This window comes from Phalangium opilio, unplaced genomic scaffold (assembly GCF_054372755.1).
Source record: "Phalangium opilio isolate 3A_F unplaced genomic scaffold, DU_Popi_V2 ptg000537l_1, whole genome shotgun sequence".
NCBI classification, from domain to species: domain Eukaryota; kingdom Metazoa; phylum Arthropoda; class Arachnida; order Opiliones; family Phalangiidae; genus Phalangium; species Phalangium opilio.
Window position 1 is genome coordinate 1,857,940 of NW_028324243.1, and position 72,089 is coordinate 1,930,028.

General features: G+C 36.5%; 5 protein-coding genes across 6 annotated transcripts; 2 read left to right on the forward strand and 3 right to left on the reverse strand.

The window, feature by feature from the left end:
• The first annotated feature begins 8,060 nt into the window (after positions 1–8,060).
• On the forward strand, positions 8,061–9,880 carry LOC149588756 (uncharacterized). Of its 2 annotated transcripts, XM_089862189.1 has the most exons (6): positions 8,061–8,097; positions 8,426–8,578; positions 8,637–8,760; positions 8,821–9,038; positions 9,196–9,494; positions 9,556–9,880. In XM_089862189.1, exons 1-6 carry the CDS (start codon positions 8,083–8,085, stop codon positions 9,776–9,778), a joined length of 1,032 nt encoding a protein of 343 aa, XP_089718315.1. In that variant the 5' UTR covers positions 8,061–8,082; the 3' UTR covers positions 9,779–9,880. The 2 variants fall into 2 exon arrangements, with proteins under 2 accessions (XP_089718315.1, XP_089718316.1); XM_089862190.1 differs by lacking the exon at positions 8,061–8,097 and having other exon boundaries at positions 8,162–8,578; positions 8,683–8,760.
• Positions 9,881–22,828: 12,948 nt separating this feature from the next.
• Positions 22,829–24,784, reverse strand: LOC149588757 (uncharacterized). The gene is made up of 4 exons (XM_089862101.1): positions 24,692–24,784; positions 23,899–23,929; positions 23,400–23,831; positions 22,829–23,316 (listed from the first exon to the last, which is right to left on the reverse strand). Exons 1-4 carry the CDS (start codon positions 24,782–24,784, stop codon positions 22,829–22,831), a joined length of 1,044 nt encoding a protein of 347 aa, XP_089718227.1.
• Positions 24,785–24,840: 56 nt separating this feature from the next.
• LOC149588758 (uncharacterized) lies at positions 24,841–25,317 on the reverse strand. Its single transcript, XM_089862102.1, has one exon. The coding sequence runs from the start codon at positions 25,315–25,317 to the stop codon at positions 24,841–24,843; it is 477 nt and encodes a 158-aa protein (XP_089718228.1).
• Positions 25,318–39,383: 14,066 nt separating this feature from the next.
• Positions 39,384–46,863, reverse strand: LOC149588759 (ionotropic receptor coreceptor Ir8a-like). Its single transcript, XM_089862103.1, has 6 exons — positions 46,726–46,863; positions 45,422–45,583; positions 42,876–43,029; positions 42,095–42,232; positions 39,634–39,854; positions 39,384–39,425 (listed from the first exon to the last, which is right to left on the reverse strand). Exons 1-6 carry the CDS (start codon positions 46,861–46,863, stop codon positions 39,384–39,386), a joined length of 855 nt encoding a protein of 284 aa, XP_089718229.1.
• Positions 46,864–64,588: 17,725 nt separating this feature from the next.
• On the forward strand, positions 64,589–65,747 carry LOC149588760 (uncharacterized). Its single transcript, XM_089862067.1, has 3 exons — positions 64,589–64,841; positions 65,514–65,554; positions 65,619–65,747. The coding sequence occupies exons 1-3, from the start codon at positions 64,667–64,669 to the stop codon at positions 65,745–65,747; spliced, it is 345 nt and encodes a 114-aa protein (XP_089718193.1). The 5' UTR covers positions 64,589–64,666.
• The last annotated feature ends 6,342 nt before the right edge of the window (positions 65,748–72,089 follow it).

Below are 72,089 nucleotides of genomic sequence, written 5' to 3' on the forward strand. Positions count from 1 at the left end.
CCGAACGAGAACGAAACACATGAGGAGCGCGGTAGGAAACGGGGAAAATCGTTATCTATTTAATTAGCACATAAATAAAAAGAAAATAAATATAAAAACCCCAAACATACAAATTCATAAGTATCCGACCCCACAGATAAAAATTCAAAAGTATCCGACCCCACAGATTAAGAGGCACCCCACCCCACATCACCCCAATATTTTAGAGATAAAAATAAATGATAAAAAACTCGGGGTTTCTATCAAGTCTCTATGGTTCAGTGGTAGAATGTCTGTATACTACGCCAGCGACCCGGGTTCGATTCCCGGGTCTGACCTGAAAAAATTTTAATTAAAATTAAATCTCTAACCGAGCCCAGTAACCCCTATGGGTGGGTTGTGGTAATATAAAGTTCCTTTTAAGCTAAAATCTGACGATAACGAAGCGACAACCCCGGCCACTACTACTACTACAACTAAGGACGACGGCTAGGGACAAACTAAGAGCCTATCGTATACTACGATGTGGCTAATAAAAGCCAGCGTGTCGGGCATTTACCGTGGACTATTTTTGCAACACAAGCTTAGGCTAGGCCTTTTTTGAAAATTTCAAACGATCATTTTTGGCAACCGCGTATTTTGCGCGAGCGACTTTAGCGCAAGAATTGTATACTCGTGCCAAACTGCCATCGGGCCATTGAGGGAAACGTCTAAGATTTACAATTTGATTTTTCTGTTCGAGTCGAGTTGTAACTCGACTTTTTCTTAATTATGGTAGAATCCTCAGCCGGCAATCAGTCTGGACATAGCTAAGCCCGCTACTAATGGCATTGAATGAGAAGTGGTATCTTTAAATGAAGGAATCAAAGGAAATAAAATCATTCGTCATTGTTATCGGAATTATATAAATGTCGACCGAAGACATTTTGCTGTTATTTAAGTTTTAAAATTGAATTTAACCAGAAGTGAGATGAGAATAGAAGTAATGAGCTAACCAAATTCTTCACTAGGCGAAAGTGAATATTCTTGATAACACACCAACGGTTGGCCCTCTTGTGGCGGTTTCAGAATTTCCCCTCCAAAACATGAGACGCTCGCGGTGGTAGACGGCCGAACTAGATTCAAGGACCCGCGTCCGTGTTTCGCCGCTTTAGGTTGAGGGGAAGGGAGTAAGAAAGTTTTTTGGAACTCGACCAATTTTTTTCTCTCTAGCGTAGGCGCGATTGAAGCGGCGTAAAATCCTCAAATTTGTTCACTAATGCCAGGATCTATTACCAATGCTAGAGCCCGTCACTTCTAGTCTCATCTCACTTCTGATTTAACCAATGGCTCGATAGCTAATTTGATTTCTCTATATACTTGAGCTTGTTGATGTCTTTCAAATTTTATACATAATACCAAAGCGTTTTGAGCAGTATATGGACTGATCGCCAGCCAAGATTACCGCACCCTTTAATTGTTTAATTTACGCTGATTTTCATTTCATTTTTGTAGAACTGCTACTGGCAGACGTACCGAAAAGCACCGGATATGTCGTTTGACAAATTTCCAAATGCTTAAAATTGATTTAAGATGGTGTGCAATTAAATAAATCAAGAAGAAATAAAAGTGTTCTCTTTACTTTGCCAATTATTCCTGGCTAGAAAATTAAACAGCGGATCAAAAAATGGCCAGTCATATTTGAAGAACTATTTTCGTAATGAAGGGGTTAATTGTTATTCAAGTGCAAATTGTAGTGAGCTTTTATGAGGGATGATTTTCGTTTAAGAGGTTCATAATTACAGAAGGGGATAATAGAAGAAGGATGACACACTATATCCTCTTAATACTTTAGTTATGTAACGTCATTCTTCCCTGGCTCACCCTTTTTGTTTGGTCTCCTGCTAATCAAACTTCAGATGGGCATCGCACCGAAAGGTGAATTCTATAATTGTTTGGTACTAAATCCCCAGTAATCAACCTGCACAAACCTCGTCTTGGGGTGAGACAAAAATTCACAAACGCGTCTTGCCAAATAGTTAAACGCTAAAGATGAGGGAACTATCTATCACGTATGTGATTCGGTTTAGTAACCCTTCTCCAAATGTTCCGATGTTGGCAAGAATGATGTTGTCCCGCTTTGTGGTACACTTCTCTCGAAGAGAAGTATTATATACTTCTGGTAATTATAACTGGTCTGGCTGTGTATTAAGAAGCGTGTATATGCTAGGTGATTGGTGCAGGACAGCGCTGTCATTGTGTACTTCAATATCCTACGCCAGTGGCTGCGTACTAGATGAATAACGCTAGAGAACAATTGGCGTGCTTGACTCCAAAAGCGACGTTACGAATTGCCCCTAATCAAATCCCGTAAATAAAACTCCTTCATCTTTCAGCCTCAGCAACTTTTCCCTCTCAGAGTGAGGTATGTCACGGAGAGGCTCTGTTACGACCGTATCTGTTTGTGTCTATTGATAAAACCAGAAGCGGATAAGAGGAGAAGCCTCTATCTAGGCAAAAAACGTGAAACGTCTTGTTTTCGCGCTTAGAGACATCGACGCAGCGATACAATTTTATTGACGGCGAAAAAATAGCGCCTTTACATAAGATACAAGTTGGGAAAACCAAAATATTACCTCTCCGTGTCGAGAAGATTATATAAACTTAAGTATCCAATGAAAACGTCGACCTTTTTGCCCTCATCTTTTCCCGCGCTTTGCGCTTCCTCATTTCATCCTTACTCTCAACATTATCTTCCTCCATTTTACATACAAAAACCAAATACTCACAAAAAGAAGCGGCAAAAACCTGCTGGCCCTATACAACCACTAAATTTGACTTAATGTCCAATTTCCAACAACAATAATATACCGGTAGCTTAATTGACAACCTACTAGCATCGAAATTCTCATTAAGAATGGCTCCCGCGGATAAAAAAGGGCAATTTTCAACTAGGTGGGCGTTATCTCATTAGATTTGAAAAATATCATTTGTCTTTTTTACCAATGCCTAACCGTTTGGATTTTTTTAAAGCAATCTTAGCACCAAAAATATTTTTTGATACAAAATAAAGGTTTTATATTCTTATTAAGAATAAAACAAGAGGATAAAAAGATCTGTCCTCTCGTAATTTGTTAAGCTTTTATCATGATTACTTTATACAACAGTAACAAGGAGTATAAACCCATTAGTGGAAGCAGTATTTTTTTTCCGAAACAATATCGCTTATGTTTATCCTCTCTAGACTTCGCTAAAAACGTATTACTCCTACGTAAAATATTAATAGACAGGCAAGGATTCATACCATTAAAGAAGGAGCGCAATATTATCCATATTTTCATTTCATATACAGAGAAAAGAAATTATTATGTTTCTGAGAGGAGCTTCCCATTTTTGTTGTTGTTTTGAAAAATATATCGCAATGCACGGGCCTTGATAGATATAGGAGGCAATGAATGAAATATATCACAATGCACGGGCCTTGATAGATATAGGAGGCAATGAAGGAAATATATCGCATGCACGGGCCTTGGTAGATATAGGAGGCAATGATAATCTCTCTCTTTGCACGAGAGGTTTATCTTTAATATTAAAATAAATATAATTATTTTTAATTATTTTAATCTTCAATAATTAACATTAATAATAGTTAAATCGTTTAAAATAAAGTTATATCTATTATTATCTCAAACTTTGCTAATATTGACGTTTAAAGTGAAGGGTACCCCTCTTGCCCGCTTTCTTCAAATTTTGGGGTATATATACGATTCGTTTCCATTATAATAGTAAGGAAAAAGCGCAATTGCGAAAACCTTTGGTGGCGATCCCACCTTAGGGAGGCTAGACGTTTCTCGTAACCCTAGCTGATCGCCGCGTATATCCTAAAACCAAACGATGATAATGGAGTAGAAGCCAATGATACAGATTGGTGTCTATGTGGAATAGACGGAAGACCAGTGGATGGTGGTGTTAGAAGCCAGTGTAAGTGCAGACTGGTGTCAATGTGGGATTGACAAAGAACAGAAGATGGTGGTGATTAGAAGCCAGTATGTACAGACTGGTGTCCGTGTGGGATGGACATAGACCAGAAGATGGTGGTGATTAGAAGCCAGTAAGAACAGACTGGTGTCCGTGTGGGATGGACAAAGACCAGAAGATGGTGGTGTGAGAACTCAAGTAGAGGAGCCATTTCCGTGACTGTGAAAGCAGTTCGGAAATGGCGAACACGTTTGCTCCGATACGCAAACTGCGAACGCGGTCACGTGGGTGTAACAACGGACAGACACACAGACAGACAGACACACAGACACGGCCGTTACAGAACCTCTCCTGGACTACGTCACACGGAGAGGTAATAAAAGTCCTACGCCAGCGGCTTTTTTGAAATTGTAACTGTCGTCTGCTACAGTGGAGTCTGTGATAAAGTGATGGTAGGCCCAGGGTTAGTTCAATAATGGATATTGAAGCTGTTTTTGATGTAATTTTAAAAGATATTACAAGTGAAAGTTTCGTAAAGCATATTGGGAATGAAAGGCAAGAAATTTTACATAATTTATTAGTAAAAATCTCGCTTACTTTAGACAAACACTCCCAAGTACACTTAGGACTTTATGGTCTAATAAGATGGTTATGTTCAATATTTTTAAATTTGAAAGAGAATATTTCCAAAAATAATTCCAAGAAAAAGTGCCAAAAACTGAAAAACAATGTTGAAAAGAATACTAGGCTTATATTAGATTGGTATTCGGCGATTTCCAAAGACTATCATTGTCTCTCCTCGTATTTTGATCGTATGTGCACCGCCATTTTATTTTATCTTTTTTTTTTTTGGGCAAGGTCGAACTATTTTCTTTCTACAAAGATTATTCATTAGTTGTCAGTCCTCAACCACTTTAGTGTTCTCTTTAGTGAAGCGCGAAACCAAGACGTTTCAGATTTTCAACGTGGCGTCTATGGCTTGATAGAGGCTTCCCTCCGAAGGAGGTTTAATTATAGGCTTCTGATAAAACCCAGAGGTCTGTCCGGCTGCGTTCGCGGGCTTCGCGGTTTCGAAATCGGAGCAAATGTCATTCTGAAGAAATTTTGTTTTCAATTCTCTCCTTAGTCTAGCTTTAATTACCATCAATTCATAATCTGACGTAGTCGGTTCTGAGAAGAATTTTATTTTGACTTAATTTTTCTTTGCTACTGTACATCTGTTGGTTCACTGTTCAGTATATGTCTACTAATATGTTCTGAAGTGAGGACGCCTCGTGGGTTCCGTTTTCGGAGCCAATATAAGCAAAGATAATTAATCGCACCATCTCTCTTCGACGGATTTTCTTTTAATTAAGCGCTGTTTAAAAAAGAAATCCCATGGCAAAACGAGACATGCCGGCATTAAACTAAAGATTAAAATGCTGAGCAACAGGCGCGCTTCGCTTCCGTTCTGGGCGTAATCTCCATCATGGGGGTGGTTCTCCGTCGTGACGCAGTTGGTGTTTATCCACGCATACGCCACGTTGATTTCTTCAATGCACAGGCACAATGAAGCGGCGTACCGAACACGCCAAACGCAAGACTCAAATTAAGTCAAACAAATTATTATCAGACGTGATAGCGTTATTCCTATATCTTATCTTTTATTTGAGGAATGATCCCAATCAACTACTGGTATTACAAAAAGCCGCTGGGCCCTTGTAGATAAGACTTGTCACTACACACATTTTCGCTTAATTTCCCATAGAAAATGAATGGCGTTTTTGGTGGTCCATTCCATCCAATAACTTAAACTAAAGCGAAGTTAAGATTCGGAGTTATTTAAAAGAAAGAAAAAAGAAAAGAAACAAGTAGGGTCTACCTATTGAATGTTGAACTTCGGAAGTTTCAATAAAAACAACTAAGTCTAAGTATTTTATTTTAGCAATCATATTTTCAGTAACATATTTAAATGGTCTTATAGGAGGACAAAACCAAATAGGTAAATTGCTAAAAAAGCATGAGTTATTTGAAATTCCATTAACATGCGAAAATCTGCCAAATATGAAACTGGCCATAGAGCTAATGGTAAAAATCGCGAACAACAAGATTCTGTCGTTGCGCATAGAAAGGATTAGCCTGTTTATGGACATACAACCTTACAGTATATCGTAGTGGTATCTATGCTCGTTGGTTTTCGTTCCAAAACTTCCGTTGGCTGGGATCTCCGTCGAAAAGAAAAATGGCGATATGGTGGACGTAGAAACACGTTGCAATTCTTATATTGAAGATACTGGGAATAAATTTGTCCAAACCGTTTTAATTTAACCACGGAATTCTCACTCACACATATCACAACAAAACATCATTGACGATCGTTTAAATGTTTTGTAGAAAACTAGAAACCCCGACTAAAAGCCAACTTCTTAGCCAAGGCTTAATTTACACCGTTCCGACAGAAGTAGACGTGAGCCATTTTCGCTCCCAAAATCACAAGATAAAAATAGTGCTAAACCGGAAGTGTGTAAGTTAATGAGCGTGGCGCTAAAAAATGGGGTAACTATTTCTTTGGGAGTTAAGCGGTGTATGAGTCCGCTGAGCTTTACGGCGAAACTTTGTTGTTACGGACTTTTTAACCAGTTTCGTACTTCGGGTTATTATGAACTCCTGACTGTACTAATCAACACGTGCAACATCAATGTAAAAATGGGGCGATGAATTTGATTAGGACAAACACACTTACATTATGCTACCACTTACTTTGCTTGCCCCGCTTATTAAAAATTTCTTTCGCGTCAAAATCATTCCTCTGGTTTAGTTCACAAATTCGCCGCTGCGTTTTGCATATACCCTTTTCCCTTCAGACCTGGGAGACAATGCTGATACACAGCGATGTTATATCGCCCAGTACTTCTAGGGAGCTGTAATATGATGCACTTCTGATATCGCTAAAAGTATTTTGAATTAAGAATTTCTTCCCAAATATTAAGTGATATATCTTTTATCATTACCCATTATGAAACTTCTACGCACAGATCTTACCATAAGATGTCGCCACCCGAAAGGATTTTGAACATAATAATAATAATAATAATCTAAGCTTTGCCTACGAAGGGATTTCCACACTAAGCCTGTGGCTTGTTTACAGGTGGGTCCCTTTACAATGCATAGAGGGGTGGTGGCTAGCCCCTATGCCACAGCTAACCGACAGCGCCCTATACTAACTATTACCGTTAACATCGACAACCCAAGAAAAGAAAAACCATTATTTCTGCTCTGTTTCCCTAAGAACTGAAGAAAACAACATCTAAAGGTTGAACAGGTACAATATTCTCTCATGCCACAAATTAAAAGTAGCCCCACAAAGGCTCGGAAAAGAAGTTGAAACACGCAAATAGTTTTCTAAGACAGCTATTTAAATTCTTCGCGTGGGTGCACGCAGTATGCGAGAATCGATCCCCCCAAAACATTTAGGTAAATAAACTTCAGGAATTGTATGGTTTCAACGGGGTACAACAGTCACTCATGGCACAAATTAAAAGAGACATGCCAAAGCGAAATCTGGGAAATCAAATTATTTTCGTGCGTTCTCGCTTTGTGTGAGGAGCCAAAGGCTACATTCTACACGCAATAAGGATACTGCGCTTTGGCTGTGGATATGCACGGCGCAACTTGAGAAACGACCGAAATACATTTCATTATTTTGCAATTGGTTCTCCTACGAGTCTGAGCGATACAATGAGAAACTAAAAAGTCACAACAATGCACAATGAAACAGCAAAATACTACAGAGCTCCCTTCGGTGCAGTAAGTTTGAAGAATTTCATGATTTACTACTGTCCAAGGATAATGTTCATAGTCCATTTGCAAGGACTTAGATAATTGAACAGATTATGTTCAGCATTTATCTTTCATACGTACGTTATATTTTTTACCAGTTTTCGCCGTTTGTTTTTTCGAATCACCGGGGAGAGAAAACTGGCTACATGATAAAATTCCTGCATGTTTTACAAATACTCGACAATATCAAGTAATGTTGATGATCTTTTTTTTATGCTACAACTAACAACCACTACCGTGGAAATGTTTTTCAGCGTTACTCTTATCCCGAATGCTGATCAGTTTTGGGGAGCGAAAGTAAATAATTCGTGGAATGGTCTTCTAGGAATGCTCGAAAGAAATGTATAATTCAATATATATTATGAACCAAGAATTCATTCTTGATACTAAGAATATGTTAGCAGGGGTTCATCTTCTTCTACAATCCACGAGATATCATGTTTTGGTTGTAACACTGTAAAAACGCATTGTCATTTTATTGTAAAATTCTCGTGAAAATAATTAGGGAATAGTTGATTCGAAAATAAGTAGCATTGAGTCTTATAAGGAGGTTAATTATCACGAAGCATGGGAGGATTAGTTTGAATCCGAGTCTTTACATATTCTTACAGTTCTTAGTTCTTGGTCAACTTCTTTCAATAATAATTGAGCAAAACATTTCTGTACACAGGAGGGAGATTTTTCTCTATCACCTTTGTCCTTAACCAGAGATCGTTTCAAGTCCTTCGCAACTTCGCATCCATTTTATATTTCGAGAACCCAAATATTATTCGGAATAAACCAATCAAATGAAAATAATATTTTCTCTGTTGTCAACAAATGGGTAACTTGTATTTCCTTATTTACAGATAAAAAAGTGTGTTGATACGAATTGTATCTAGATAATTGTTGGGTCAATTGGTGTCGTTTTGCTGCTTTACATGACAGGGAAACTAAACTCTAAATATGGCAAAGTCAAATCCGAACTGCCCTTCATGTTTTTGTTGCAATGTCTTTTGGGAACGAGTAAGAAATAATAAAGTAACGCTATGCTCATTTCAAAACCGAATTCAATTTCATTCACAGGTCCTCAAAGTTTGAATTGCAACGGAGTCTCTCGTTTTCTATCTGTCTTGTGGAGTCTGGCATCTTTCGTTCTATTGGTTTTCGTATCTTCGGAAATGACATCACAGTTTTCGAGCAAATCGGAAGTACTCCCCTTTGATACCATCGACGATGTGTTTCATTTTCCCAATGCGAAGCCTTTGCTGACGAAAAACTCAGCGCAACTCAGTTTCATTCAGGTCAGGTTAATATAAGAATTACTCATTCGGCTTAGTAATTCAGGCTTAGTGTGGATATCCCTTCATAGACAAAAGCTTAGATAGATATGGAAGTTATTCGTGCCTCTCTTTTTTGATTTAGAGAAAGGTTTCTCCAATTATTTTATATTCGATTTAGAAAAATGCATTGATAACTACGGCATATGCGGAAGTAATAGAGCGAGCAGATACGACCCCAGATTCGTGTTACCAGACATTTCGAACTTTAACCGAAAACGAAGACATTCATTCAGGAATTGAAAATCGACAAAAATTTGTCATTTCTACGGATACGCTTCACTGGAATATAATCAAGGCCCGGTACGCAGGGACAGGGAGTTGCAAAATGAAACTAAGCCAGCCTTTAATGATAACCTACCGGGTGATATATTACAACAAAAACATTTCTCAAACTCTGATTAAGACCATCAACAGAAGGTTAGTGTCTCCTCTAAAATTTCAGGTTTATAGTAAAAGTTTAGTTTATCAAATTCATCAGGTTGCGACAGCTGACCGAAGGCGATTGCTTCGAGGATCTGAACCCGTCTTTGAAGAATGAATTGCATCCCTGTCAGAGAACAGAAACCCTTGATTCGTTCTTCGTCATCAACGTCTCCGCTTTTATGGTCATTTTCCGCGTTTGTCTCTTCGGATTCTCCGCGTCCTTCGTGACTCTCGCCCTCGAAATATACGTTGACATGTTGAAAGTAATCCAGGTATAGCGTCATAGCTTATCGGAGTCTGACCTTTAGACATACATTACTACTACAAAAAGAAGAGTGTCTGCAAAAACATATCCATCACCTACCAAATCGCTTTTTGGCCATTTTCTGGTGCACTGAATATTTTCAACTACTGCTCAAGTTAATAGAAGAAATTCGGCCGCTTCATAGTCCGCCACACAAATTCATACAAAAGACAAAAATTTCTTATAATAACGTCCTTCAGCTCTTTTGGTTAGAAGTTCAGAGAGTGAACAAAGGGGAAAGCAACACGACACGTCACTCAAACTGGGGTGTACTGGTCTCTCCTTACTAAAGAACTATTTATTTCGCTTAAAAGTATTTCGAATAAAGAATTTCTTCCCTAATATTAAGGAGTTTTTCTTATCACAAACTATGATGAAACTTTTATGCATAGCTTTTTAAAATGATGCCGCTTTATATTGTATTGCGATCTTGAAAGATATTTTATTGACTTCTAACTGACACGAGATCATCATTACAACGGTAACCATAAGATGTCGCCACACAAGAAAACGTTATTCAACGACAGCCGAGGAATACAAAACCATCATGTCTGTTCTGCTTCCATTAAATCTGAAGTAAACAACTTAAGACGTTTATGTTTCGAAAAGTAATAATAACAGAAGTTAATGACTTCTTATCCTGGGAAGTATTGTACACTAAGGCTTTATATAGTATCCATCCCTGCTAGTCAAAATTGCCTATGGCAATCGTAAAAGAGGGTTGAAAGTTTCCTCCCCACAAGAAAAACGATCTAGTCTACTAAAAAAATCCCATGCCGAGAGGCTGTGGCTCTCAAACTGTGGGGCGTGTTCAAAACTTCTTCACCGCCAATCGTTGAAAAGCCGTCTGTCTAGAACTCTCTGAAAATCCATTACAATCCCTTGGGCCTAGAACCCCACGCTAGTTTGAACGGAATTTCTAACAAACAGCTGTTCTTGTCACCGTTTTTGATTCGTTACCTAAACCACAGGTCACACCTTAAAGTTTCGTTACTTGCCCGCTGCTGGCGCGCATATCAGCCTGCCACCTGAAAATGAGAGAAGCGCCGTAGGTGGCGCGGTGATCGGACCTAATAAGAAGTTGGCTAACAGGGATGGTTCCGGATATGGTTAGAGTCCAATACTTCCCAGGATAAGAAGTCATAAACTTCTGACAATAATCACTCATGCCACAAATTAAAAGTAACCCGCTTAGGCTCGGTAAATAAGGTGAAACACGCGAACAGTTTACTAAGATTGCTCTTTTTAATTCTCGGTATCGGAGAATCGATATCCTCAAGCTAATTCAAACTCGAGTTCCGACAAAAGTGGGCCCCGAAATAAGAATTTCCTCCAAAGGAATGTAGGACCATTATCCTTGATCTGATTCTTTCACAGCTTAGTAAAACAAAAATAGGACTTTCATGTTTTCAACGTGGTTCAATTTTCACTCACGCCAAAAATTAAAAGTAACATACCAAAGCGAAATCTCAGAAAACAAGTTCAAACGCGCAGAGGATTTTATCAATATTTCAGGCAAATAATTTTCGTGGTTGCTCGTGTTGCACGAAAAGCGATCCCTAAAAGTTAAATTCTACACGCCATAAGAATACTGCAAGGTTGCTTTGTCGAAATGTGGAGAAACTTAAGAATAAATACATTCATTCTATTGCAATTGCTTGTCCTACAACTATACTTAAAAATGAAGAAGTAATACTACAAAGCACCCTTCATGGAAGTTAGTTGATTTACTACTGTCCAAAGATAATGTAACTAGTCCAAGGATTTATTTTAAATAAGGTAATTCACTAAATTACGTTCAGCCTTCAACTTTCATACAATTCAGCTGAGTACGTTATATTTTACCAGTTATCGCCATTTGTTATTTTGAATGACCGAGAAAAGAAAACAGGCGAAATGATTAAATTCCTCCATGTTTTATAAATATTTGACAATATCAAGTAATAAACCGAAACGTTATTGGTCTGCTTTTATGTTTAGTTGACCCGAGATTTTCATTTCTACGGTAACCACAAGATGTCGCCACTCAATATAAAAATAAATATTTTATATCACCATATTTTGAAATGAAACAAGGGTCCCAAGAGGACCATTACAATTTTGCGCCACATCTCGTATGGCGACATCTTGTATATTTTAGCGAAATAAACACCTGGCATTTACCAAAATATATTTCAAATTATATTTCAAATTACTATTTAAAATATTATTTTTTCATATTATTTAAAACAAAATAATTTATATAATTTAAAATAATATTTTGTAAATGAATTAAATAGCTTAAAATAAATATAAATTTTTAGCTAAAATTTCAAGGTGGGCTCGAACGCGCGAGTCTCGGTTTTAAAACAATCCACGAGGAAAAAACGGTCGAGCGTTTTACCACTGGGCTACGACTAGCTCTGCGATTTCCGTTCTGTTTGCGTAGTGTATACATATTCTAAAGCTAGAGCTGACTGACAGCTGAGGGTGAAAATTAAGGTGGGGTTTTCGACGCCGTCCAATAAGCGGTGTGACGAAGACGAAACGAAGGAGGAGTTAAACTTTCCGTTTATGCTCCCTAATATTTTGCGCCATCTAGCGATGGGCGCAAAATGAAAAAGGAAAAAAGTTAGTTTCGTGAATATTTTTCAAGTTGTGAATTAATTTAACATTTGCTTTCAATAATGCAATGATAAATCACTATCAGTTACTAGAAGTATGAGGATAAAAGGACCTCTTAGCTAATAATAGTCAAAAAAGACAAGCCTCGATATTATTTTTTGAAGTACCGCTAAACGTTGTAATTGTAGTATAATTCATGAAATTATAATTATTTCCTTGTATTTTTAATAAATATATGTAAATGGCACTGTACTACTAAAAATATCGGTATCGGTTGAAGTATCGGGCTTTGGATCATAGTGAGTAAATATTGGTATCGGTTCATGTTTGCACCGGTATCGGCCATCTCTAATTTAAAATGTGCCGCTTAAATGAGACTTGCTATTTTAAGCACATACCCAAGTATCAAAGTTAATGAAATTAGTCGAATACTTCGGGAACTTGTCAGGAGTGCGTGAGACTAGAAGTAGATCAGTCTCTACATAGGTCAGTGTCGGTAGCCAATATTCATTTTCGTAGAAATCTTCCACATTGAACAACCATAAGATAAATTCAAAATCCTACGAGAAAAATGCAAGAACATTTATGACTATCTTGGGAAAACCCGAAAAAACACCTATTAAGACAGTGTTACCTGATCGCCTTGAAGTATACTTGTCGCATTTTCCCCGTCTAATTCTACGGGCTTTAAAGCAAATCTGTTTTAGATGAGTAACAAGTCAAACAAATTATTATACCCGAATTAGCCCAGTGATATTGGGGGTGTGACCCAAAATCCCCCCAGCCAAAATCCCCCCGGACAAAATCCCCCCAAATCATAAGTAACGGACAAAATCCCCCAATGTAGGACAAAATCCCCCCAAATCATTATAACAAGACAAAATCCCCCCAAATCATTATAACAAGACAAAATCTCCCCAAATCATTATAACAAGACAAAATCCCCCCAAATCATTATAACAAGACAAAATCCCCCCAAATAATTAAAACAAGACAAAATCCCTCCAAATGATATTTAACGGTTAGGTTTGGTTAGGATAGGTTAGGTTTGGTTAGGATAGGTTAGGTTAGGTTAGTAATATTTTATAAATCATTTAACAATGTTACGCCTTTTCCAAAATTTTGATGTTTAGCTTCATTGACTTCTCAAATAGTATGCCTTTTCCAAATCATTACTGTTATGTTAGGTTAGGTTTGGTTAAGTTAGGTTAGTAATATTTTAAAAATCATTTAACAATGTTACGCCTTTTCCAAAACGTTACTGTTATGTTAGGTTAGGTTTGGTGAGGCTAGTTATATTTTATAAATCATTTAACAATGTTACGCCTTTTCTAAAATATTGATGTTTAGCTTCATTGACTTCCCCAATAATATGCCTTTTCCAAAACATTACTGTTAAGTTAGGTTAGGTTAGGTTTGGTTAAGTTAGGTTAGTAATATTTTATAAATCATTTAACAACGTTACGCCTTTTCCAAAATATTGATGTTATGCTTCATTGAGTTCTCGGTACAATTTCGGTATGAGTGAATAAGGTCAAAAATCATTTTAGAGCAAAATCAAGCACACCATTCGATAGAGCGTAAAATTTAGATCTAAAATGGCCGCCGCTTTTTTCAAATTTCCAAAAAAAAAGAAGTCTTATCCCCCATAAGAATTGCCACCTTTTCCAAAATATTGATGTTTAACGTTAGGGTTCATTTTCACTTAAGAGGCCGAATAGGTTAGGTTAGGTTAGGTTAGGTTGGGTTAGGTTAGGTCAGGTTAGGTTAGGTTAGGTTAGGTTAGGTTGGGTTGGGTTAGGTTAGGTTAGGTTGGGTTACGTTGGGTTACGTTGGGTTGGGTTAGGTTAGGTTTAGTTAGGTTTGGTTAGGTCAGGTTAGGTTAGGTTGGAAAAGGTGCCAAATTATTGGCCCTCTGATGTTTTCCACACTGTTTTTGACCTTGTTCACCTATACTGCAAAAAATGTTTTTGGTTTTTTTTTGGAAATTTGAAAAAAGCGGGGAATATTTTAGATCTAAATTTTGCTCTATCGAATGGTGTGCTTGATTTTGCTCTAAAATGATTTTTGACCTCATACCGAAATCCTACCGACTTCTCAAATAATATTTTATAAATCATTTAACAATGTTAGGCCTTTTCCAAAATATAAATGTTTAGCATCATTGACTTATCAAATAATATGCCTTTTCCAAAACATTACTGTTATGTTAGGTTAGTAGTATTTTACAAATCATTTAACAATGTTACGCCTTTTCCAAAACGTTACTGTTATGTTAGGTTAGGTTTGGTTAGGCTAGTAATATTTTATAAATCATTTAACAATGTTACGTCTTGTTATAATTATTAGGGGGGATTTTGTCTTGTTATAATGATTTGGGGGGATTTTGTCCTGTTATAATGATTTGGGGGGATTTAGTCTTGTTATATTGATTTGGGGGGATTTTGTCTTGTTATAATGATTTGGGGGGATTTTGTCCTACATTGGGGGGATTTTGTCCGTTACTTATGATTTGGGGGGATTTTGGCCGGGGGGATTTTGGCTGGGGGGATTTTGGTATACAATCGATATTGGTGGTAAGGATGACATTCTGGTTTATTGTGTGCTAAGGCAGAACAATACCATGTTTTCTAACTCGCTAATGTACTGTATGAGATTATCCAACGGTTGGAGTTATGTTCTTATGCGTACGCGCTTAAAACTCGCTATTTTCACTAAGCCCTGCCATTGAGAGGCTAGACGTTTCTCGTAACCCTAGCCCATCGCCGCGTACATCTTAACCCTAACGATGATAATGGAGTAGATTTGCTAACGCGGTCCGGATGTACGTTTGCTCCGATTTGCCAACTGCGAACGCGGCGACAGACAAACACACTGACCGACGCACACACACACAAACAGAACGTCCAGTGTAATACCTCTCCATTATGTCATCAACACCCGTAGAGGTAATGATAATTTAGGGTTATTTACGGAGGTAATTTACAAGGCAAAAATATGGTATTTGAAAATCGGTAATTTTTTACGGTATTTGGTAAATTACTAGTAAATGACAGACGGTAAACTACCGATTCACAAGAAACCGCTAACAAAAAATTGACAAATCTATGTCGTTGTAGTCTGGAGGCTTACCTTATGTTTAATAATTGTAGGATAACAGCCGCCATATATTGGTACATATTTAAAAATGAATTGTGATAAAGTAACGCCTGTGTGAAAAAGATAGCATGTGTTAATCTTAATATAAAAAACAAAACGCGTCAGTTTCTTGCAAAGACTAATTTAAATTTGAAGAAATTTTTTAAATTCATACTTCCAGAATTCCGACTTTTCCGGTTGTAACATTTGCATACCTGAAAGCGTAACTGATAATTATATCGTTTATAAAACAAGTTGGCAAGCAAAATTTTTACCTCTCCTAGTCGAGGTACCCACTTATTTACTTGAACATGCAACTATTGATCTTTAATATCTATGACATCTGTTTGTGCACAAATCTATGACATCTCCGTGTTCACAAGTCTATGTCATCTCCGTGTTCACTAGTCTATGCCATCTCTTTTTTGCTCAAGTCTATGACATCTGTTTGTGCTCAAGTCTATGACATCTTTTTGTGCACAGGTCGTTGACATCTCTTTGAGCACAAATGTATAACATCCCTGTGCTTTCAAGTGTATTCCATCTCTTTGTGCTCAATTCTATGACATCTGTTTGTGCACAGGTCTTTGACATCTGCTTGTGCACAGGTCTTTGACATCTGCTTGTGCTCAAGTCAATGACATCCCTTTAAGCAGGGGTCTATGACAACTATATGTGCCCAAGTCTATGGCAACTATTTGTGCCCAAGTCTATGACATCTGTGCACAAATCTATGACATCTGTTTATGTAAAAGTCTTTGACATCTGTTTGTGCACAAGTTTATTACATCTGTTAGTGCAAAAGTCTTTGGCATCTTTTTGTACACTAATCTATGACATCTGTTTGTGCACAAGTCTATGACATCTGTTTGTGCACAAGTCTATGACATCTGTTTGTGCACAAGTCTATGACATCTGTTTGTGCAAAAATCTATGACACCTTTTGTACACTGATCTATGACATCTCTGAATCTCTGTTTGTGCAAAAATCTATGACACCTTTTGTACACTGATCTATGACATCTCTGAATCTCTGTGTGCACAAGTCTATGGCAACTGTTCGTGCACAAGTCTAGCTGTGACATTGGGAAGCCCTCACATGAGCAGTTACCGTATGAGCGGATTTCATAAAAGCGGTCCTCATAACAGCAGTTCCCTAAATAATGGCAGTTTACCCGTTACAGCAAAAACCGATACAGCGGTTCACGTAAACGCAGCGTACCGTTACAGCAGTTCTCTAAAGAGAGGAAAATCTGATATGCGAAAAACGATGGTTGTTTATTATGGTGTAAGCTGGCCCAGCTGGGTTATATGAATTCAAAAAGAACTAGGTTAGATATGAATAATTTGGTTAGATTAAAGTTGATTATTTCAACTAAGTGGCATTAGGTTAGGTTAAGTTGGGTTGGGTTAGGTTAGGGTACGTTGGGTTGGGTTCGGTTATGTTTTTTAGGTATTGTTTCGTTTGGTAAGACTTAGGTTAGTAATATTTTGAAAATAGTGTAACAATGTTACGCCCTTTCTAAAATATTGTTGTTTATCTTCATTGATTTTCCAAATAATGATATTGTTTTTCCAAAACATTAAGCCCCGTTTTCATGAGAGCGAGATTCGAAGCGATTTGCGGGAGCGAGAGCGAGTTTACAAACAGCGATATCGCTTCAAGATTTTAGGGAGACTTAGTTCAAGTTCTCGCTTGTACTTTTTCGTTTTCATGAAGAGCGATTTTTTATAAGAATGCGATTTCATATTAAGCCGACCCGACATGAAATGGCGGTTCTACATAAATTCAAGGATCTACTTCTGAGAAAGAAGCTTTTGGTTTTGCAAATTTTATTCAGATTGAACAGAAATTTACAGTTTAAACAAAAAGTAGATGGTGGGCTCACCCTGTGAGGCCAACCAGAAAATCCGAGTGACATTATGAAACGTTGGTTAGTTGTATCTAAATCTTCAACACAGATGAAAATTTGACATTACCGCCATTACCAGGTTTAAATTTGATTAATTATAATGTTCAAAGTTTCGATAAAAGGCTTGAAATATTCATTATTAGTAGGCTTTTTTCCTCCGACAGATTTAGGATTGTAATCAAAAAATAAAGAAATATCTAAAAGGTTTCTGAAAAATTAAGCCTAATGTTAATAACCGCCTCTATCCTGCACGCGCTCAAAGAGAAAAAAGTTCTTTCCCGCAGTTTTAAAAATTAGGCCTAATGTTGGCAAATAATTTAACAAAAAGCGCGTGACAATTTTTATTCAGTTTTATTGGCTGATTAACTTCAGTCAAGTTGTGACGTAGAGGAATTTTATAAAAATCGCTGAAGCGAGAGCGAAGAAATCAAAACCAGACAGACGTTTGCGATATCGCTAAAATCGATCTCGCAGGCTCTTTCTCGCTATTGTCTCAAAGTTCTCGCAAACATGAAAACAGGCGAGAAATATTCTCGCGCGATTTTTTCAGGTTTTTTCTCGCAAATCGCTGTCTTTTTCTCGCAAATCGCTCTCATGAAAACGGGGCTTTACTGTTTACAGGAGCAGATGACAAACAGTAATTTTTTGGAAAAACAATATTATTATTTGGAAAATCAATGAAGATAAACAACAATATTTTAGAAAGGGCGTAACATTGTTACACTATTTTCAAAATATTACTAACCTAAGTCTTACCAAACGAAACAATACCTAAAAAACATAACCGAACCCAACCCAACGTACCCTAACCTAACCCAACCCAACTTAACCTAACCTAATGCCACTTAGTTGAAATAATCAACTTTAACTTAACCAAATTATTCATATCTAACCTAGTTCTTTGCTCCTGCTGTTTACAATTATCTGCTTCCAAAATAAAATAGCCTTTCTCGAATTATAATATGCCTTTTCCAAAACGTTACTGTTTACAATTATCTACTTCCGAAATATCGAATCTAAACTAGGCCTTATAAAAATCCTGCCAAGGTTATCTAAAAATCTCAATAATTTAACGTTACTACATCTGTTTAGGGATGAACCGGTACCAAAAACGGATTTTTGTAGGAAGAATGTTGAACGTAGCAAGGTTATCTAAAAATCTCAATAATTTAACGTTAATACATCTGTTTAGGGATGAACCGGTACCAAAAACGGATTTATGTAAGAAGAACGTTGAACGTAGCAAATTCCGTACCCATCCTCGACTACTTTGTATGTTTTGATGGGAGTGGCCTATAATTTCAAAACTCGCGCTCGCCATCTATCGGCCTTATCTCGTTTATTTTGGGCTTTTAATATAGACACTGCATAAGGTAAGTAAATAATAATAATAACTTATAATTGTATTACAATTCTGATTTTAGTATAAAGAAAGAAAAACCAGATAATTAAAGACACTACTATTTAAATTAAATTAAATATATTCTCAACTTTAAAACTTAATTCCACTAAATCGGGAATTATATCGCATTGTTGTCCACTTTGCTTTTTTACCACTGGCGCAATTTCGAAAAAATAAAATAAAGAAAAAATTATTTAACCAAGAAAATAGAGATAAGAATGACATTTTCGACCACTAGAAGTCGCTATATACAAAAATTTGTGGGTGGAGTCAAAATATAAGCATATGAAGTTTCACAATAAAGTATGCGACGATGGTACTAGAGGCTAAGCTATGATTCGACGTTCTTAGTACATAAATCCGTTTTTGCTCGGGGTTTCCCGATAGTATCGGATCGGTTGCTTTAATATGATACTAAACCGATACTCGTTTAAAATGCGATATATGGCGCTACGTCCCATTTTTATGTCTTTCAGTAATGTATTGATGGGGATAAATTGGATAATACATTTCAGTGAATGTCATTCGTGATGATTTCTCATTTATATAAAAAGTACCTGAATTTAGTTTATTTAAGAACCAACTTTAAGAGAAGTTTAAGGATAAAAGGGCCTCTCAGTATATACTAGTTAAAAAAGACAAGCAGTGCAGGTATTATTTTGGAAATACCTCTAAACTTAGTAGGTACTTAGTAGTATAATCCACGAAATTAGTCTTAAAATTATTTTCAAGTATTTTTAATACATATGTAAATGGCACTGTCATACTAAAAATATCGGTATCGTCTGAAGTATCGGGTTTTTGGATCATAGTGAGTAAATATAGGTATTGATCGGTATCGGTTCATGTTTGCACCGGTATCGATCAGTATCGGGTTAAGACTGGTATCGGCCATCTCTACATCTGTTAGCTCTACTATATTCATCACATCTGTTTGTGCACAAGTCTATATCATCTGTATGTATGTGGTAAGTAAGTATAAACTGTCGATGAATTGTCAAAATTAAGCAACGGTCTATGAGCTGACGACATTATTGCCAGTGGTAATTTTCATCCGCTAACACTATTTAGTTTATAACGAGGAATTATTGTTTTGAAGAAACTTACTTGAATTTTGAAAAGCCTGTTTTTGGAACTAATGGCAAAGATAAATTTAACGGCATGGTTTCTTATATTCTTATTTCAACGGAACTCTGGTATTTTGGCCCTTTGTTTCCCAGATGAATAACCCAATTTTTTGAGCATAAATGGTATTTTTCAAGATAAAGGGTAAGAAAGCCTTTATTAGCAGGGACTAGTTTCCTTTGTTGCTACATACGCGAAACAGGGTATTATTGCGGAAGTACTTTTCCCAATTTTTCGGAATAAGACTTAACAATAAGTATACACGACAATTTCTAAAACCGCTTTTAGGAAATTGTACCTAAAGCGAGAACTAAGCCTTGTGGCTTTTTTAAAATGTATAAAAGGGTGGGATCTAACCCATATGCCACAGGTAACCGACAACGCCCTAAACTAACCCAGTGAGCACATACGAGAAAGAGGGTCGGAAAGACCAAATTCTCCGTCAATCCCCCTCCCCATTGAAAAACGGTACTGAGCTGTGGCTCCGTATCAGAATTTCGCATGTGATCAATCGAGGGGTTAGTTACATAATCAGGTGTACAAAACCGTAGAAATAGTTTCTAGAATTCTTAGAAAATTATCAGTAATAACATGCCTTTTGGCTTAATCAAAGGTAATCAGAAATCCCCGATAATCACTTGAAATCACGTGAAATCTCGAGAAAATGAGGAAAAATCAAATGATTTACCAGAAATGTTTTGTAATCACCTCGGTAATCACACATTTCATGCAGAGCTGTGCTAATTAGCTGACAACTAATTGAATTAGAATTAGCAATTAGGGAAATATTTGTGAACTAATTAATTAGCCAATTAGCAATTAGGGAAATATTTATGAACTAATTAAATAGCCAATTAGCAATTAGACATAGAAACTAATTCAATTCAATTAGAAATTAGACATTTATTTATCAAACTAATTAATTAGAATTACTATTTTCTAATTAAGGTAAAAAAGAAACCATAAGTAAACATAAAAGTTTAAAAGTGCCCATGGATTTAGTACTTTGGTAATGCCAAGTTTAATCTTTCAATGCCATTGAAAAACGGGTACGGAAGCCGTGAATTATTCTCGAAAAATGAGACAAGCCTCGAGCCTTCCGTCATGTTAAAATTTGTCTCATTTCTTCATTTTCTTGCCACAGTTCCTATAATGGACTCCTGAGTAGTAAATACATGCGCACTGCTTTTAATTCGAGTAGGTAAAACAGTCGAAATTTCGAAATGGGGCAGTTGCGAACTACGAAATATTCTACTAGTACTAGTATTCTCTCATATTTGAGGAGCTGAAAAATTTAGAGTAGCACTAAGGCTTACTCATTGATATAATAAGGCTTTTTCTTATTCAAATAGATGAATCATGAGTTAATTCCTCGATTTTTTTACAAATTGGCGTAAAAGATTAATTGAAAATTCAATTGGCTAATTAGTTAATCCTAAATCTAATTAAATTTTAATTCGATAATTACCTTTCCGATTCATACTAATTAAATGTTAAACTTTTTCGAAGCCATAGTGTAACGTTAATAATTAAATTTTGTTAAAAAGAAGAGAGGACTTATGGCAATAAAATACAAGTACTTTATTAGGTGTAAATTGCCTAATGAAAATACACTTGAGATGAGAGCTTTCGGCTCGAGAGCCTTCATCAGTCATACTGACTCTCCTTCTTATACGTGCTCACTGACTAACTATTCCCGTTAACCTCAGAAAAATTCCATGGATAGGAGAAATTGAGTAAAACCGTAACGTCATGGAACGAAACTCAATTAACAAGTGGGTAGAGAAAACTCTACGCAGAAGGGTTTGTTCCCAGGTATCTATTTCAAATTAGGAATGGGTTTGAAGAAACTTCTTTCGTTGCCATGACAATGCCTCAAAACAAAGTATTATAAAACTAATCGCAATGAAGAGAAATATAATAATCTTATCCAGTTGTAATGTAGTCCTTGAGCACATTGCTTCAACGTGAAATGTGATATCAAGGTTTTGAATCCCATAGTCGAGTCATGATAAATTATATCAAATCCCAGTCTAGTTCTGATATATTATTTCTATTAATACAATTAAGAGTTTCATTTTACATAGTTGTATTACAAAACATATAATAAATTAATTTCTAATAAGAATAAGAATAAATGATACTTGCAAAGTATAAAACTTACAATGCTCACCACGAAAATGACACAAAGTAACAATACTTTTAACTTTTGGTTTTTGGTTTTTGTTTGCTTATCTGCTTTAGTCCAATCACCTGTCTACTCTAAACTCTAAATCGGTAAAACACCACTAGACGCCGCTTTCTACTTAAAATTCCATGTCATCGAGTTAAGGATAAATATTTTGGACTCTATAGGCACCAAGCCTTAAGGCAGTTATTGGAATAAAACTGCTAATGTATAGTATTATTTTGGGGTAAATTATGTGGAAAAAATCTCATAAGAAAAAATGCTATACTTTGAAAAGAGGAACTAAATTAAAATATAATTAAAAAATCTGAGCAAGCAAAGAAAGCTCCGCAATTTTGGTGTCTACTCAAATGGGATCGCGATAAAAGAGCAAAATATTGGTGAATTTGATGCTAAGCCATAGGAAAATTTCGACATAGTCAAAAATATCGGATATTTAGGACCTTTCATGAAATTATAGGATAATATAGGACAGTTTCAAAAATATAAATATGGGAATTGCTTCTGTGGGTTTTAGCAGATGAAAATAAAATAATGCTGATCAGCTATATAGCAGCGTACGCCCGTATGAAACCCGCCTATAAGTTCTTTTGAAAACAGTCATGGAAGATGCCGAGAACGAACTCCGCCTACTCACTCAGCAATCAGCTTGAGCTAAAAGCGCATTTGCGAACGGGCATTTAAAATTCCCGAGTTATCCAAAAACGGATTCAATTGCTTAATGACCGAGTCCTGGCTTAATTGTCCTTGTTGCTTCAGATGTTCAATCTCTTGAGAAAAGGCGTTCCTTTTTGCTCTTCTAATGAAATATTCTTTGGAAGATTGTCTCTCTTCAGCGGTCAATGGTGTTTGGAATTTTTCTGATTCAAGTTCTCCCCCTTTTCGGACGAACTTATTAACCCATGCGTAGACGAATCTTTTCATTTGCGCGTGAACTCCAACGGGAAACTGTAGCGTGCTGTAGTTTGCCAAATCCAATATTTGCTTTTCGGAATCTTCATTAACCTTCACCACAAACTGAGGAGAGCAATCTAAGAAATTCTTTCTCATTTGGGCCTTGTACTCGATCTCTTCTTCTGGTTCCAGTTCCTTCGCCTGTTGATCAGGCCACTCTTCTCTTTTCTTCGATAGCCAGAAAGGACCTCTCCACCATGATAAGATGTTTACTAACTCTACAACCTTTGGGCCTCGAGTAAGAAAATCCGATGGTTTTCTTTTCCCTTACAATAGTTCCATGAATCAGGTTCGGTCATATTCTGAATCTGCTCCACTCTGTTCGCTACCATCGGTTTCCATTTTCTTGAGATGCCATGAATCCACTTAATCACAGTTTGCGAATCTGACCAAAACTGCATTTTTTCGTTTGTGGGTTTGAATATCTTGTTGATTCGGTTGGTTAATTTGGCGCCTACTAACGCTGCATTTAGCTCTAGAAGGGGTACGGATAGTTTTTTGATAGGAGCCACTCTGGTTTTTGCGGCTCTCAAAAATGTCGTAATTTCGCCCCCATGCAATTCAACTCTCGAGTATACTGATGCTCCGTAAGCTGCCTCACTCGCATCGCAAAAGCAATGCAACTCTCTGGTTTTTATTTTTGCTTCTCCCAAGTCGGCCAGGCAGTGTCTTGGAGTAGATATCAGGTATAAATCTGGTAATTCTAAGAGTCATATTTTCCACGCTTTTGAAACGTGCTCTCTGAGGGGATCGTCCCAATCTTTTCTTACTAGCCATAACTCCTGGAACATAATTTTCACTCTAATTGTAAATGGCGATAATAGACCGAGGGGGTCGAAAATCTTGGTTCACGGGTAGTTGAGTGGTTTTCAAAAGAGCGTTTTGGAATAAAGCGGTTCCCAAAACAGTGGTTTGCAATACCGCGGTTGCTGTTTCCGCGTTTTCAATACAGCGCTATGTCCCAAAACAGCGGTTGCTGTTTCAGCCCAAACTATAATTGATAGGGAGGGAAATCTCTATTATATTAAGTATATAGAACAAAGAACAATATTATGCAAAAAGGAGTAATGTTATATTGGAAGTAAATATAAAATATAATTTTTTGGAAAAGGCATATTATTTTTCGAAGTCAATGAAGATAAACAACAATATTTTGGAAAAGGCGTACGAAACAACGCTCAAGATATAAACGCTGTAATCAAAATGCGCTAAAACGAGAAATGGCTATAATAGAGAGTTTAAGCATCCCCTAAACGCGTACGTGTAGCTACCTTCCACAGTGCATTAGACCAATGCATTGTCAAAGGTGGCTACACGTACGCGTATAGGGGATGCTTAAACTCTCTAATGGCAAACGCGTTTTTGAAAAAGCCGTTTTGGACAATGCTGTTTTGACAACACGCCCAATTGATAGCATACCGAAAAGCTTCGCTGCGGATTTCAACAAGCTTTTTATTGTTTCGTTTAATTCTGGAATACTTTTTATCAAGGCGTCTACTTAATATCCGAAAGTATCATTTTTATCGTTCCAAACCACGCCTAATACCATTTGACTTTTTAGACCATTTTTTTGCGATAGGCTTCTCTGAATTGGGCGCAGTTTCCCAATTTTCTCTCTGGATTCTCTTTACGACCTCGCCCGAACTTGTTCTCCATTTTCTAAGCGTCATTTTCGCAGATGACATGATGATTCTTGCTTCTTGGGCTCTTTGCTAGGCTGAGCCATCGTTGTCCTCTCCACTTATAAAATCATCCACAAACATATCATGATAAAGCCTTTGATATGTTTCTGGAAACTCTCGTTCGTGCTCCTTTGCGTGCAATTTTACCGTGGCTCCCAGGTGGTAAGGGCTAGACGTGAGCCCGAACACGAGCCTCGTCATTCTATGAATAGTCGGTTCTTCTCTTGCTGGTAACGCGAAAGGCTCTGGTTGCCATATAAAACGTAAAGCGTTTCTGTCGTCTGATGCGATACTAATTTGTAAAAAGGCTTGCTCAATGTCAGCTGTCAGAGCCACTTTGTGCATTCGAAACTTTATCAGAATATCGAAAAGGTCCGGTATTAAATTTGGTCCAGGTATCAACACATCGTTCAATGAAAGGGCATTTCCTTCGTGCGATGACGCATCGAATACTACTCTTAGTTTGGTTGTTTCTCTCTCTATGTTCACAACCGGTTGATGAGGCATGTAGTAAACTGCGCTCTCTGTCTCTATCTTGTCATTCGGTACTCTCTCTATGATACTCCTTGCCTCGTAGTCTTCAATTACTGACTTGTATTTTTCGAAAAGGTTGAAATCGTTACGAAATCTTTTGCATAGTCCTTATAATCTCTTTCCGGCCAATTTTCGGTTGTCTCCTAATTTATTTTTATCTTCAGTCCAACTTGATAACGACCGTCCTTCAGTTTTACCGTACTCTCGAATTTGGAAACCGCTTCTTTCTCACGATCATCCATTGTTTTTTCACCCATCTCTGCTAGTCCGCTTGATTCAAGCTCCCAAAACAATCTTAAACTATCGCCAATGTCGTCATTAGGCGAAGTTTCCATAATTAGGTTGACTGAGCCGGTTTGCTCCTCTAGTTCTGTAGTCATGACTCTCGAATTTGGAAACCGCTTCTTTCTCACGATCATCCATTGTTTTTTCACCCATCTCTGCTAGTCCGCTTGATTCAAGCTCTCAAAACAATCTTAAACTATCGCCAATGTCGTCATAAGGCGAAGTTTCCATAATTAGGTTGACTGAGCCGGTTTGCACCTCTAGTTCTGTAGTCATAAGCAGGCAAGAAGCTGACGTCGGTCCTTGAAGTATCCATCCAAAAAGACTCTCCATTGCTACTAAAGAATCGCTTAATCTTTTGGAATTCATATTGAACACCTTCCAATAATAATACGCTCCAATTAAAAGTCCAAGCTCGCTTTGATTCGTGAATCTTTCTATATCTTCCGCTAAGTTCAACTCGTTTTCTTTAAAGTGTTTCACTATCTCTTTGCTCGGAACTTGAATTTTTGCGGCGCTTATCTCTGGTGATTCTGTAGCCTCAATCTCTATTGAGCTCTCTCCATGAATGCATTTTACTGTCAGCCTTACTTTTCTAGTAGGGATGGTTGTTGGTTCATACAACTTTTGGAAAACAAATTTCCCTGAGATTTCCAGGTTTTTCCCCACATACTTCCCTGAATTTTCCAGAGTTACGAGCCTTTAAAGTTTAGGGTAACGCTATTCCTATGAAGGGGGTTGATTGTTTATGCTTTGCTAAATTACTCCGCCCCTGTTTCTCGTAGCCCTAAGCTTTTAGTATGGTTGGATGGGGGACAAATTGGACTATAACATACTCAAAGGACATCCCCGTAACTTAATAACAATAGGTGAGACACAAACATATGTTGACGAAGATATTGACGTAGCCTCAAGTTTAAAGTACCCTTGTATGGGGAGCGAAAAGGGCTATAACATATTCAAAGGAGATCCCGTATCTCTAATAGAACAAGAGTTATGGGCTTTCAAAGTGCAGTGTTAAAAATCATAAGTATATAGAAGACTATAACACACTCAAAGGACATCCCTGTATCTCTAGTAGAACCAGAGGGTAAACGAGTGTGACTGGGTGGGTTAGCTAAACGAGTGCGACAGGGTGGGTTAGCTAAACGAGTGCGACAGGGTGGGTTAGCTAAACGAGTGCGACAGGGTGGGTTAGCTAAACGAGTGCGACAGCGTGGGCTAGCTTAACGAGTGCGACAGGGTGGGTTAGCTAAACGAGTGCGACAGGGTGGGCTAGCTAAACGAGTGCGACAGGGTGGGCTAGCTAAACGAGTGCAACAGGGTGGGTTAGCTAAACGAGTGCGACAGGGTGGGTTAGCTAAACGAGTGCGACAGGGTGGGTTAGCTAAACGAGTGCGACAGGGTAGATTAGCTAAACGAGTGCGACAGTGTGGGTTTAGCCAAACGAGAGAGCCATGTTTGTCGTAGCCCTAAGCTTTTATTATGGGTGGATGGGGGACAAATTGGACTATAACATACTCAAAGGACATCCCCGTATCTCTAGTAGAACCAGAGTTACGAGCCTCCAAAGTATAGTGTAATGTTAATCCTATGCAGGGTATGTTCACGAACATTTTGCTTAATTACTCGGCCCTTGTTTGACGCAAATTTCCCTTATTTCCCTGAATTTTACTAGAAATTCGTAATTTCTCTGAATTTTCCCTGAGGTTTTTGTCAACTATTTATTTCCCTGCTTTTTCCAGGTTTTCCCGGTTTTCCAGGTTTGTATGAACCCTGATTTATTATGTGTTGATGGCGCAGCGGTACGTGTAACAAGCTCCGGTTCAACCCCCTTTTCCACTTCTAACTGACATAGGAGCCTGTTTATTTAAAGAGACGAACCGCTAGAGCTGCATTGCTCTTTAAGTTAAGTGGCCCGTGATTAAACCCGTTATATCCCAGTAACCTTATCAGAGAAAAATGATTCTTAGTACATTTGTACTTGTCGATAGAATAGGTTCACTATCGGTATTCATAAAATATTTATTTCGATATTTGATATTACATAATTTAATCTTACATAGTCAAATAGATAAAGGAACTAATACGTTTTTGTATTGCTAACAAACCCATAAAAATGTTTACATATATTTACACAATCAGGCTATTTTAAAGAGTTAACTTATGAAGTTCTTTCTCGTCGTTATGGCAGTTTGTTCAAAGGGTGACTTCCTGCGCTTACCCTGGATTTCCAAAGGACATTCATATAATTAGTGATAATATTTTAGTCTTTTTTCAATCGGTATGTTTTATGAATCTTATCCCATAGTACCGTATTGAACCCAAAATTGTAGTGGGTGTACCTAAAAAATGTATTTTGAAACTTAATGTAACTTTCAGAATAAAACTCTTAGGCAAGTGAAATTATTAATTTATACAATATTTAATTTTGATATCTTACTGGTGATGTTGATCATGAAATTCTGTTGTGGGCTGCCACGGCCAAATAGATTTCACCTTGACGCCGCAATGCGCCTCAAGGCTATAGTAAAATACATATAAAGAGTGTCCGGCAAACACAGCTAAAAAATGAAGTTATGTTTTTTTTTTCGTATACTGGCTCCAAATCTGTATATTGAACCATAAGTTCATAAGATATGTTCCATAAGTTTGTCAATGGTTACTGAGAGCTTGTCATGAAGTGACGTAGATGAAACGTCATATATTTTCGTGAGACGCTGTCAAAGGCTTGGGGCAGACTAAATAGGAATATTGGCCTGCAAAATTAACCGCGTGCTGAAGTGAATTCTCGCTTCTCGTTCTCGAACTATCTCTCAATAAGTCTCTAGCAATTACGAAGTATAGGAAGTGTAATTCTTATGGAACATATCTTATAAACTTATCATTGAACTTACTCCAATGAATAGGTAAAGTGAAGAGGGGAACGTAGCTTAATAGCTCGTAAGTTAGAATTTCCAAGGGATGCATGGCGGTAGCTGAGAAAGGTGTCGGTTGTTTGAATTTGTGATGATACTTGTGAATAGTTCGGTATAGAAATGGAATGTGAAACATTTTATGAGCGTAATACACAGAGGCGTCCTGAAAAGGACGTATAATTTTCATCATCTTACTGCAAATTATTTTGATTTTTGAAAAATCTTAATTTGATCATAATTATATCATTATCTATGGCCAGATCTATTGGTAAATCAGTTTAATCAGAGGTTAATAACTTATATCCTCTGAAGTATAAAACTATAGGTTAAAAGAAATCACTGTGTAGCCATTATCTCATCGTATCGTATCTACGCGGATTTTGTGGGAAAAGCTAGACTTATCAAAATGTGTGACGAATTTTATATCACAAATAGTTTATCATGCTGCGCGTTGACTTCGAGTTCCTACCAATCAATGAAATCACAGAAAGACGATAGAATTGTAACGCGTGACGGTTAATACTCAAGCCCGGCCCACAAACCAGCCTTTAAATTAACATGATTGATATGGGGGCACAATGATGTATGTATTTTCTGATTGAACCCATCAGCGTTGGTCAATATTTTCGTAAAACTGGTCAAAAATTAACCTTTAACCAAAGGGCGTGTTTTTATGTGTTCCATTTGTCAACGTATATAGTAGAACGAAGTAAATGTACTTACCACATAAAGGAATAATATTGGAATTGATAAAATGTAGTAAAAGTAGCCCATTTCGGAAACATTATAGTACAGCGTTGACATTGGACCTCCATTGCTGAGGTAGCAAGTAACCAATCCAGAGAAAAAACTACCTATTTAAGAAAATATTTGAGTTACCGCTAGAACATTGAATTGACGAATGTGATGTACTAGAAAAATATTATGAAATATGTTAATCCTACCTATTGATAATGAAGTAACACCGAGGATAATCTCATCTCTTTGCTGATCCCAAGTTAAGAACTTCTTCGGTTGAATCTTCCACTCTTCCGAGTTATCTCTTTGTCTGTAGTAAAAGTACCTAAAACCGAATGTAATAATTGCTTAAAAAATTCAGTCGTTAGCAGTGTTTTTCTGGTATCGTTCCTTTCAACCGAATTCCCAATGGACCGAAATCCCATTCGACCGAAAATCCCGCAATGATTTTAGATTTCCAGCCCAATGGCTATATTCCCGATGGACCGAAATCCCAATCGTCCGAATATGCCAATAAAAAATACATCAATATAACTTGAAACACTGTAGCCGTCAGCGATTCGGTGGTGTAGTGGAAACGGTGTTGGACTAAGAAGCGATAGGCTGTTGGTTCGAATCTCCGAAAGGTATGTTAATAATATTGAAAGTAAATATTTCGTGATACTAATTAAAACGCTCACTTTCATTCCTTTCAAGGCAAGAGATATATAGAATTAATAAACAAACTGTGCTTAAAATGAAGTACAGTCTTAATGGTAGTTCCATCAATTTCTTTAAGTTTTAAATTAAAATTATAATATTTTGGTTTCGGGTGGGTTAGGTTAGGTTAGATTAGGTTAGGTTTCGGGTGGGTTAGGTTAGGTTTCGGATGGGTTAGGTTAGGATAGGTTAGGTTTGGTTCCGATAATTCGTTGACACCTTTTCCAAAATATGCTCCTTTTAATTAGCTACCACCTTTTCCAAAATATTCTCCCTTTAAATAGCTACCACCTTTTCCAAAACATTCTCCCTTTAATTAGCTGCCACCTTTTCGAAAAGATTTTCCTATTAATTAGCTGACACCTTTTCCAAAATATTCTCCTATTAATTAGCTGCAACCTTTTCCAAAACATTCTCCTACTAATTAGCTGCCACATTTTCCAAAATATTCTCCTTTTAATTAGCTACCACCTTTTCCAAAATATTCTCCTTCTAATTAGCTACTGGCACCTTTTCCAAAACATTCTCCTATTAATTAGCTGCCACCTTTTCCAAAATATTCTCCTATTATTTAGCTGCAACCTTTTCCAAAACATTCTCCTATTATTTAGCTGCAACCTTTTCCAAAACATTCTCCTACTAATTAGCTGCCACATTTTCCAAAACATTCTCCTACTAATTAGCTGCCACATTTTCCAAAATATTCTCCTTTTAATTAGCTGCCACCTTTTCCAAAATATTCTCCTATTAATTAATTGCCACCTTTTCCAAAACATTCTCCTACTAATTAGCTGCCACATTTTCCAAAACATTCTCCTACTAATTAGCTGCCATATTTTCCAAAATATTCTCCTTTCAATTAGCTGCCACCTTTTCCAAAATATTCTCCTATTAATTAATTGCCACCTTTTCCAAAATATTCTCCAATTTATTATCTGACATCTTTTCCAAAATATTTCTATTATTGCTAATAAATTGTTCGTGGTAAGAGGCGGGCTTTTAATACTCATATAAATAATCTTTTTACCTCCAAACAAGTTTGGGTTGGGTTAGGTTAGGTTAGGTTAGGTTTGGTTAGGTTAGGTTATGTTTGGTTAGGTTAGGTTAGGTTAGGCTAGGGCAGGTGAGGCTCGCCGTAATTAAAACGCAGTTAAAATAAGTGCAGTAATACATTTTCAACTCACATTTATTTTAACAATAATAAGTTGTGAAATTAAAAATATATTTAATGCAAAACCACACAGTATGTCTTCTTCCAGTTCAATGAAATTTCGGTCCAATGGGACTATAATAAAATCGCACCTTTGGCTACGTTCGGTCGAATGGGACACCACAAAAAAAGCCGTTCTGTCGAATGGGAATTCGGTTCAATGGGACCAAAGCGTTTTTCTGATTAACTTACCAGTGATAAAAAGTTCCCACTGGAAAATAGATAAGGAAGGCAGTAGCCACGCTCGATATTAAATAAGATCCCAAGTTCTGCAATGGATGTTTGTCAAAAGGAATGAGGTTCGAATGCTCAGAAGATTTGTTGGCGGTAGTAACGTCCGTTGAAAACTGACGTGAAGCGCAAACAGAGATAAACATCCAATTTCCTGGAGAATATAGTTTATTGAATTCATTAGGGCAGACCAAAGAGAATATACAAAGAGGAGCGGAAGCTCTAGCATTTTTTGGTAGCCCTGAGTTTTAGGGTTCTAGTTCCGGTGAGTCACGTGATCGCAAAATTCGCGTCGTCTATTCCGTAGTCTGCTAAAGTAGGGTTAGCTTCCTTAGATCAGACAACGATGTCGTTAAAACTATGGGATGGTTTAAAAAATGTTGAAGGCAAGTTAATAATACAAAAATATTACAATTTAAAAAATGTACTTCCTTTTCTCTCGAATACTAGCGCATTTGAGCGCATTAATCAACTGTTCTGTAGCTTCTTCTGTTAACACTAAGACTCGGCTCTAAAATTTTGTCGATATGCAGACGACATATTCTAATCAATGAGAGGTGTAGCGAATAAGCCAGTCACGAGAAACCGGATGTAGTTCCCTAAAACTCAAAGCCACCAATTTTAAAAGCCTTGGCAAAGGCTAAAGCTTCTGCTCCTCTTGGTATATTCTCTTTGGGCAGACCAACTTTACGCAGAGATACTTTGTAAGGAATTTACGGGTACTCGTTGAGATTTTAAATGCGTAGTAGTAAAAATACTTTTAATTGTTCAAGGAAACAAAATCAATGGTCACCGATGGGTTCTTAACCCATAGTTACATTAAACATTTGTATTACGATTCTTAATGCATTAAAATTTAATTGATTTAATATTAATAATTAGTTTTGCAACTACTCAGATAAAATTTCGTCATTTTAACCTCGATATCACGTCCGTGTTAGCAGAAGTACCTAGATCCTGTATAAATCTAGGTACTTTAAGAAAAAAAATGCTTAACTATGGTTGAGATATAATTAAATCTACTTTTCAATAAACTTGATAAATAATTAAATATTTAATTAAGAACCCAATATCTAGTTTTACATTTTCTTAGCCGATGCATTGTTATTCATTTTAAAGGAAAATTTGAGGTAACAAAACATTATACCTTACAATAAAGGCCCTTTTCTAAATATAAAAGGAAAAAATGTTAAAAATACAAATGATTTCTTATTACAAAATAACTGCACCGTCATTGGTTCAGTAGCGGCTGCTAAATCCAACCACTTACCCAAAACGGGATTGGTTGAATTCTCACAGGCTGAGATAGGTAATGGTAAGATTCGATTTGGCAGATGCCACTAAACCAATGGCGGATGGCGCAGTAGTCCTTGATTTTTTTTAAAGATTAATTAAATGCTAATTATTTTGTAAAAAGAGATCATTTTCATTTTGATATTTTTCCTTCCGTTCTTTTAAGGTATAATGTTATGTCACCTGAACTTTTCACGTAAATAAAAGCAGTACAATTTCACAACAAACCTCGAAAGAATGGAATTGCAACAACAGCTAAAATAGCGGCGATTACAAATCCGACTTTTTTGGGTAGACGTTTCCATTTGTTGTTTAAAAAGTTGAACGTATAATTTTGGAAAATTTTCCAAAGGTCTACTCTTTCATTAGTCGAGTTTTCCATTATTATTTAATGAGATACAAAGATTAAAATGAACTGGCATTAGTAACGACTCCCGAGTATTTATACTATTTTGCATTTAAGTCCCAGATAATTTGTGTCCAATGAAAATATTGATGTAGATTTACGTGTGACGTAAACCCTTTCAAGGAGAAAAATGGGTGGTTTTATCTGTTTAAAACGTTTATTAAATAAACTTTAAATGGCTCACTGAGAAATAACTATTTTAACAAACGCTAAAACAAATATGCATCTTCAAAGCCAAGTGCAATTTTCTACCTATTTAAGCATTTTGTTTCCTTATTTTGCTTGACTGTAGTAATTAATTATTACCCGATCAAATTAAACAAATGGAGAGCTTTAAACTAATGTTTTGAAAATATTGAAACCCAACCCTTAATTTGTGGGAGGTAACGAACTATATCATAATAGTACCTTATCTATTACGATTCAAAACAACGGATTTAAAATTTCGTAATCGGTTCGGAGTGTGTTTTGTAAACCTCGTTGTTCGGGCTTTATCTATGGTCGAAAAACACCTTCAAGAAATATCAGGATTCAAATCAAAAGCAAATAATATTGTCACGTTATTACGTTTCTGGTGTTGACCTTTTTAGCGTCCTTCTAAATTAATATATTTCGCAATTTTTAGCTCGTTATGCTGATCAGCGAATGCATTATTTCTTATTTTATATCATCATGCTTTTCAATTCTTTGTATCATACATTTGTTTGTTTCATCATACAGAACGAAGAGCATATATATTTTACCATAAGTATATAAGATACGTTCCATAAGTATGACACAAACTATACTTCGTAATGCTAGAGACTTACTGAGATCTAGTTCGAGAACGACAAGCGAGAAGTGACCTCACTCGGTTTGGCAGTCCAACTTCCTATTTAGTCTGTACTAAGTCTTAGACAGCGCCTCACCTGGCGTCGCTTTACGAGAATCTGTGGCGTTTCACCTACGTCACTTTATGACAAGCTCTCAGTAACCAGTGACAAACTTATGCAACATGAACTCATGATTTGTTTTCTGTTTCATTATACAGAACAAAGAACATATATATTTTACATGAGAACGCAGCTTTCAAACATAAATTTTTTTTTTGATTTTAAAAAAAATTATATGAAATAGCTTATTGATAGCGTCTTAATCCACAACTAATTTTAAGATGGGAATTAATCATCAAAAAAGAAGCGTCGATGAAGAGAACACTAGCAGTTTAAGCTCATAACGAAATGACCTTTACTAACTAAAAGATTTTGTATTTAATAAACTTATTCGTTTTACTATTTTATAATATCATAAACGGATAATAATTTTAGTGTTTCATAATATTTATTAATTTTAGGTATCTATAAATTAGTTATTTGTACAAAGTTTTATTTTACAACTTTATATTAAATATTTATTTCAGTACTTTAAAAAATTTATTTACTTTAGCATTTTATAATAGATTTTTTTCTGTATTTTAAAATATTTATTAATTTTACTATTTGTAATAAATGTTTCTTTTTGTAATTTATAATATTTATTAATTTTAGTATATCATAATGATTCTCCCCCATTTCACCGAAAAACCGTTTCCCCAAATTCCCATTTCTCCCAAACTCATTTGTCCCAAAATATTTTTCCTCCAAAACAGAAACATTGGCTATTAATTTCCCTTACAATATCCTCTCGATCCGTGCCTTCCACTGCTTTAATAAACTCGGCGCGTATTTATGACTTTTTTTTTCAAAAGTACGCTTAAATATTGTACTATTCTTCAGGCTGTATCAGTTTACAATTCTCTTACCAGGATAGAAAAATAATTCGAGAAAGGTTTTTATTTCGGAAGTAGATAATTGTTAACAGTTATTTTTTGGAAAAGGCAAATTATAATTTGAGAAAGGTTACTTTATTTCGGAAATAGATAATTGTAAACATTAATTTTTTGGAAAAGGCGTAACATTGTTAAACTATTTCCAAAATATTACTAACCTAAGTCTAACCAAACGAAACAAAACCTAACCTAACCTGACCTAATACTATTTAGTTGAAATAATCAACTTTAACCTAAACAAATTATCCATATCTGACCTAGTTCTTTTTGAGTTCATATAACCCAGCTGGGCCAGCTTACACCATAATAAACAACTATAGTTTTTCGCATATCTGTTTTTCCGCTCTTTAGAGAACTGCTGTAACGGTACGCCGTGTTTACGAGAACCGCTGTATCGGTAATTGCTGTAATGGATAAACTGCCATTTCGGGAACCGCTATTTAGAGAACTATTGTTATGAGGACCGCTAATATGAAATCCGCTCATAAGGGAACTGCTCATGTGAAGGCTTCCCACCCAACCCAACCTAACCTAACCTAGCCTAACCCAACCCAACAAGGCTAATTTTTTCTAGGTCTTTTTTATTTCTATAGGCTAAAATTAGATCTCAACTTCCGGGCTTGGGCGAAATGTGAAAAAAAAAATCTTTTGGGTATTATGGGATTGGGGAAAATGGGAACATACCTTCATAATAAATGTCTCTTTTAGTATTTTATATTATTTATTTATTTTAGAATTTTTAATTTTTTTTTTTTAGAATTTTATATTATTTATTTTAGAATTTTATATTATTTATTTTAGAATTTTATATTATTTATTTTAGAATTTTATATTATTTATTTTAGAATTTTATATTATTTATTTTAGAATTTTATATTATTTATTTTAGAATTTTATATTATTTATTTTAGAATTTTATATTATTTATTTTAGAATTTTATATTATAAATTTTAGAATTATGTAGTATTTATTTTAGAATTTTATAATATTTATTTTAGAATTTTATAATATTTATTTTAGAATTTTATAATATTTATTTTAGAATTTTATAATGTTTATTTTATGATTTTTATTTTATGATTTTTATTTTAGAATTTTAAAATATTTATTTTACAATTTTATGATACATATTTCATAATTTTAGAATTTTGTAACATTAATTTTTGTATTTTATAATATTAATTTTAGTATTTTACAATATGAATATTTGGTTTAGTTTTTATGCCTTTTTGTTTTTTGAAATTTGCATAAATTCTTTAATTATTCCTTGAAAAAAATAGATCTACATGTTGTAAAAACTCTTGTAGATGCACTCTTTGGTACGAGTGCATCTGTACTAAGCATTGTATATCGTATCAGAGCACAAGCACCAGGAAAAACAATTGAACTGTTTCGTAATCTATAATTTCATAATATTTGATAACGACATTTTCAAATCATATACGGTTATAAAATGATAAGCGATAAGTTTGTTAAATTTTAATTTAGCGTTATTGACATTTTAAATATAAACGCTTTGATAATAGTTTAATGAAGTATTTTTTTTATTATGCATATTTTGAATATCATTTCTCGATTACGGAGTTTAAAATTTAAAAAAAAAAAATAAAATAATTACTGCTGAATTAGAATAAAACACCACTTAGCTCCCAAAGGAAAAATAAAGGAATTTTATAAGAAATAAATGAAGTGTATGGAATCTGTAAATTCTACACAGTGTGTTGATAGTTACTTTATTGTTTAATAGTCACTTTTGTGTTTCATATATTTTTTAATTCTAATAATCTAGTTAATCTGTGGTATTCTACGTGCTCTGGAAGGCTAATGCTAATCGAGTTTAGTTAGCCATGTTAAAGGAAAAGGCCAGGTAACATAACATTATACTTTAAAAGACAACCTTTTCTAAATATAAAAGGACAAATATACCAAAAAATAAGTGCATTACAAAATAATTTGCATTTTATTAGTCTTAAACAAAAGGACTACTGCGCCATCCACCGTTGGTTTACTGGCGTTTGCTAAATCGATACGTGATTGGTTGAATTCTCAGAGGCTGAGAGAGGTAAGGGTAAGGTTTGGTTTAGTGCCGTCTGCTAAATCAAACCACTTAGTCACTTACCCCAACGGGATTGCTTGAATTCTCTCTGATAGGGTAAGAGGTTCGGTTTAGCAGACGCCACTAAACCTATGGCGGATTGCTCAGTAGTCCTCGATTGTTAAGACTAATTAAATGCTAATTATTTTGTAGTAAGAGAGCATTTTTTTATATTTAGAAAGAAGCCATTCTTTTAAGGTATGATGTTATGTTACCTGAACTTTTCCTTTAACTCTTTCTCATTTGGAAATATTTTAGTCATTAGCGCGTAAGACAGTTCAGATAATAAAAAGCATATTCAAATCCCAAAACCAGTAGACAGAAAGACTGCATAACCAAAAGCATGACGAAAAGGGAACCCGTATCTTCTAGTCCCAATGGTTTTTCTTGCTGTTGCCCTCGCTCACGAACGCAAAGATCAAAATCCCGGTATTCCCGATTTAGCCAAAAATCCACTAAGCCACTTTCAATAAGCCAACTGAACCTAGAAAAGAAAAGATTAATCAAGTTGATAAGAAATATTATTACAAGGCTCTTTTAACTGAAAGCAGAATTAAGAAGGTCAACAGTGGACTTAAACAGGATGGCCCCGGCCAGATTAGAGCCCCTTCGTTTGTAAGGCTCCAGCTACCGAGAACATTTTTTCTGTAAAATATTCTACTATATTTTAAATAAGTACAAGTTAAATGAATCGGTATTAATTTAAAAACAGAAATCGAACGAATCCGTAATAAACGACAAGGTAATGTATAGTTTACTAGCAATTGACCTTTAAAGGTAACCCCCTAAGTAACCCATAATCCAAATCCCGTTCAAAATCGCCAACGAGTTTTTAGTTAGTATCCCCTCAATGATTACTAGTAACCCCCAAGTAATCCATAATCAAAATCCCGTTTAAAATCGCCAACGAGTTTTTAGTGAGTAGCCCCTCGATGATTACCCGTAACCCCTAAGTAATCCATAATGAAAATCCTCTTTAAAATCGCCAACGCGATTTTAGTAAACAGCCCCTCGATGACTACCCGTAACCCCTAAGTAATCCATAATCAAAATCATGTTTAAAATGATCGAGTTTTTAGTTAGTAGCCCCTCGATGATCACCCGTAACCCCTATGTAATCCAAAATCAAAATCCCGATTAAAATCGCCAACAAGTTTTTAGTGAGTAGCCCCTCGATGACTACTCGCAACCCTTAATCCCCATCCATTTTAAATATACAGTATTGTTCAATACCTAGTGTTAACTTTGCGGAAAATTTCCTTATGCGCGAGACTTTTTCTGAGGATGAGAGCGCCCTGTTGTGTCATGATATCTTCTTTGGAAAAATATAAATTGCCGTTTGCAATCTGCGGTAACACGGAGCATCGTTGTCCAATGGAATACTTCATGGTGGTTTTCTCTCCAATGAGGACTATATTTCCGGATCCCAATTGCATCAATCTATCTGGTGTGTAAAGATTTCTCAAACTAGCCAGTCGATTTGCTTTTTCCACACTTTTCCAGATTTTCTTCACGTCCGGAAATGCCGAATACTATAAACAGCATAGGGTTCTATCAGGTATCCATGTAATTTTAGAAGTAGGAATGGAGAACGGTTAGCCTACACTTCAGACCCAGTATAGAGCCCCTCCCTCCAACACGTAACGAAAATTTGAAATTATCTTATTGTCTCACTTAAACCACGTTTTGATGACGTTGCTGACGGCGAAAAATACGTAGTTCCTTTTTACCTGTGTCGCTATGACTCGCCTCTTCTTTCATACCCCCATCCTGGGGAAGGGGGTCGTGAACTTAGACGAGCGCCCAGATTACTCTGTTCACCATTCCTGCTTCTATATTTCATCTATCCCTGGTTATGTATTCTAGATAAAATTTCAGTGACTCCGTTAAGTAAGGATTATGTAAGACAAAAGGTATTTAGCTAGATGTTTCTTTATAAACTGCATTTATGTTAAAATTGTGACGAATAAAAACTATCCCTGTACAACCCACCAAAGTCCAAATCCGTAAAGAAGTTGGCGGACCGTTGAATTTTCATTTTTCTTTGTAAATGTCGTTATTGACGTCACAATCCTCGGGGGTAAGCAAAACGAATGTCTTTCCTTCTTTCCTGGAAAACCTTTGTTTTGTATTATTCAGCCTTATCCGGCAGGTGATACAATTGGACAGATCACAGCGCATTTACTATTGCTACGGTCGAAGGTTTTAGGAAACGCAGCGCTTGTCTCGGACTCTAGGAAGTGGGGACTGGGGAAACACCGTAGCGGCGCAGCTCACAACCAATCACAAGAGAGACAACTGGATATTAGGAACCTCTTTACAACCACGAAATAATTCCTCTTTGACACTTTTTACATCAGTTGCTGACGTCAAGATTGGGAGGTGGGGATTCGGGTGCCTTTTTCAAAAAATGAAACTCAACGGTCCGCCTACATTTTTACAGACCCTTTAATACTATTACAGAAGTTTTAACGTCATCAAATACAAAATTGATCAAGTTTCAATTGAAGTTGGTGAAATTCGATATAATTAAATTTTTTTTTAATCAAATAAGTTCCATAAAGAATTACGACCGTGATAAGATATTGTAAATAACAGTAACATACCTTAAAATAGTCTTCGATAACGGTTCCTTTCCAAATCCACGCGTGTATTTTATAGGTTGATTGCGCCAACTGTTCGAGTGAATTCATTTTCAGTGGTACAGGTGATATCATCATGCTTGCTCGAAAATGACCAGTAAAAGAATTTGACAAGACTATTACGGCTAACCACCAAACTCCAAACAAAAATCGTTTGAACGCTGATCCAGGTTCCTTGGCTGATGCTACATTCAGGAAAAAGTACTTCAGAATTTTATTCCAAATGCAGAAAACACTTCACAACAAAAACATCTCTGTAAAAATATGCCAAGTTGTTTGGCCGTAAAAAGAAGTGAGATCTAAAATACGGCCAAGTTATTATCTCCAGGTGAACCAACATTTTATTCGACTTAAAACTTCTCAAGAATGTTTTTCTGTCTTGGCATATTTTTACAGAGATGTTTTTGTTGGGATTTCACTCTCTTTTGTACGTGCATGTTTTTGTAGATTTATAGAAGTAGGATTATGAAGTGAAATAAACATTTGTACGAATCAAAACACGCTTAGAACCATTTCAGACGAAATGAAAAGGAAATGAGTAAAAAATTTATTTACTAAAACATTAAGTAAAAAACATAAATATTACGATAAGAAAGAATCATATTAGTAAAAAATATTAATATTAAAAGACGAAAAAATTAAATTATAATGTCCTATTACGAGGGGATCTAAATTATAAAACCCCCATTTCAGGGGCTAACAGGGGAAAATTCCCGCTTTTGGGACTTTTTCCGTTCTTTTTATGCTAAGTCGTACTTGTATGCCAAATCTTATCATTCCCGAAACACCGGAAGTGCCCTGGAGGTTTAGATGATGACTCTAATTCTAAACTCCCATTTCAGGGGCTAAAAATGGAAAACTCCCTATTCGGGACTTTTTCCTTTCTTTGTATGCTAAGTCCTACTTGTATGCCAAATTTTATCATTCCCGCAACAACGGAAGTGCCCTAGAGGTTTAGATGATGACTCTAATTCTAAACCCCCATTTCAGGGGCTAAAAGGGGAAAACTCCCGCTTTTGGGACTTTTCCCTTTGCTTGTATGCTAAGTGGTACAAGTATGCCAAATTTCATCATTCTAGCACCACCGGAAGGTTCACGGGTAGTTGAGCGGTTTTCAAAAGAGCGTTTTGGAATAAAGCGGTTCCTAAAACAGCGGTTTGCAAAACCGCGTACAAGCAAAACCGCGGTTGCTGTTTCCGCGTTTCTCAATACAGCGCTATTTCCCAAAACAGCGGTTGCTGTTTCCGCCCAAACTGTGATTGATAGGGAGGGAAATATCTATTATATTAAGTATATAGGACAAAGAACAATATTATGCAAAAAGGAGTAATGTTATATCGGAAGTAAATATAAAATATAATTTTTTGGAAAGGCATATTATTTAGGGAAGTTAATAAAGATAAACAACAATATTTTGGAAAAGGCGTACTTTCGTACGCTCAAGATATAAACGCTGTAATCAAAATGCGCTAAAACGAGAAATGGCTATAATGGCAAACGCGTTTATGAAAAAGCCATTTTGGACAATGCTGTTTTGATAACACGCCCAATCGATAACATACCCCACCGGAAATGCCCTAGAGGTTTTGATGATGTGTCAGTCAGTCAGTCAGTCTCATAATGTGTCATTTTCACATTGGATTATCACAGAAACCAAATGAGTTAGAAAGCTGGAAGTTGGAGGACTTCCTAGGATTAACACTGTGCCCTTGAGGTGCAAATATGAGTGGTGTACTATTCCCCAGTACCGAGTTACGAGGGGGTGAAAATGAGGCTGAAATGTTTCGGGTAAAGGATTGCCGGTAGTGCACGACAACTTGGCGGGTGCACTGCCGTGCACCCAGATAACGAGCTAGGATTCCTATTGAGTTCTAAACAAATTTATAGCTTCCAAACTCTGAATTACTATACATAAGTGAATGTCGATTGCTTTCCCCAAAAGGAAGTCTATTGACCCTTTCGAGGTACAAAGGGGGTAGGCAACCCTCAGTATCAGGACATACATGGGGGCATAAGAAAATAATATATAGCTCCCTATAAGTATGAAACTCTCCAATTAAGCGTGTTAACAGCATTTTCTTCCATTGAAATTTGTATAATGTCTCTAATGCCACCTATTAAGAATTTTTGGCAAAATAAAAGATTTTTTTATTGCATTTAAATCGTTAGAAAGGTTTTGAAGTTATTATTATGATAATTATAACTGATTAAATGCATGTCAAAATTATCATAATAAATTAATAGATGGCACGAGATTTCATACTTATAGGGAGCTATATACTATTTTCTTATGATGGGGGTTGATGCATTCCCACATCTAGCGTAGTCTCACCAGGGAGGAGAGATTTTAGAAGGAGTGTTAGTCTAATGTTAAAGAAGCAATAATATAAATGGAAGGGGGAAAACGGAGGGTAGGAATTTGTACCTCTATCTCCCTCGATTCTAGCTAACGCGCACGCGCGGGTGACGTCGATTACTACACTACCGCCGGCTCCCACTTCCAGTTCAAAGCCGGTTTTTAAATTTGACGCATACGCGCGGACACTGCGGCGAGGGACTGAGCCTGCGCCGGGGAGAGACGAGTTTAGCCACGAAGCGAACCAAAACTATTCACATTGTAACTGCCTCTCAAATCTCTCCTCCCTGGTCTCAGGATCCAAAAAGCTTACAGCGAAGGCGCCAAAAAGATAGATGGAAAGCAGAATATTCCCCCCTACGTTTTTCACCCTTTGATTCATCGAAATGGTGTATTTCGTCGTATCTCAACTTAGCTTAATGCCACTGCGAAGCCGTCTCAGAAACCGATGCTGAAGATGACTATATCAAGTTAGAAAACTTTTGAATGCCCCCTTCCCCTTTCGCTCCACCTAAAAACTTTATTTCAGCCTCCTCTGCGGGGAGAACCTACCTACCCATCCTTTATTTAGTTTGACCATATTCCTCTTGGAGCGTCTAATTTTTTTCGAAGGGAAAATTCAAGAACTTCTAAGAGGAGGCCAACTGTCGATGTCTTTTCCATTATATTTATTTATGCCTAGTGAAGAATTTCTACCTCCAAACTTTTAGTCCCCATCCTACTTCTGAAAGTATTGGACTCGTGGGGAAGTAATGAAAATTTTCCCATAGAATATTAACGCATCGTATCGCAATAGTTTTTTATTATTTTAATAATCATGACTATGTACTTATGAGAAGAGGATACATACCTTCGCTGAGCAAAGCAGCCATGTACTGAGACACCGCGTTGTACGTTTGTCCCCGTTCCAAAACTAAATAGGGTTCGCCGTTCGGTCGCTTTACAAGAATAACTGAGGAAAGCGTGACTAATATGGCCATTGCAATCAGCACACAAACCCATACCTTTTAAAAAAAATAGTAAATCAACAGTTATTTCGATTATATCAGAAACCGATTAGGCTTGACACATGAAATACGTAGCATGTGCCTGGGGGAGCTACACTCTCTAAGCTCCTAGGAAAGAACCTCCCCTTACGCGGAGGGAAATAGTTCAGTAACGCGGCTCCTTGTGATCCATGCGATCCTTCCGCCTTAAGAACCAATTTACCAGGTACATTAATTCGGGAACTATTATAAAGACTGAGCAGGGTGTCTAAAATATTCTTTAGTTGAAGACTTATTAAGTGACTCGGAAATGTTCGGAATTTGAGCTTTTAAACGTTGAATATATTATAAAGACTACCGAACGATACCGCAAATTTGCCTTCCGAGCTTCCCGGTTAGGTCGACGGCGAGGTTGAGTCGAGGTCCCATGCAAGAAAATAGTAATAGCCGTCGCCGATTGGCCTGACATTAAGAGGTTATCTACGGTTAGGGGGCTCATGATTGGTTAAAAGCTTTATTGTTCGTCTGCTTAGTTTTTACTTCGGGAATATCATGAAATCCATGGCCAAACTACAGAAAAGTGGGACTTACGTACTTTATGTGTGAAGCATAATGAGCTTTTGACTATATTAAATAAAACTATCGAAGCATTCCTCAAAATATATGGGAAGCCCTCATATAAGCAGTTCCCTTATGAGCGGATCCCATAATAGAGGTTCTCATAACCGCGGTTTCCCGAAAACGAAGTTTACCCGTTACGGCAGTTCCTTATACAGCGGTTCTCGATAAACGCGGCGTACCGTTACAACAGTTCTCAAAAGAGCAGTGCAACTGAGAAGTCAAATACGATAATCGCATACGATGGAGTATGTTTGGTTATTTGAACGCTTAATTAAGTCTGGTTAAACTTGGTTACTTGTATAAAAAAAGGCTTAAGTGAGGTTAGGTTTGGTAATTTGAACCCCAGTTTCGTTAGGGTTAGGGTCAGTTTAGGTGTTGTTATTCCAACCCGAATATTGTGGTTGTACCTCGTATGAGCAGTTCCCGGTAGAGCTGTTCTCGAAATAGCAACCGCGATTCCAAAAAAACAGCGGTGTTGTTCAAAACTGCTGTTTTAGAAATAGCGGCCGCTGTTTTAGAAATAGCTGCTGCTATTTTGGAAATAGCAGTGTTTGTCTTCAGTTTCGAGTATTTCTTAACAATACAGTTAAATGCGTTGTTTTCGAAAACTACCTTTTTCTGTGATCATTTAGTCAGTAATGTGACCTACTAACGGATCGTGTTTTTAAAGTACACTTAAATATTGCACTATTCTTCAGGCTGTATCAGTTTACAATTCTAACACCAGGATAGAAAATATTTGAAGAAAGCTTATTTTATTTCGGAAGTAGATAATTGTAAACAGTAATTTTTTGGAAAAGGCATATTATTATTTGGGAAGTGAATGAAGATAAACAACAATATTTTGGAACAGGCGTAACATTGTTACACCATTTCCAAAATATATTACTAACCTAAGTCTAACCAATCAAAACAAAACCTAAAAAACCCAACCGAACCTAACCTAACCTAATACTATTTAATTGAAATAATCAACTTTAACCTAACCAAACCCAACGTAACCTAACCTTACCAAACCAAACCAAACCTAACCCAACCCAACCTAACCTGACCTAACCTGACCTGACCTAATACTATTTAATTGAAATAATCAACTTTAACCTAACCAAACCTAACTTAACCTAAGACTATTGGGGGTTCAAATAATCAACTTGAAGATAACCATATCTGACATAGTTCTATTTAAGTTCATATAACACAGCGTATACCATAACAAACAACAGTCGTTTTTCGCATTCCGGTTTTTCTGCTCTTTAGAGAACTGCTGTAATGGTACACCGCGTTTAAGAGAACCGCTGTAATGGTACGCCGCGTTTACGAGAACCGCTGTATCGGTAACTGTTGTAACGGGTAAACTTCCATTTCGGGAAACCGCTATTTAGGGAACTGCTGATATGAGGACCGCTATTATTGAATCCGCTCATACGGGAACCGCTCATCTGAGGGCTTCCCGAATAGTGTTAGGTCAGGTAAGGTTAGCAGCTTTGAACAACGCCGCTGTTTTTATGGAATCGCGGTTACTACTTCGGGAACTGCTCATACAAGGCACACCAAAATATTTAATGTATGTTAGTTGCGGACATGGACAGAAAAGCTAGTAATTTGAATAGTTATCGGGTAAATTTTGAGGGGGTAAAAATGCGGATTGTCTTACCGAACCCAAGAAAAAAACGTCAACGAAAATATAAAAAACTTTTTAACCTTAGCACTAATTCAATGTCATCTGCTCTTGCATAATTTTATTTTCTTATTTTGCTAATTCGATTTGAAAATCGATTTTCACACTAACCTCCCAATCAAAAACCATGACTAATCCCTTTATGTTCGTCGACTGCATGTTGGGTGAGCCTCCAAGCATTATCCAAGAGGCCCTGAAGAACGACTTTAGATATGAAAATGTGAAGCTTCTTTCGTACGATACCATGACGGGAACGATTACCACATCGGCTTCCTGTAAGTGTGAAAAATATGTTTAAAACAAACTCTGCCGGTAAAAAAGTGCTTATCGTGCACATAAACCCAACAAAATTACTTAGAGAAGTTGAAATTATTATTTATTGGTTTGGGCGAGGTTTCAGACCGCGGAACTTTTCATTTCAAAAACATTTCAACTATATCATAAATTTATGATCTACCCTTAAGTTTCTGTGTCTGAATGAGGTCTGTAACCCGGCAACCTATAACCCGTCTCACCCCAACCTAGTATTAATTTATATGAGTACTACCGCCATTGAAGGCTTTCCTTTAGTTTCCTTAGTATAAAACGCGAGAATTTAATAAAAAAACTCCTCGATTGCCTGGAGGGATTTATTTCAGCAATTTTCTGCACCCAATTCGTGTATGCAAAAGCATCGTAAAAACTTGTTCGATATTTTCTCTGTTTGTCTATCATCAGACTGCTTGATGCGAGTAAAAAACACAGGTCGAAGTTAGTGGGACCTGAACTAAACATTCAACCCAAGAGATTCACGTCACCCCCATATAAACTTCTCTTAGTTACGAGCGGCGCTACCAGGGAAAGAAAATAATGATAGTCTAAGCTTTGTCTATGAAGGGATTTCCACATTAAGTCTGTGGCTTGTTTACAGGTGGTTCCCTTTACAATGCATAGAGGGGTGGTGGCTAGCCCCTATGCCACTGCAGCTAACCGACAGCACCCTATACAAACTATTACCGTTAACCTCTGCAAGTTTTGGTGGAAAGGAGAAACCGGGTTAGACCGCGGAGGAAAACTTCTTTTAACAAGCGGGGAGAGAACTGCAAACTCTACGCAGAAGAATTTGTTCCCAGATTTCACCCTGTGACACAGTCCGGGATCGAGCCCGGGATCCTATTGCTACGAGGCGAAAGCGCTAACCGCTACACCACCCCATCTTCTCATGGTTATATTGCGCCCGATCTCTTGGAAGCGGTGAAGTAAAGGAAAGGGGGCAGAAGACATTCCAAAAAAGCCCTACAGATAAATACTTAAAGCGGATGATCCGCTTTTGACAATTTCCAATCAATTAATTTCATATTAGAAGGTATGATGTAAAAATAAGATCGACGACAGCTGCCTTTTGGAGACAGGCTTAACTACTTTATACAACTCACATTTCTCTGTACTGTTCCTAAAATTCCTGTGAAGTTTCCATCTTCTTTCCTTATACCAAATGAACCCTCTTCATAAAAGAAAAGTTCGTACCTAAATGAGAATTGCAAAAACAACCTATAATTAATAAAAACTGTCATTGTAGACAAAGACGGCAAAGTGTAAAAGATAAGTGTAGAAAATGAATTGCCTGAAGTAACAGATATTAAAATTTTCACTTCGATTATTTGAAAAAATTCTATCTTAGTTTTTTCACCAAATTTTCATTAAACTCAAAATATTTTTCTACATTATTTGCACAAGTATTTTGCTCTACATAGTAGTTCCATAAAAAAGGGTATATTTTTTTAAGGGATACTGTCTTGATACTAGGTTTTACTTTTGACTAACATAAAGGTTCAAATACTCCAATTTTTACCTCTCCGAGTGACGTATGTCACGGAGAGGTATTACACCGGCCGTGTCTGTGTGTCTGTGTGTCTGTGTGTCTGTCTGTCAGACCCCACGTGACCGCGTTCGCAGTTTGCGTATCGGAGCAAACGTGTTCCCAATTTCCGGACTGCATTGACAGTTCACGGAAATTTGGGTTTGTCTCCTCTGGCTATTCTACTTGAGTTCCAACACCACCAGCTTTGGTTTTCGTCCACTCCATATGGACACTAGTCTGTACTTGCAAGCTTCCAAGCACAACCATCTTGTGTTCTTCGTCAATTTCACCTTGACACCAGCTTCTATGCACCAGCATCTTCTGTTCTTCGTCAATTCCACATTGACACCAGCTTCTATGCACCACCATCTTCAGGTCTTTGTCCATCCATTCCACATGGACGCCAGTCAGACCATTCTGGCTTCTTTTCCTTCGTCACCGTTTGGTTTCAAGATATACGCGTCGATCGGCTAGGGTTACGAGAAACGTCTAGCCTCCCAATGGCAGGGCTTCCACCATCGGTTCACGCGAATGCGTTTTTATCTATTATTGGTTTCAAGATATACGCGGCGATCGGCTAGGGTTACGAGAAACGTCTAGCCTCCCAATGGCAGGGCTTCCACCATCGGTTGACGCGAATGCGTTTTTATCTATTATTACAATGGAAACGAATCGTATATATACCCCAAAATTTGAAGAAAGCGGGCAAGAGGGGTACCCTTCACTTTAAACGTCAATATTAGGAAAGTTTCGAAAGATAATAGGAACAACTTTATTTTAAACGATTTAACTATTTTTAAAGTTATTTACTGGCGATTAAAATAATTAATATCATTTATATTTAATTAATTATTTAAGATAAACTTATTTCTTTGAAGTGACACAAGTGAGAGTTTATATAGAACGAGTAATGAAGATTGCATCTGAATCGAAACACTACACGCATATCAAAGTTAATATAAAGCGAGTAGGAGGATAAGATCTCTTACAAAACGATAACATTTCCTTTTTGCAGAATATTAAATGGAAATATTTTAAATAATGTTCGGCATTACGATTCTTTTAGTAGTTGTGTAGCTATAAAGCTCTGTTTCATCTCAATATTCCAAGAACATCTTTTGATATTAACATTTCAAATTTGGTGTTTACTTTTTAATTCAGCTTTACTACATTTATATATAGTGTAAACGCAACTTTTGATTTCACTACATAATAAGGATTTCAATACTTCGTCTCTCTGTAAGTGTTGAAGCGATTGAGCCTATGAAACAAGATACCCTAGAATTAAACTAGAATTGAACTTGTTTCGTGTCCTCTTACAAGAGGTGTTAACGGTTCAGAGTGAGCCGAAAGTTAAATACACACTTAAGTGATAGATTAGGTCCTCATTAGACTTATGAGAATACGCAGGGAAATGTTAAACGATTAATCCTTTTCAAATGGGCTTCGCGATATCCCGCCAATTTGAGCTACGTATTTCCGGTTTTCTCATTGGCTGGTGAACCCATGGACGAAGTAATACTGAAAAACCAATGGCAGCCCATTACTGCCCCCATTACTAAGCGACAAAACAACCAATGAAAAGCTTACAGCTCCAAAATGAAGGGGGTTACGAAAATGCGGAGTCAAATCCCGGAAAACGCTAGCTAGCTGCTTCCCTCGTTAGAACGTTGATTCCCCCACTATCCGGTTTGCTACTATCTGCCGCTAGAAGGCGAATCAACAAGTACTTTTCAACTTTCTCCATCTGCCATCCGTCCTTCAGTATTAGTTCGTCCATGGTGGACCTGTGTTTGGAAAGTAAATTCGTCTCGACTCGGAGAGGTTTATTTTGGTTTACCAACTTGTTATATTTTAAAATTGGAAATATTGCCAAGCAGAAAATTACAAAGGCCGTTTGACTGTGATGTAGTTATTAATGTCCAAAAGATATTTTGGGAGCTATACATCACGTTAATTTTGATACTTTTAAAACTTTCAAAATAACGACTACGATTTGTCAAGTTTTCACAGTTTTTTTTTTCAACCATTTTCTGACTATTTTATTCTCCTTATAGGACCGAATACTCAAAACTAATTGTAAATTTTTGATATAAAATAAAATGTACACGCGTACTACTTTTAAAATGATGCACATGTTTCATGACAAAATAATTTTGCTAAAGTAATTTTGGTGAAGAAAACTAAGATAAGAATTTTTTCAAATAATCGATGTTTTATGATCATGTCTTCAAAAGTGAAAATTTTAATATCTGTTACTTCAGGCAATTCATTTTCTACACTTATCTTTTACACTTTCCCGTCTTTGTCTACAATGACAGTTTTTATTAATATCTGTTACTTCAGTCTTAATATTAATTCAAATTGTTCAGAAACCTTTGGAGAGTAAAAGTATTAGGGCATTGTGCATACATTAGTTAACGCGTTTGAACTAACCAACCATCTATTATAAAACTGTCATTCCTGACTGCTTGACTTGACAATGAACTCAAATTGCTTTCCCGTCATTTTCACATGCAAATACAGAGGAAGCTGTACATAGTTATACCACAAAAAGATTCCGTACACCTGAGCACCAACGCATGTCATATACTTATCAAGCTCAATTACCAGTCATCTGTAATCTGGCTTAATTACCAGTCGTTGGTAATCTAGCTTAATTACCAGTCGTCGGTAATCTAGCTTAATTACCAGTCGTCGGTAATCTGGCTTAATTACCAGTCGTCGCTAATCTAGCTTAATTACCAGTCGTCGCTAATCTAGCTTAATTGCCAGCCGTCGCTAATCTAGCTTAATTACCAGTCGTCGCTAATCTAGCTTAATTACCAGTCGTCGGTAATCTACCTTAATTACCAGTCGTCGGTAATCTGGCTTAATAACCAGTTGTCTTTAATCTAGCTTAATTACCAGTCGTCGGTAATCTAGCTTGATTACCAGTCGTCGGTAATCTAGCTTAATTACCAGTCGTCGGTAATCTGTCTTAATTACCAGTCGTCGCTAATGTAGCTTAATTACCAGTCGTCGCTAATCTAGCTTAATTACCAGTCGTCGCTAATCTAGCTTAATTACCAGTCTTCGCTAATGTAGCTTAATTACCAGTCGTCGCTAATCTAGCTTAATTACCAGTCGTCGCTAATCTAGCTTAATTACCAGTCGTCGGTAATCTAGCTTAATTACCAGTCGTCGGTAATCTACCTTAATTACCAGTCGTCGGTAATCTAGCTTAATTACCAGTCGTCGGTAATCTAGCTTAATTACCAGTCGTCGGTAATCTAGCTTAATTACCAGTCGTCGCTAATCTAGCTTAATTACCAGTCGTCGCTAATCTAGCTTAATTACCAGTCGTCGGTAATCTAGCTTAATTACCAGTCGTCGGTAATCTAGCTTAATTACCAGTCGTCGGTAATCTACCTTAATTACCAGTCGTCGGTAATCTACCTTAATTACCAGTTGTCTTTAATCTAGCTTAATTACCAGTCGTCGGTAATCTAGCTTAATTACCAGTCGTCGGTAATCTAGCTTAATTACCAGTCGTCGGTAATCTGGCTTAATTACCAGTCGTCGCTAATCTAGCTTAATTACCAGTCGTCGCTAATCTAGCTTAATTACCAGTCGTCGGTAATCTAGCTTAATTACCAGTCGTCGGTAATCTACCTTAATTACCAGTCGTCGGTAATCTAGCTTAATTACCAGTCGTCGGTAATCTAGCTTAATTACCAGTCGTCGCTAATCTAGCTTAATTACCAGTCGTCGCTAATCTAGCTTAATTACCAGTCGTCGGTAATCTAGCTTAATTACCAGTCGTCGGTAATCTAGCTTAATTACCAGTCGTCGCTAATCTAGCTTAATTACCAGTCGTCGGTAATCTAGCTTAATTACCAGTCGTCGGTAATCTAGCTTAATTACCAGTCGTCGGTAATCTAGCTTAATTACCAGTCGTCGGTAATCTAGCTTAATTACCAGTCGTCGGTAATCTGGCTTAATTACCAGTCGTCGCTAATGTAGCTTAATTACCAGTCGTCGCTAATCTAGCTTAATTACCAGTCGTCGCTAATCTAGCTTAATTACCAGTCGTCGCTAATCTAGCTTAATTACCAGTCGTCGGTAATCTACCTTAATTACCAGTCGTCGGTAATCTGGCTTAATAACCAGTTGTCTTTAATCTAGCTTAATTACCAGTCGTCGGTAATCTAGCTTGATTACCAGTCGTCGGTAATCTAGCTTAATTACCAGTCGTCGGTAATCTGTCTTAATTACCAGTCGTCGCTAATGTAGCTTAATTACCAGTCGTCGCTAATCTAGCTTAATTACCAGTCGTCGCTAATCTAGCTTAATTACCAGTCTTCGGTAATCTAGCTTAATTACCAGTCGTCGGTAATCTAGCTTAATTTCCAGTCGTAGGTATAATCTAGCTTAATTACCAGTCGTAGGTAATCTAGCTTAATTACCAGTCGTAATCTTGTTAAATCACCTTTATTGTTACTGTCTCTAAGGCAGTTTTCCTTTTCCAACTTTACTTGTTAGCTAGCACAAACTTAGGTCCCCTTGTTTTCTACCCACTACGAAAATTGGACCAAATAGGCTTAACCGTGCTAACATCATAAACTGACTCTCATCCATGTCAGATTGGAATGGTTTTGAAAATATGGAATTAAACATACTTAAACTTAAATCTAATTAATGAAAATTGGAAAGCGGAAAATCTAAATACCAGGCTTTCGTTTAAAACCGTTTTCAAGTCAAACAACCGAATAGTTATTGCATTACGGCTGCCACAAAATGGTTATTTGTAAAATATTTTCCCATGTTATTTCTATGGAAAAGTTTCGAGGTTTTCGTCAAAATCTATGATTAATTTTATTGAAATGAAAACCACCCTTAGCAACTTTCTTTTTTATAAAATAAACTATTAAGTGGATCTCTTTCAAATTTTAACCATATAATGAGGGCCCGAATTGTAGTTCTGTGGAATTGTTTCAGTCAGTATGAAGTCTTATCTAAGAGAGCTACCGCTCTCATAGAATTGACTGCGACAGATAAGTTCAGAATCTATATCGGTAAACAAATATCTGAAACAAACTGATTGAAGGATTTATGAGGTGAAACTGCTTCAAGAACGCGTTCCAACGTTTTCTCTAACGCGACTCAAGGGTAATAACACTAATAAGTAGGAAAGATATTTTTTCAAACCCAAGCCTAATTAGAAATGTAAAAAAGCTTCCTTCCGTGAGTTTTAACCGATTTCACTGACATTAAGCACAATGTCTATGCCGTATTCTTTAAGGGTTTTTCTCTTCTCTATTTTCTACTACGTTTAGAAATTAAGGTTCCCAATTTAGTTAAATAGTTGTTGAAATTGGGCCAATTAAAGTTCGCCACAAAGAATATATCGTCTACGGATTTTTTTGTCTCAAAACGGAATGGAATCAATGGATAGCATTCAAAAAATGCTGGGGAAAATGTCTGGCAGCATTGCACCTCCGAAAATTTAAGTTTCACCGCCGAGAATTGAGCAGCCACTGTAGCGGCAGCGTTTCTTCAATATTATTTATTAAAGGGAGACTCTCAGCTGAAAATCTTAGTGCCATGTTTTATTTTTTCCTGGTTCGCTTCAATTAAATATGAAGCCTCAAATTTTTTTCTGATTTTTCAAACAATTTTTTCAATGAAAATTAAATTTTTTAAAATTTGTTAGGCTTAGCAATGGGTCTCGATTTTAGCGCACTTACCTACCGGCCAATAAAAACCTCTTTAGGGATAGAGGCAAATCAGCCAATCCCGTGAGGGTTAGAAAATATTAAATGGTATGTTGTCTGCTTCAAACAGGAAAAGCAGGTCGGGAAATAAGTATTTTTTCAGAGTGGGCTCGTTAGAGTGGTTACCAGTGACCAGGGCCGGAAATAAGCACAGGACACTGGACAACGTCCAATAAAATTTTAAAATGTCCCATAATTTTTTAAAAAAATAAGGGGGTAACTGGACAGTTTGACCAATAAATTTTGCGAAGTTTTGATAGCTTGACTATACAGGTGCGACACTATTTTGCACACTCCAGTGGACCATGTCCTATAAATTTTCCAGTCAAATAGGGGGTCACTGGACATATGTCCTATAAGAAATTTTTCTTATTTCCGGCCCTGCCAGTGACTCCGCGGGGCCCGTCGTCTGCTAAAGTTTGAGGTGGATAGTAATTGTGTTGCAGCTTGACTCTGCTGAGGTGTAAAAGATGGGTTTTTAATTTTTCCCATCTCGAAGATCACAAAAAATAATAGTAACAATAATCTAAGAACACTGATCTTCCCATTCCAAAGGCTAATAACTAGACACAAGATATACCAACAAAATACGACCCGCCTCATTTTAATATAATAAGATTACGAGAGTAATTTGAGTTTAAGTGAAACGTATAAAAGCATAAACCTGCTAATTACTAAAGTTTCTAATCCGCTTATCGTTAAAGGATCGAAAACGCGTCTTTCTTCCGAGTGCTAAAAAGTAGAATACATATTTCTGAACATAATGCAGACGACGCAAATGAGACTCGCCCGAGAAAACCTTTGGGGGTTGACTCTTATAAATCGCGGGAGCTGATTGGCCGGTAGGTCGCTTTATCAAAATTCAAATGCATGTTTTGGATACAAAACTTCAAATATTGTTTAATACTATAAATAGCGCTTCAAAAAATCAGAAAAAATTCAAGGCGGCATATTTTAACATAAGGAATCAGAATAAAAATACTTAATTTTTGCCAATAGTGTCCCTTTAAAGACAGGGATAGATGCAATTTTAGAATGCGGAATGGAAAACAGAGTAATCTGGGTGCCCGTCAAAGTCCCGCTCCCCCTTCCCCAGGACGACAGAGGTAAAAAGGAATTACGTATTTTTCGCCGTCCCCTTCAGCAACGTTATCAAAACGTAGTTTAAGTGAGCCAATAAGATAATTTAAACTTTTCGTTACTTGTTGGAGGGATGGACTCTTTACTGGGCTATGAGTCGGACTGAAGTAAATACTAACCGTTCTCCATTCCTGCTTCTAAAATTGCATCTATCCCTATTAAAGACTATTTAAGGTGGAATTCATAAACGTCGGAAGCAACGCAATTTAGTACAGGCAAAGGCAGGGCTTCGTGCGTAAAAGGCAGGACGTTTGCACACGACGCACTGCCTTCGCCTGTACTAAATTGCGTTGGGTCCGACCTTCATTAATTCCACCTTAAGAGTGAGTTTATTGGAACTTAAAAAAAACAAAACGAATTTCAACGTAAGCTGTTTAAAATTAAAATTTCAACATAGCAAAACCAGTCACGTGATTTAGCGTTTTTTAGGAGTGCCCTTCCTTTAATTTTGAAAATCATCTGTTCATGTTGCTCGAGGTAAACATTACCTGATTTTCAAAGATTTTATGATTTCTCGCATCATATTTGCCAGGGGACCGTCAACATCATTCAAATCTGTTGCGTTTTTTCTGAACACAATCCAAGGAGGAACCTTTGAAATCAATTTAAATGTACTATTATTGAAGAAAGACTATGAAACATTTACACTGAGCAAGCACGCCCCGTATCTAATGACAAAGCATAGATCTAATTAGACTAATTCTAAGGGAATATACAAGATGTTTCTGATAAGTCTGGCGTAAATTAAGGGGATATTCCATTTTGGCGATTTTAAGTCGAAAATGTTTTACAGCATTTTGCCGCCCGGGTATGTCACTGTTATCGAGTTGTGATTGGAGTAATTTAGGGATGACCCCTTCATTAAATTAGCCATCATCGTCTTTGAGTAACTTCATTAAATTTAAGGGGTCATCCGTAAAACACTCCAATCTTTACTTTAAAACAGTGGCCCTTGTGGAAAAATGGAGATAGAAGTTACATTTTCTACTCGTAATTTATAATTATAACTTGCTACCGGTTTTTACCTCTCCGTGTGACGTAGTCCAGGAGAGGTTCTGTAACGGCCGTGTCTGTCTGTGTGTCTGTCTGTCTGTCCGTTGTTACACCCACGTGACCGCGTTCGCAGTTTGCGTATCAGAGCAAACGTGTTCGCCATTTCCGAACTGCTTTCACAGTCACGGAAGTGCCTCCTCTACTTGAGTTCTCACACCACCATCTGCTGCTCTTTGTCCATCCCACACGGACACCAGTCTGTTCTTACTGGCTTCTAATCACCACCATCTTCTGGTCTTCGTCCATTCGACTTGGACACCAGTCTGTACATACTGGCTTCCAATCACCACCATCTTCTGTTCTTTGTCAATCCCACATTGACTCCAGTCTGCACTTACACTGACGTCTAACACCACCATCCACTGCTCTTCCGTTTATTCCACATAGACACCAATCTGTATCATTGGCTACTACTCCACTATCATCGTTTGGTTTTAGGATATACGCGGCGATCAGCTAGGGTTACGAGAAACGTCTAGCCTCCCTAAGGTGGGATCGCCACGAAAGGTTTTCGCAATTGCGCTTTCTCCTTACTATTATAATGGAAACGAATCGTATATATACCCCAAAATTTGAAGAAAGCTTGCAAGAGGGGTACCCTTCACTTTAAACGTCAATATTAGCAAAGTTTGAGATGATAATAGGAATAACTTTATTTTAAACGATTTAACTATTATTAATGTTAATTATTGAAGATTAAAATAATTAAAAATAATTATATTTATTTAAATATTAAAGATAAACCTCTCGTGCAAAGAGAGAGATTATCATTGCCTCCTATATCTACCAAGGCCCGTGCATGCGATATATTTCCTTCATTGCCTCCTATATCTATCAAGGCCCGTGCATTGTGAAATATTTCATTCATTGCCTCCTATATCTATCAAGGCCCGTGCATTGCGATATATTTTTCAAAACAACAACAAAAATGGGAAGCTCCTCTCAGAAACATAATAATTTCTTTTCTCTGTATATGAAATGAAAATATGGATAATATTGCGCTCCTTCTTTAATGGTATGAATCCTTGCCTGTCTATTAATATTTTACGTAGGAGTAATACGTTTTTAGCGAAGTCTAGAGAGCATAAACATAAGCGAGTTTGTTTCGAAAAAAAAATACTGCTTCCAATAATGGGTTTATACTCCTTGTTACTGTTGTATAGAGTAATCATGATAAAAGCTTAAACAATTGCGAGAGGACAGACCTTTTTTATCCTCTTGTTTTATTCTTAATAAGAATATAAAACATTTATTTTGTAACAAAAAATATTTTTTGGTGCTAAAATTGCTTTAAAAAAATCCAAACGGCTAGACATTGGTGAAAAAGACAATGATATTTTTCAAATCTAATGAGATAACGCCCTCATAGTTGAAAATTGCCCTTTTTTATCCGCGGGAGCCATTCTTAATGAGAATTTCGATGCTAGTAGGTTGTCAATTAAACTACCGGTATATTATTGTTGTTGGAAATTGGATATTAAGTCAAATTAAGTGGTTGTAAAGAGCCAGCAGTTTTTTTCCGCTTCTTTTTGTGAGTATTTGATTTTTGTATGTAAAATGGAGGAAGATAATGTTGAGAGTAAGGATGAAATGCGGAAGCGCAAAGCGCGGGAAAGGATGAGGGCAAAAAGGTCGACGTTTTCATTGGCTACTTAAGGTTATATAATCTTCTCGACACGGAGAGGTAATATTTTGGTTTTCCCAACTTGTATTATAAAGTGATCGTTATGAAGTGTGTGACAATGACAATGGGCAATTGAGAATTCTCAATGATGGAAAATTCAAATTTCTTTTATCGAGGTATTGTCTAAAATATTTTATCACCTTTTGTGTCGATGAAAAAGAAACAACAATAAAATTAGACTATATTACGTGACATAACTGAGAACAATTGACATATTCAACAAGATGGCCCCGGCCATATTATGCTTTGCGCGCCCTCTTTTGGCTAGAACTGGTGTGATTCCGGCAAATATTTTTGGCGGTATTCTCTTTTTCCTTATCAAATATCCTTTCGATTATGAACAAAATCAATTTAGTATGACTTTGGTTTAATATAATCATTGACCTTAAAATAAATTCTTTAACAAAAACAATTACAGTTGTTTTATACTATACAAACTATTTTTGAATTAGTATTCACAATAAAATCTTTCTAGTGCGGTTTGATAAACTCAATGATAGTTTCGACAAAGCAGTTTCAACGGTTATTTTCAGTTACAATTTTTTATAAACAAACATGATAATTTGTAGATTAAATTATAAGCGTTAGTATTGGCAACAAAATCGTTCTATTAACGTCTGATTACTCAAATAACCCTTAATAATAAATTGGACCAGGCAGTTTGTAAGGTTCTTTTCACATACAATTTTTGACAAACCAAAATTATTATTTGAAGTTTAAATTTGCCTGTAAGCGTTCTTAATAATTTATTTAATTATCTGTTGTTTTAACTTATAATAAGTGTAGTCAATTACTTACCATGACTAATCTTAATAGTTTCTTAAATAAATAAAATACGTTGACGTTGCAAAGCCACATAAGTATGGTTCTAAATGCTATTAATAAATTTAAATCTAATTCCGCGCGCGAAAAAGGGCGGAAAGGCACCCAGCCAGCCTGCCAGCAAGGGTCGGGCCAATAGTTTTGCAACTCCAAGCGCAAAAGCAAAAACACAAATAATGTGATATGAAGTTCAAGTATAATTTTTTTCCTCTTGTTGATAAATAATATCCAATGTCAAAATTGTAAATTCAGTATTCAATCCACAATATATTTAGGTCTAATGGTCCAAATGTAATGAAACTTTAATGAGAGATGTGCTACTATCTATTATATCTAAAAATGGTTAAAAACTTTCAAATTAATTAGTTTTGTCAAAATGATAAATTTAGTACTTTCAGGCCCTTTCCAAGATTAAACATATCGCTTACACATGGCACTAAAAATCCTGTAACTAAACCAAATTACTGGCCATAAAGCTTACAACACATCTAAATGGGAAAGTTCAGAAAAGCCCTTGTGTTTCTACCAAGTAAACTTTACTATGTTAAGAAACTAACTGAAAGGATGGGGGTAAAGTATCACAATATCAGTTACTGTTGGTAAAAAAACCAGGATTTACTTGAGATATAGTTTTAAATTATACTTAGTTGTCAAGCAGGTCCAAGAAGAAAAAAGCTTCCTCTCAGCGGTACTCTACTTTTTCGATGACATTCTGAAGCTTCTTGCGAGGGAGACCTTACATTTTAATGCAATAATTTTTTATCAGTATCATTTGGTAACGAACGCAGAACGTTCGCTTTGGTCCCATTGAACCGAATTCCCATTCGACAGAAGGGGAGTTTTTTTTGGGATCCCATTCGACCAAACGTAGCCAAAGGTGCGATTTTATTATAGTCCCATTGGACCGAAATTCTATTGAACTGGAAGAAGACATACTGTGTGGTTTTGCATTAAATATATTTTTAATTTCACAACTTATTATTGTTAAAATAAATGTGAGTTGAAAATGTATTACTGCACTTATTTTAACTACGTTTTAATTACGGCGAACCTCACCTCACCTACCCTAGCCTAGCCTAACCTAACCTAACCTAACCTAACCTAACCCAACGTAACCTAACCTAACCTAACCCAACCCAACCTTGTTTGGAGGTAAAAAGATTATTTATATGAGTATTAAAAGCCCGCCTCTTACCACGAACAATTTATTAGCAATAATAGAAATATTTTGGAAAAGATGTCAGATAATTAATTGGAGAATATTTTGGAAAAGGTTGCAGCTAATTAATAGGAGAATATTTTGGAAAAGGTGGCAGCTAATTAATAGGAAAATCTTTTGGAAAATGTGGCAGCTAATTAATAGGAGAATATTTTAGAAAAGGTGGTAGCTAATTAAAAGGAGAATATTTTGGAAAATGTGGCAGCTAATTAGTAGGAGAATGTTTTGGAAAAGGTTGCAGCTAATTAATAGGAGAATGTTTTGGAAAAGGTGGTAGCTAATTAGTAGGAGAATGTTTTGGAAAAGGTTGCAGCTCATTAATAGGAGAATATTTTGAAAAAGGTGGCAGCTAATTAATAGGAAAATCTTTTGGAAAAGGCGGGAGCTAATTAATAGGAGAAAATTTTTGGAAAAGGTGGTAGCTATTTAAAGGGAGAATATTTTGGAAAAGGTGGTAGTTAATTAAAAGGAGCATATTTTGGAAAAGGTGTCAACGAATTATTGGAACCAAACCAAACCTAACCTAACCTAACCTAACCTAATCTAAGCTAACCTAACCTAAGCTAACCTAACCTAACCTAAGCTAACCTAACCTAACATAACCTAACCTAACCTAACCTAAGCTAACCTAAAATAACCTAACCTAACCTAAGCTAACCTAACCTAAGCTAACCTAACCTAACCTAACCTAAGCTAACCTAACCTGAGCTAACCTAACCTAACCCACCCGAAACCAAAATATTAAAATTTTAATTTAAAGACATTGATGGAACTACCATTAAGACTGTACTTCATTTTAAGCACAATTTGATTATTAATTCTATATATCTCTTGCCTTGAAAGGAATGAAAGTGAGCGTTTTAATTAGTATCACGAAACATTTACTTTTAATATTATTAACATACCTTTCGGAGATTCGAACCAACAACCTATCGCTTCGCAGTCCAACATCGTATCCACTACACCACCGAATCGCTGACGGCTACAGTGTTTCAAGTTATATTCATGTATTTTTAGGGGCATATTCGGACGATTGGGATTTCGGTCCATCGGGAATATAGCCATTGGGCTGGAAATCTAAAATCATTGCGGGATATTCGGTCGAATGGGATTTCGGTCCATTGGGAATTCGGTTGAAAGGAACGATACCGAACGTTCTCGTTATATGTGTTATTCAACTGATCAGGTTTCGCGAGACCTGCCCCTCGGCACGTTTACAAATCTAAGAATATTGGTTCAAGAGGTCTTGGTTTTATAATCTATTACTCTCTAAAAGGCCTGTTTTGGACAAGGATGGGGATGGGTTTCTTTCTTGGAAAATGGTTGTAAGTACTGAATTGTGGATTAAATACTGAATTTACAATTTTCACATTAGAAATACTGAATTTACAATTTTTACATTAGAAATTCATTTTTATTCAAATATTTATCCTATTTAATGTAATAGAATAGATTGTAACACACCTCAGGGTGAAATTTCAGGACATTTGGATCAGTAGATCCGAAGATATCATCAGTTTGGCCTTTCTTTAATCTTTCTCAGTATAATAAAACACATTGAAACACACGTCTCACTACAATTTAAGGTCATTTGAAAAGGATCTGGCAAAAATACCTACCTCCTCCCATAAAACTTAATGTTAATTTTCGGTTCCTTCGAATTTTCTTCAAAAGTCGCGCTTATACATGTAAATCGAATTCTTTGAACTGGGGGTGTAGTTATAAGGAAAAATGGGGGTGGAATGCTCTGAGAGTCGGAATGAAGGCTGGTTATCTAAGTCAGATCTAGGCTCTATTTAGCGCCATCATGTCGGCCTAATTTTAATACATATGCCAAAGTAATTTTAAACTGTTTTGCTCATACATAAAATTTACAATTAAAAAACTAAATTTAATAGATAGTTAACAATGAAAAATTATTTCTTCCAAATTGCTAAAATAGTAGTGTACGTAGATGACGCTACAATCGGGAAACGCCGGTAGGCTGCTAGGCATAGAAAAGCGTCTGCAATCAGCAAGGTATGGCAAGGAAGTGAGTTCGAAGATATTTTTTTGCAAATTTTGAAATTTGGTTCATAACTGTTGCGTTTACGAATGGGATGATGATATTGATATTTTTTCTTGATGTCTAGATAATGGTTTTCCTTCTGGTGAGAGAAACATGTACATTTATTTCTAAACTCATTACTTAATGTGAAGTTGTAGTATTAGGTTTTGAATTATCATGTTAACAATGCTTATTTTGATTACGTTTATAAAAATAATATTGAACATTTTTTCTTAAAGTTAGTGATCATAAGTGATGATTAGTAATTGATTACTCTTATTAGTTAAAATTAAGAAGTTATTAAATAAATTATCATTATCGTTTTTAGGCAAATTTAAACTTGAAATGATAATTTTTCATTGTCAAAATTTGTTACTGAAAAGTGAAAAGAACCTTAGAAAGTGCTTGTGCTTCGTAAAATTTATTATTAGGATTATTTGAGTAATCAAACGTTAATAGAAAGATTTTATTGCGAATGCCAATACTAAAATTAAACATCAAATTATCGTTTTTGTTTGTCCAAAATTGTAACGCACTTAAAGAGAAAAAATAAGTTTTTAGACTTTAGCTTATCTAATCCCAAAACCTAAATTCCCAAATTAAATGTACAGGTATGGTTAACCTCAAAAATGTGTCTGTCTAGAAGCACTTGCAAGTTAATTTAATTAACTTACAATATAAATATATATTTATTTAATTCGAACACTTACAGAGATGCCCCAGGTAGCAATTCACCATGTAAATTACGTGTATTTTGAGTGTTCTTAGTGTATATAACGTGTTTGGGTTTTTCATAAGTGTGAAACATGTGGAGTATAGGTTGAATATATCACGTTAATAGAGCTGTTGATTTAGGGAGTGTAAAACACGTGGGGAATAGGTTGAAACTATCACGTTAATTGTGGAGTATATTTAGACGTGTAAAACACGTGGAGTTTGGGTTGAACACATCACGTTAATTTGGTGGCGATGTAAAGCGTGTACAACACGTGGAGTATAGGTTGAAAATATCACGTTAATAGAGCTGATGATTTAGGACGTGTAAAACACGTGTAGTATAGGTTGAAAATATCACTTTAATAGAGCTGATGATTTAGGACGTGTAAAACACGTGGATTATAGGTTGAAAATATCTCTTTAATAGAGCTGATGATTTAGGACGTGTAAAACACGTGGAGTATAGGTTGAAACTATCACGTTAATTGTGGAGTATATTTAGACGTGTAAAACACGTGGAGTTTTGGTTGAATACATCACGTTAATTTGGTGACGATGTAAAGCGTGTACAACACGTGGAATATAGGTTGAAAATATCACGCTAATTTTGGTGATGATTTTGGGCGTGTAAAACACGTGAGGAATAGGTTAAATCTATCACGTTAGTTGTGGTATATATTTAGACGTGTAAAACACGTGGAGTTTTGGTTGAACTCATCACGTTTATTTGGTGGGGATTTAATGCGTTTAATACACGTGGAGAATTGGTGGAAAATATCACACTAAGTTTGGTGGTGATTAAGGCCGTGTAATACACGTGAACATGAAGTTGAATTTAACAGTTACTCAATATGCCTAAATCACGTGATAATGAGGTTGAAAAGAACAAGATATTTGTACGTTTGATTGAAGTTCATTCTAACAAAGTAATTGAAATATATACTATTTCTAATTACTTGTTAATTTATAGTATCACAATGTATTTAACTTTAAACTTCTAGTAAATCAAATTTCCACACATCCAATAGTATTAATATAATTTTTAGAAAGGCAAGCACAGGTGATATGTATGGGTACAAATAAATAAGTGATTATTGTATAGACTTCATCGTTGTTAAGACCGACCGTCATTCATAGCAAATTGTTGAGGCCCACATTTTCTTTCTCCAATATGGCAATGACACCTACCATCTAGTACCGTTTTCAATTGACATTTTCCCTGGAGTAATATTTAAGGATTAAAAATTAATGTTGCTTTATAAGTGCTTTAAAATACAGCTACGTCTCCTTCAGTATAGTGCTCCTAAAAATAGGTATAGGGTGTTCGGCCGTTCGCTTTTTTAAATCTTTCATTTTAAATCGAGATCTAAAAAATATTAGACCTCCTTATCTATCGCATTGTTTTAACCATTTGGTTTTCGGTCGGCTAGCTGGAGGTTAGTTTCCAGCTTTGCGTTTAAAATTTAACCTCGATATATTTTGGACTTCAACATACAACAGCAAGTTAAATGATCGTGTGCCATTTCACGCATTTAAAGTTAATCTTATGATATCTATTAGTAACAACAACGTGATCTTCACTGTTGGTTAACGTGAATAAGATGGTGTTTAGAGGAGACATGGTATGGGTGTTTTACACGTTCATAATTAGGTTTACCATACACCGCTTTTAGACGTGTAAATCACGGGTTTTGGGCACCTGAGAATTGTTATGTACACGTGATACCCACGTAAATTGCACGTTACAAACACTAAATTATCTTACATTATTTTCACGTTAATTTTGAGTGCAAATATTGTTTTTATATTTAATAAAAACAACGTGATCTTCACTGTTGGTTAACGTGAATAAGACGGTGTTTAGAGGTGACATGGTATGGGTGTTTTACACGTTAATAATTAGGTTTACCATACACCGCTTTTAGACGCGTAAATAACGGGTTTTGGGTACCCGAGACTCGTTGCGTACATGTGCTACCCACGTAAATTAAACGTTACGAACATTTAATTACCTTATATTATTTTCACGTGAATTTTGAGTGCAAATATTGTTTACATATTTAATAAAAACAACGTGATCTTCACTGTTGGTTAACGTGAATAAGACGGTGTTTAGAGGTGACATGGTATGGGTATTTTACACGTTCATAATTAGGTTTACCGTACACCGCTTTTAGACGTGTAAATCACGGGTTTTTGCTACCTGGGTGGTAATATCATAAACTTGCTTAGTTACAGAGGTTTCCCTGATACACTCTCCAGAGACTACGGTATTAATTTCTTTTGGTTTACAAATCAAATATCTCTTACTTTAAAAATGTGTTTAGTTTTTATTATATTTCAGACTTTTCGACGAGTACAATTCCTAAAATTATTTTGTAAACCTAATGCTAAAAACGCGACGTATTTTATAATTGTAGCGCTACCCGTTTTAAACTGCCTATCTACATTCGCGAATTTCCCGCCAAGAGATTTCAATTCTCGGCATTGTATAGGCGCGCTACCATGGAAACGCGAGACTCGCCGCGACCACGGAGCTTCTATTAAGCTCCGTGCCGCGACGCCGCCTCGAACAAAGTTCCCTCCTCCCTGCCCCAACTAAGCAAGACGTGAGAGGAACGCGCCGGCCGCCGCGTGCAATAGATGCTAGGTTTAAGCAACATAACTCGAGCTTGTTAATATGACTAGACGGCCGAGAGCGTAAAGGCGTCAATCCGTGGAGTGAGAGCTCTGTGGATGGTGCGGGATCGAAACCCGGTCGAGGAGGAAAATAATTTCATAAATAAATAAAATTCGTTCACGTTGCAGAGCCACCTAAGTGTGATACTGAGTACTTTTTAAAAATTTCTGAATTCCGCACGGGAAAAAGAGGGGGGAAATGGGGGAAAAAGGCGCGCCCAGCCGTAAAAAATAGTCGGACTAAACCTTTGCACCATCCGATAGATGGCGCAAAGCAAAAACAATGGTGCCATTATCAAAATTAACCCTCGTTGACAACGCAGTCGTTGAGAACTTAAAATCCTTTGAAAGCAAAAGTTTCCATCAAGAACCTTTAGTCAACTTTGAAAGGCGATCACCATGATCTTCCTAACTTTCCCTCTGTTCTTCGCGATGATAATGCTAGCTGTCGGTCAGTATTCTCCAAAAGTGTATCCGTGTAATAAAACGGACGGTACTAGTTACAAACGTGTCGACATAGATATATTGAGATGGAAACAATACGAGCAATTTAACAGGCTTTGCGATAACCACAGTAAGTTTCAGCCAAAAATAATAACTCTTTCTTCCAATCCTTCTAATTTTTCAAAATAAGAGTAAACGTATACAGGGTATTTCTTATTGTTATATTTAAAAGGTTACGTGTTAGCTGGTAGTCAAATAATCACGAACTTTATTGTTAAATAAATAAGTTACTTTATTAGTTAAAACAGGAATGTATGGAGGGGCTGGAATGGCTAAGGGGGCTCTCGTTGTACCCTTGATGGTGGAAACATATGGCGAATCCTTTTTTATTTTGAAAAGTGTAGCTCCTCTCCCTATGTCTGTTTAGCTGTCTACCGAAGGCGAAAAATGTCATGACTCGTTGGCACAAGTGACCTTTTAGATTTTTTAAAGTTAAATGCGCTGATTCGCAGCCGATTCTCTCAGCCTAGGGAGAGGACCAAGGGTAGAGAGTGGAGAATTATAGCAAACAAGGTTTTTTGGCAGCCAATGAATGAATGAAAATAATTTAAGTGGTAAATACGATTTTTACGTCACGCTATGACTTCACTAGTGTAAATTAAGCCACGCCAGTTGTTTCCAAGATCATTTCACGCCGATTAGGATTTGACCTTAGCCATTCCAAGCCCTCAAAATCGCAAAAGTAGAACGTCCGCCTTAATTTATGCCAGACTTATCAGAAACATCTTGTATATCCCCTTAGAATTAGATCTATGCTTGGAGAATTTGAAAAATAAGATCTTGGTAAGTATGAACTATACATTTTAGCAGATATATTAATTAAGTAATTTGTCCACTTAACGAGCAGGAATCTAATCCCGAAGCCGACACCTTATGCTTGAACGATTACAAGCTCGAAAGAGATTTCGCTGGACAGTGTCCTGAAGCCCTTCGTATCATAAAAACAGAAGCAAGTCAAAAATTAACTTCTCGCTAACTAAATTTTAATAACCGCGAATCTTTTCGCGCAGCCTCCTAAGCTTGAAAATAGCCCAATATTTTGTTGCATCCTTAAAGTAAATACCTAGTATCCTTAAAGTAATTGACGTAATACCAAGGAATAAACGCAACGCCCTCCTGAATGCCGTTCATTATGTAAGTAAACGCGAGACTTTGCGAAAAGTAAAAAAAAAGGCCTTTTAATTAAAACTTGTATCATTATTTCAGGATTGTCAAAGGAAATACATTGGAGGTTAGTGTAATATACACACTCTAACGTAAAACATGGAAATAATTTATCATTTCTTGGAAGATTTACGAAATTGTTTATTTTTGCTTGGCATTATGATAATTAAAATTTCAAAACTGAAATATTAATTGGTATTTATTTTAGTTTTATAGCACTATTTCCAATACATATTTTATCAAGCTTTATATCGACGAAAAAAACATTACCATCCATAAGTAGTAAATCTATGTATAGATTTACTACTTGGTATTTTATGGGTCTGTGTGTTTGCCTGAAAGTGGAGGAGGTATAGAAACCGTCACCGTTGACGTCATGCATAATTTATTTCATCTTAAAAACCACGTGACATTGACGTATTTTGCGACCTGCGCCGCGACTCCCGCTGAACCCGAATGTAAACAAGATGCGTCACCTGAACGAGTAGATCTAGTATTAAGTTCCAACAGAGAGAATTTATAATAGGGAGTGGATACTGAGGAATATTATGTAGCTCAAAAATCACGTGATCAACAAAACTGGCCAGGTCTATTTCCGGTGTAATTTTTGTGGCCCATCCCTCTAGGGTGGGTCTAGAATGTTGCGGGAGGGTCTAGGGGAGATGGACACTACCTTTTTAGGGAAAGGGAAACATCTGACTTAAAATAACTCCAAATGGCGCCAGTCGCACTCGAAATCGCGAACCCTTTTTGGGTAATTGTACAACCAACAGTGATTGAGGGCAAACTTTAAAATTAAAGGAGAATCATGTGACCGGAAATTTACCTGGCCAGTTTTAGCGTCGCAGCCTACTTGTTTGAGCTACATTGTATTTAGCACTGTCAAGGGCAAGAGCTTTCACTCCCTATTATAAATTCTCTCTGGTTCCAAAATAGGCGGAAATACTTGGAGACTCGCTTTCAGATTAGAACTCGATATTAGGCCTATACTATTCTCACAGGGTGGAGTAACAATTTAATTCCTTGCACTCTTCACCAGAGTTATACAAAACCAGAACATCAGTTTCCCTATACGCAAAGGCTTAGGTTTAAGAGAAAGTAAACGTCTTCTTTTCTCGATATTATAATAGCAATCGTTTTCAATACTGAATTGCGAGCTACACTTACTTCTAAATCGCCGACTTGATTTACAGTTGAGGAAATTTCTGCTTCTAAAATGGCATAAACGTCCTTAACGGAAGTTCTCGCACTTCCCGGCCATTTCCGAGCCGAAACTGATGCAAACGACAGCTAAAAAGGTCATGATCTCGACCAGTCTGGGAAATAAGGATATTTTTTATGCTAGTCCTTGGGACCAGTGACCTCCCTAGTGTCCCAAATAATAAACTGGTCTCAGGACTAGTCCCAGCCTTTGTTCTCCTATTTGCAATTAATAATCAAAATCATAGATATGTATAAATACTAAGTATTATGGATTCCCATCTCTCACCTTCCACAAGGCAAGAGGTTACTTTCAAATAAAAAAACATCCAATACATTAAATCCATTATGTAATCTTATCTAAGGGAGCGGCAGCCATTAACTTCGTAATTAAAAAGTGCTTTGATATTTCAAATGACATTGATATGAATCCCAATCTCTACAGTGTTTATAAGATCCGTGATTTGGATTTTAGTTACGTATCATTAAACGATATATGATAATTTACAAATATTCAACTTTTTTCAATAGTCATGGGGCAGAAATGAGAAAATTAATTGCCCAAAAAATGCGACAACCGGTACTCCGCTACGGAGGAACTTGCAAAAGTACCGGTGTAATCACGGATCAGGTAAGTTGAATATTATTATTTTCCCATTGTAACGCGCTTACAGATTATCGGCCGTGATTTCCCTCCTTTTTCTTTCCTTCTGGGAGATTCTTAGCCGGGCACCTTGTTCCGCGCACATAGTCATCGGGCGTCGACTGTTTTAATTTTCGGTAAAGGCTTAATGCGTCGCGCTGCAATTTTTTAGTGCTTTAACGGAACATATATCATTATTTTATTTTTTATTAATAGTAAATTATGGTTCCTAGATAAAACTGAAGCAAAGGTATTGGCTTTTAACTCTATCCCTTCACCAAAAACTCTAGTAGATAAGTGTTTAAGATGGATTAAAGCCTGTGGGAGGGTCGAATTAACGCCCGATAAAATTAAAAAATATCTCTACATGTGCAGTGAACACGTATAATTGGAGGCGTTGGTTCAAAGGCCTAAGCTAGCATCAACAAGTTGGGAAAACCAAAATATTACCTCTCCGAGTCAAGAGGTCATCAACAAGTTGGGAAAACCAAAATATTACCTCTCCGAGTCAAGAGGTCTACTACTGCAAACTTATTTACCTAGATATGGAATTATTTCTCTTTTTTGAAGTAAAAATTTACAAATTATTGAAGCAGTATTCCAAGCATTGCGAATATATATAGTAAAGCAAACGACATTTTACATCAAATAAGGATAAATCTTGGACACATGGAAATCAGTCAATGGGGAAAAGAACAGGAAATGAAGTGTATAAATTTTGGAGAGATATAACCTTTATGTGTTTGCAAAGGCCCAATTGTCTACGCTTCAGCTGTTTACCCGTGTTATGCGTGTTAAGGTTAAATAGCACCAAAGCTGATTTGTGGCTAAACGCACTGAAAGTCTTGCGCACCATAAAAAGAATGAAAACTCCGTAGCTAATACCCGTTTACCATCAGCCCTTTCACTGGTCTAATTGCCACCATGATCTTTTCTTCGATTATTATATCTACACCTCATTATTTAAGCGTGTATTTAACTTTCGGCTCACTCTGAACCGTTAATGTCTCTTCAATACAGACACAAAAATCACCACCCATAGTTTACTACACCCTGGGCCTCAATTACTTACTCTTTAGTTCACTAGGCCTATTACGGATAATACTTTATAACCGACAGTGTGTAAGCCTTAGCGTTCTTCTTGAAAGTTGAAGTAACTAAAGCAAGGATTATTCTATATACAGATGTAGTATAGCTTAAATATTATATAAACAGCCATTTCAAATAATAATATTAAAAAATGTCCTTGGAATATCAAAATGAAACAGTGCTTTCAAGTTACAAAACTACTAAATGCATCGTAATTACGAAAAATACTTCCACATATTCACTTTATATTATGGAAAAATGGAATATTAAGGTTCTGTATGATTTCTTAACACATCAACACAAGGCTAACTGCTAACGCGACGCACTAGTGTAACAATGGACGGACACACATAGACAAAAACATAGACTGCTTTTAACTCTTTCCGTATTAATTTTGAGTTGAGAAACAAGATTATCTTAAATATTAAAATAAATATAATTAATATTAAATATTTTCTTCGTTAGTTGTTCGCCTTATTGAGAGTTACATCGTTTTGATAAAGAACAATTAAACATTCTTGAGAGGCTTGACTAATATTGCGTTTGAAATGAAGCATACGCCGGTTGCTTCCCCTTACTCAAATAGGTAGTATATAAGGGTGTCGAACTACAGTTAAAAGCAAGAACAACCGCAATTGCGAAAACCTTTGGTGGACAACCCACCTTAGGGAGGCTAGACGTTTCTCGTAACCCTAGGTGATCGCCGTGAATGTCTTAAACCAAACGATGACGATGGAGTTAGAAGCCAATGAGACAGATTGGTGTCTATGTGGAATAGACGGAAGACCAGTAGATGGTGGTGTTTAGAAGCCAGTATGTACAGACTGGTGTCCAAGTGGATGGACAAAGACCAGAAGATGACGGTGTGAAAACTCAAGTAGAGGAGCCATTTCCGTGACTGTGAAAGCAGTTCGGAAATGGCGAACACGTTTGCTCCGATTTGGAAACTGCGAACGCGGTCACGTGGGTGTAACAACAGACACACACACAAACACACAGACGGACACACACGATCATTACAGAACCTCTCCGTGACTTACGTCACTCGGAGAGGTAAAAACCCGCAATTTTTTGAATTGGATTTGCGTGGTCACGTGATGCGCGTAACCAATGTAACTAGGTGCGCGTGCGGAGAGGCCGAAGCCTGAGCTATAAGAATGGGCAGTCGAAGACTCCCTCACCCCCTATATCCTCCTAGATTACTGGAGCACTCAACAAATAATACACATTTTCAAGTTGACTAATAATGAATAGCGCGAATTTATTCTTCGTGAAATTTTCTCGTGAATAGGCAGGCTTACGATTCATTACTATTGCCGAAGCAGCGCGCCATATTGCAGTAAAAGTCAATAATAAAGCACACAGAGACGCGCTGTGGTCAAGCACTTCTATAAGGTAATTAAATATTGCTCCGATATGGAGAAATATTCCTGAAATGTAATCGTTCTTTCAGACTTGCCCTAAAGAAAAAGTGTTTGCCCACTTTTGCGGTGATTAAGGATGAGGTCTTTATAATGTAATGTATTTAACCAGGGATAGATTTTTTTTAAGACGGAATGGGTAACAGGGTTATTCGGGTGCGCGTCCAAGTCCACGACCCCCTTACCCGTGACCCCTTTGTCTGCCAAGTTGGAATGGGCTCGGATTTGAAATACGATTTACTTCTCTTCGTTGAAGTTATAGTGATGCTGTAAAAGTCTTCATAGATATTACAACACGAACAGGTTTTAACAAAACACTAAGCTCTCAAAACTCCTGGTTATTCACTAAGCCTTGGTTAACTTCATCAAATCCGCTTACAAAATGATGAGGATAGTAGACATGATTGGATTTAGAAAGAATTAGCGAACACTTTTCACCCTTACAGATGTACTCCAAATCCAAAACATCGGCACCAAATTCACTAAATACCTTCTTAATTGCTATTAAAAACAATTCCCGAATAATTTCCGGACCCTCGCTTTTAGACGGCTCCATTTTGAACCCCTGTGAAGACGCTTATCTGTACAACGCAAGAAGGGTCGTAGTCATAGCGACAGAGGTAAACAGGAATTACGTATTTTTGGCCGTCCTTGTCAGCAACGTCACCAATACCTAGTTTTAGTGAGCCAATAAGATAATTTAATTTTTTGGTTACTTGTTGAAGGAAGGGGCTCCATACTCGGCTATGAGTAGGACTGAAGTAAAGGCCAAACGTTGTCCATTCCGTCTTAACAAATTAAATCTATCCCTGATTTAACTCGAAGACATTAAAATTAAATAAAATACGCATTTGAAAACTATGAGCCGTTTTGTTTGCAATAATTAAGGATAAAAACTTATTAAATACCATCAACAGATCGAGGTGATATATTCCGCCACGGAGTAAGTTCATGTTTGTTCCGATATATTTTAAGATGGGGAAATAATCTTGAAAACTTCATGATTCTTAAAAAATTGCGATTAAAGTACTATCTTTAATATCCGTATTTAAAGTTGAATCCAGTATATATTCCCTCATAATTTAATGTATTTAACTCGAAGAGATTAGAATAAAATATACGCATTTGAAAACAGTTAGCCATATTTTTTAATAATAGTAATAACGAAGGGTGACATATTTGGTCGTTGAAATTCTTATTATATACTTTCGTTTTTTATATATGTTTTTGGTTACTTGTTGAAGGAAGGGGCTCCATACTCGGCTATGTGTCGGACTGAAGTAAAGGCCAAACGTTGTCCATTCCGTCTTAACAAATTAAATCTATCCCTGATTTAACTCGAAGACATTAAAATTAAATAAAATACGCATTTGAAAACTATGAGCCGTTTTGTTTGCAATAATTAAGGATAAAAACTTATAAAATACCATCAACAGATCTAGGTGATATATTCCGCCACGGAGTAAGTTCATGTTTGTTCCGATATCTTTTAAGATGGGGAAATAATCTTGAAAACTTCATGATTCTTAAAAAATTGCGATTAAAGTACTATCTTTAATATCCGTATTTAAAGTTGAATCCAGTATATATTCCCTCATAATTTAATGTATTTAACTCGAAGAGATTAGAATAAAATATACGCATTTGAAAACAGTTAGCCATATTTTTTAATAATAGTAATAACGAAGGGTGACATATTTGGTCGTTGAAATTCTTATTATATACTTTCGTTTTTTATATATGTTAAAATGATAAGACTACTTAGTTAAGCTGCACTCAGTAGCGTCGCTAGGGTTTGAAA

What these genes read in the sequence shown, in the direction of transcription:
- LOC149588756 (XM_089862189.1), top strand. An exon ending in TCTCTGTTGTCAACAAATGG is followed by an intron (nt 8,579 to 8,636) that starts GTAACTTGTATT and finishes AATTGTATCTAG; the next exon opens with ATAATTGTTGGGTCAATTGG. An exon ending in GCAATGTCTTTTGGGAACGA is followed by an intron (nt 8,761 to 8,820) that starts GTAAGAAATAAT and finishes TTTCATTCACAG; the next exon opens with GTCCTCAAAGTTTGAATTGC.
- LOC149588757 (XM_089862101.1), bottom strand. Translation starts at nt 24,784, where the DNA reads ATGGAGAACAAGTTCGGGCGAGGTCGTAAAGAGAATCCAGAGAGAAAA. An exon ending in AAGCCTATCGCAAAAAAATG is followed by an intron (nt 23,930 to 24,691) that starts GTCTAAAAAGTC and finishes ATTTACAATTAG; the next exon opens with AGTGAAAATTATGTTCCAGG. An exon ending in ACCTGATTCATGGAACTATT is followed by an intron (nt 23,317 to 23,399) that starts GTAAGGGAAAAG and finishes CATGGTGGAGAG; the next exon opens with GTCCTTTCTGGCTATCGAAG.
- LOC149588758 (XM_089862102.1), bottom strand. Translation starts at nt 25,317, where the DNA reads ATGCCTCATCAACCGGTTGTGAACATAGAGAGAGAAACAACCAAACTA.
- LOC149588759 (XM_089862103.1), bottom strand. Translation starts at nt 46,863, where the DNA reads ATGACAGTTTTTATTAATTATAGGTTGTTTTTGCAATTCTCATTTAGG. An exon ending in GGCTGCTTTGCTCAGCGAAG is followed by an intron (nt 42,233 to 42,875) that starts GTATGTATCCTC and finishes TCCCCGGCGCAG; the next exon opens with GCTCAGTCCCTCGCCGCAGT. An exon ending in TTATCGAAGACTATTTTAAG is followed by an intron (nt 39,426 to 39,633) that starts GTATGTTACTGT and finishes TTTTTGAAAAAG; the next exon opens with GCACCCGAATCCCCACCTCC.
- LOC149588760 (XM_089862067.1), top strand. Translation starts at nt 64,667, where the DNA reads ATGATCTTCCTAACTTTCCCTCTGTTCTTCGCGATGATAATGCTAGCT. An exon ending in CAGGCTTTGCGATAACCACA is followed by an intron (nt 64,842 to 65,513) that starts GTAAGTTTCAGC and finishes ATATCCCCTTAG; the next exon opens with AATTAGATCTATGCTTGGAG. An exon ending in ATTTGAAAAATAAGATCTTG is followed by an intron (nt 65,555 to 65,618) that starts GTAAGTATGAAC and finishes CTTAACGAGCAG; the next exon opens with GAATCTAATCCCGAAGCCGA.